A 72,089-nucleotide genomic window follows, 5' to 3' on the forward strand; every position below is an offset into this window, starting at 1 on the left:
GAGACTCTTGAGAGTCCCATGGACTGCAAGAAGATCAAACCTCTCCATTCTGAAGGAAATCAGCCCTGAGTGCTCACTGGAAGGACAGATCCTGAAGCTGAGGCTCCAATACTTTGGCCACCTCATGACAAGAGAAGACTCCCTGGAAAAGACCCTGATGTTGGGAAAGATGGAGGGCACAAGGAGAAGGGGACGACAGAGGACGAGATGGTTGGACAGTGTTCTCGAAGCTACCAGCATGAGTTTGACCAAACTGCGGGAGGCAGTGGAAGACAGGAGTGCCTAGCGTGCTCTGGTCCATGGGATCACGAAGAGTTGGACACGACTAAACGACTAAACAACAACAAAACCAGGTGAGAGTAGTTGATGGGTCTCAAACCCTCAGTGAGTTAGGGACTTCCCCTGCATGTGAAGACAGGCTCTGATGGATTGAGCAGACAATCTGACAGTGGGTCCAAGGGTCAAGAAGGCATTTTCTACAGGTGTTGCAGAGGGAAAGGAGGGGCAGATGGAGTTTGTCAATCTGGGAAGGTTGCCCATATAGGAGAATGAAAACTCTGATCCTAAACCTCCGCTGCCTTGTGGGATACCTTCAGCAGCAGGAAAGCGCTAACGAGTAAACCCTACACAAAACCAGGGCAGAGTGCTTAAGGTAGTTGCATGATGCCTTGTACACCTCCTTCTGGCAACTCCTGCAGCCCAACTGGTGCCAAATGTATTGCTCTGCTTTCCTTTGGACCACATCAGTGAGGCCGAATGGGGAGGTCTTGTCACCTGGGCAGCCCTATACTCTATGTACACTGCCCAGGCTCGTATCCCAGGCAACATCAGTTTGACTTCACCCTCAGAGGCACACTCAATTGTCTCTTGAGACAGATGGATCCCAACAACCACCATTTCCTACAGAGAGTCTACCTTGTTTCCTCATACTCTCAGATATCCATGGAGCACCCCAACTTTTCCAAACAACTTCTGCACATGAGGAATTCTAGGTACATAGGCAGCTTCCAGATCAGATCATCAGATCATCTAGCTCGGCATAGTCTGTGCTCGTAGTGGGCAGACTTTGAGCTTGTTTGAATTACTTCACTTTTTTCTTAGATTCCCAAGATCAACCAACCAGAGTCAGGTGCAAAGCACATATAGTTAGCTGTGATGGCCTGGGATTCAGATTTGGATGCTGAACCTGAGGGATCCCAGCCTGCACAGGAGTCCCTGCCTCCAGAACCAGCTGAGCCGGGGCTGGGGCATGAGCCTGAAGGGTCCTCACCTGTGCTGGATCCTCAGGTGGAGGCACCAGCTGAGTCTGCTCTGGCTCCTGAGGGGGTGGAGGTCCCATTGCCTGCAGGTGCTCCACTCTCAGCCCCATCAGGGGAAGCTGAGGTTCCCTCTGGGTCCAGTAACCCTCCAGCTTCTCCTGAGCTGCAGAGGCTCAGGGCAGAGAGGTGGAGGGAACTAATTTCCCACAGGAGGAGTGCTCGCCTCCAACCTAGGAGAGGCGAGTCACCTGAGGATCGGGGCTGCCCTAATGCCACGGGGCAGATAAAAGCCAGCCAGCCCCAGTCCCAGGTTGCGGGAGCAACGTCGTTGGTTGTCAGTTCCAGTCTGAACCCTGTCCTGCTATCCTGCCGGAGCTCCTGACCTCACCCGACTACCTGCCCTGCATCCAGCTTCAACTTTTATGGACTGCCTCCACCTTTGACCTTGGACTGGACTCAGACCTCACCTCTCGGTTAGCCCACGGGACCAGCACAGTTAGCATTAGGGGAATTCAAAAACGGAGTTTCTCTGACTGCATTCTGAGCCTAGGGATTTCTATCCAGTTTCATAGTTCAACTGAGCCCACAGTCCTTTAATGCAGTCCTCCCAGCAGGTGAGTCACTGCTACTTACAGGGAGGGGTGGGGCGGTAGTGAGGTTGGTGTGGTGCAAATGAACCAGCTGAGCCAATCTGGCACTCCTGCTGGTTCATTTCCACTGCACTGGCCTCCCTGCTGCCTCACCCCTCAAAGTAAGCATCAGTGACTCACCCACCAGGAGGTCAGATTTGCATCTCCACCCCACCATGATGTCCACTGCTGCATGGTGTTTGCATACTAACTAGCCGTGGACGTGGGTGGCGCTGTGGTCTAAACCACTGAGCTTCTTGGGCTTGCTGATCAGCAGGTCAGCAGTTCTAACCCCGTGATGGGGTGAGCTCCTGTTGCCCTGTCCCAGCCCCTGACAACCTAGAAATTTGAAAGCATGCCAGTGCAAGTAGATAAATAGTGGGTGGGAAGGTAAACTGTGTTTCCGTGTGCTCTGGCTTCCGTCACTGTGTTCCATTGTGCCAGAAGCAGTTTAGTCATGCTGCCCACATGACCAGTAAAGCTGTCTGTGGACAAGCGCCGACTCCCTTGACCTGAAAGCGAGATGAGCGCTGCAACAACATAGTCGCCTTTGTCTGGACTTAACCGTCCAGGGGTCCTTTACCTTTACCTTACTAACTAGCCATGCCAGTTGTGGTTGAGAGGACACAATAAGCATCTTTCCCCCTCTCTACCTAGCTTGCGTATATAAATTCAATAAATATAACAACAGCAACAGCAACAGCAACAGCAACAGCTTGTGCAAGTGTTTGTACACCAATAACAATGGTATAGAATTGGACATAAGGAAGGGTCAAGAAAATTGCCTACGTCAATGGACGCACAATATCTACAGTTATTGGGTTATTTATGGCATCCTTCATTTGCAGGGGAGTGTGCTCAACTCCCCAAGTCGTAATGTTCCTGCAAACTCAGCAAGTATAACAAGGCATAGCTATTGTTTAGTTTGCTGGTTTAAAGAGAAGAAGAGCAAATCTGTGTGAGAGAACTCACTTATCCTAAGACTACAATTCAACCGCTAGAGCTTACTTTCTTCCCAGGCACACACCAACAGCTGAGGTAAGCAGTTGAATAAGTCTTACAGTGGAATCCCAGCCACATCTACTTGGAAGTAATTCCTAATTGAAGTGGATGATGCTTACTCTCAGGGAAGCAGGGTTAGGATTGCAGCCTAAGCCACATACTATCGGAGTCTCTACAGAGAAGCCCACTGTTCATGTTGAGAACTTTGATTCTCTACTATTTCCAAATTGTGATGCAGAGAATCGCCTTTCTTCACTGGTGGGTTATGAAATATTTTGGCACAGTTTCATTCTGGTTAAATTTGATCTCACTCCATAATCACATTTTATACTCCCATCTGTTCTATGAGAACCCTAAAATGAGAGAACTTTCAGAGAAGTAATATTTTTGAACTACTCTTTTAAAAACAAACGGATACACAGCAGGGTTTCAGAAGAAAATAGATTATGTTCTCACCAGGGTGCTCATATGACCACAGAAATGTTTGGAATAATTGGGCAACCAACATTCCAAGCAGACAACCTTTCTTTTGGGGCATTAGCTACCCTAGAAGCAGAGCATTATTTATTGATACTATTTATTAAATGTATATCACACCTTTCTCCCAAAGAAGCCCAGAGTGGCAAACACACCAGGGATAAAGCAATGCAATAAAAACATCTGTAAACAATCAACAATGAAAAGACAACTGAGGGAGATACAGACACACTCAACTGCTTCACCAGCAGAGAAACAGAATTTTCAGCATCTAAATTGTGCCTTGGTGATGGGTGACAGGCAATCTCAAAAAGTAGTTGTGTGGTCTTAAGCCTTTTAAATGAAATCTACTTCATGTGTAGAATAATATTCAAGTAACAGAAATCTATATTTTCTTGAGATCGGGGAGATGAAAATGACCTCTCATGAACAAATTAGGAAACAAGGCTCTTGAAAGATACCCTACCAAAATTAACTGGAGCAGATCAGTTGTGCAGTTTTGTTTCCCAGCCATGAGCAATAATTTGAAACTCAAGTTGCCCATTCAAAGCTCAGCATATGAAAATGCATTCAATATGATTTGGGTATTTTTATGCATCCAGTTTCCATTTGCAGTATGCTATGTGTTTTGGAGGTTTAAGACTGCCGAAACAGGCAGTCTTGCTAAGACACTCTTAAGTGACACAATAGCCAGTTATCAAGGGCTTACATTCATCCTCACTCTAATGTGTGCTGTTCCTTTATTTTTAAAAGAAGTCCCAGCAACTGACAGGCATAAGAGTTTCATGTATGTATGTATGCAGGTGTGATAAGGATTTATACCTTGCCTTTCAATCAAAATTCCCAGCGTGGCTATGGCTGTGACCCAGTGAATCCTGGGTCATTAGCTATCGGCGCGTCATTGTTCATGCATTTAATTCTCTGACATTTCTCTCTCAGGCAGTACAAACCACGAAGGATAAAGAAAAGTCTTTCCTTCTGGGCCCAGAAGATTAAAAACATTCTTTACTAAATGGTATTCTCAGTACAGGAAATAACCCAGAAGCTGTAACGGCCATCCACTTGTAGGTAATACAAGAGAGGTTTACTGGAAAGCAAATGAAGCCGCAGGAAAATGCAACAGACCACTTGGGCAGCTCGGCTACAAAAGTCCTTTCTATTTATTGTGCGTGTGTGCTTAAAATAATAATAAAAAAAATTATGCCATTAAGAACTTGAGTTTGAAAATCCTGGGAGGGGGCAGGTTCAAAATGCATTGCAGGAAAGGGGAGATTATCCAGCACCCTTGAACCACAATCCCTGCCCAAAATGCTGGCTTGATTATTGAGGGACCCAAATTCTGATCAGTATTATTCATGACTGAGGATGCCTTCCTCTGGAAGTCCATGAAAACAAGATTTAACATTTTTAAAATGCTGAGTTATTTGTGTGGAAATAATTTTTATTTGATTTTACCAATACAAAATTATTTTTTTAAAAAAAACCCAGATATATATCCATATACAGAGATCTCAGGATTTCCCCCGCCCTCTCCACGGAGTCCCATTTTAAACATTTAAAATACACACAAAAAAACCAAAAGGAAAACAAAACCAATAAACCCACCCCCCAATCCCACAAACACATTTAAAAGGCCGTAGAATGTAAATCAGTTGGCAGGCCTATCATCCACTGCCATCTTGGCATGGGCTGGCGGGCTACCTCTTTCTTCCAGGAGGAAGAGGGAGCCCACCTGCCCCCATGCAAGCTGAAGAGGGGGAATTGATCAGCTGAGAAGCAGGAGGCTTAAGGACGCGGGTGGCGCTGTGGTCTAAACCATTGTGCCTCTAGGACTTGCCAATCGGAAGGCCAGAGGTTCAAATCCCCATGAGAGGGTGAGCTCCCATTGCTCTGTCCCAGCTCCTGCCAACCTAGCAGTTCAAAAGCACACCAGTGCAAGTAGATAAATAGGTACCACTGTGGCGGGAAAGTAAACGGCATTTCCATGCACTCTGGTTTCCATTGCACCAGAAGAGATTTAGTCATGCTGGCCACATGACCCGGAAAGCTGTCTATGGACAAAGCACTGCAACCCCATAGTTGCCTTTGACTGGACATAATACCCAAGGGTCCTTTACCCCCTCCCTTTTTTTTACCTTAAGGAAGTCCACTTCTCAGCTGATCAAGCCAGTGTGGTGTAGTGGTTAGGGAGCAGTAGTCTGGTAATCTGGTGAACCAGGTTCGCATCTCCACTCCTCCACATGAGGCTGCTGGGTGACCACTTCTCTGAAGTCGCTCAGCCTCACTCACCTCACAGAGTGTTTGTTGTGGGGGAGGAAGGGAAAGGAGAATGTTAGCCGCTTTGAGACTCCTTAAAGGTAAAGGGTAAAGGGACCCCTGACCATTAGGTCCAGTCGCGAACGACTCTGGGGTTGCTGCTCTCATCTCGCTTTACTGGCCAAGGGAGAAGGCGTACAGCTTCCGGGTCATGTGGCCAGCATGACTATGCCATTTCTGGCGAACCAGAGCAGCACATGAAAACGCCATTTACCTTCCCGCTAAAGCGGTACCTATTTATCTACTTGCATTGGTGTGCTTTCAAACTGCTAGGTTGGCAGGAGCTAGGACCAAGCAATGGGAGCTCACCCCATCATGGGGATTCGAACCGCCAACCTTCTGATTTGGCAAGCCCTAGACTCAGTGGTTTAGACCACAGCACCACCTGCGTCCCTCTTGAGACTCCTTAGGGTAGTGATAAAGCGGGATATCAAATCCAAACTCTTCTTCTTCTCTTCTTCAAGCCTCCAGTCTCCAGCTCACACAAGCTGGAGTAGAGACTTTGGCACCTGCTAACTGTGGTGCGGGCAGCTGTGCTCTCCTCAGCGGAGCAGTCTAAAGAAGCTGCCTGGCCATGCAGTCCCTATGTGGTATGAGGGCCACAATGTGCTGGAGGCTTCACCCAGTGTTTGTCATAGGTGATGCAGCCACCGCTCCTGAGTCCCTCTGCTATCTGGTTCCTCTGCCACCCCAATACCTTTTCTTGTTATTTCATTTAGGTTTGTGCACACCCAGCACATTTAAAGTACATTTATAGCATGTAACTTCCCCCAAAGCATTCTGGGAACTGTCGTTGGTTGAGGCTTTGGGAATTGTAACTCTGTGGTAACTGACAGTATCTAGGATTTTTTTTGGGGGGGAGGTACGTGCTTTAAATGTGTAGTGTATACATGCTATTGCTGATTGTGGCAAGCCATTTTGGTAGCAATTGATAGTTGAATAGCAGGATATAAATAAATATTGGATAATATTCTTGACTTTTCCGTGTAACGTTGCACAAGGCACACTGGTACATCTTAAGATTATACCTTTTTATGGTATCTCCTTTATTATGTATAAGATGCACAGGGTGGGGGGAGATCGCAATAAATTTGGTCATAGGACTATGGAGCCACCTACTGGTCTTCCATAGCTGCTCTTCTCAGGAATTCTGATTTGCTTGTAGCGTATGCTGCCTTGATCTTCCTGGCTTGGATACTTTTGTTTGCATTTTCTTCATTCCGCACATCGGAAAACAAAATGTGCTCTTTTCTTGAAGCTATGGCTACAGAGACTTTTATGTTGCAATCCTCTGCCTGCTTACCTGAATTGTACTTACTTCTGAGTAGACACATATGCCCATACATGTCTCTCTCTCTCTCTCTCTCTCTCTCTCTCTCTCTCTGTTAATAATTGTTCTGTGGTGCGATACTATCAAGGTTAAGTCTCACTGCGTTGAATGGGACTGAATCCCAGATACAGAATATAGATATACTATATAGATCCTATATAGCTATAGTATATAGAACTGCAGTCCTGGAATATTGATTGCCTGCCAAGACCTGCGACCCTGCAGTTCCCAGAGAGTAATTAAGCAGACAAAACAATGGCATACAATTTGGGAGTAAAATAGGCCAGAAATTTTAGTGGTTACAGATGTGAATGGTTTCGCATAGGCATTCGGTGAAGCTACATTATGCCATTCCAGCCAGCCTGCTTGGAGTACATCTAAGGGTAAAACCAATGGGGGGGGGCTATGACCAACATCAAAGGGACGCGGGTGGCGCCATGGGTTAAACCACTGAGCCTAGGGCTTGCTGATCAGAAGGTCGCGGTTTGAATCCCCGTGACGGGGTGAGCGCCTATTGCTTGGTCCCTGCTCCTGCCCACCTAGCAGTGCGAAAGCACGTCAAAGTGCAAGTAGATAAATAGGGAAGGTAAACGGTGTTTCCGTGTGCTGCTCAGGTTCGCCAGAAGTGGCTTAGACATGCTGGCCACATGATTCAGAAGCTGTCTGCAGACAAACGCCAGCTCCCTTGGCCAGTAAATCGAGATGAGTGCCGCAACCCCAGAGTCGTCTGCGACTGGACCTAACAGTCAGGGTCCTTTTACCTTTACCTTTTATGACCAACATCAAATAGGTCTCCATTGGTGGAGTGCTATGTCTGGGTGTTGGACAAAAGTCACTGCTCCCAGATCCCTTTACCATGATGCTCTTAACCAATTCATATTCCCTTAACCAATACACACACACACACACACACATGCAGGGTACTCTTAGCCAATTCATCCAACGTTATTATGCATGAGGATGAGGCTTACAGCTACAACAGATATAACTCAAAGGGGACCAGGGGAAATCTTCCTGAAGTTATTAGGCTACAACTCTCATCAGTCCCAGCCAACGTGGTCATTGGTTGGCTGGTTGGCAATGACAGGAGTTGTGGTCTAGGGGCATTCAAATGGCTACCTGTTTCCCACCCCTGGAGGCAGCCTTCTAGGATTTCAGACCTTCTAGGTGTAAGGCATTTTCTCTGTCACTGAGATATGGTCCCTTCCCAATGGGTAACTACTTTTCAAGCTCAGCCAAACACCATGAAGGGAATGCTCAATGGGTGCCTGTGAAGGTCCAGATACAGTCCAACCCTCATCATCTTTGCTTAAAGATTCTTAGGAGAGAACTGTATGTCAGGAATAGGGATGGAAGAGAATTTCAATTCAGGACACATTCAAAGCCAATTCTATCAGGTGTCCACTTTCCAGAATAAGATGCAAACAGAAGCACAGGTGTCCCTCAAATTTCACACTTATCTGAATTTTGCAATGCGCTTCTGCAACCAAGGAACATTTACAAAAATGTTCATTTTAGGGGAAAGTTTGCACAAAAATAAAGAAAATAGCATACAAAGATGCCTCATATTAGGGGAAATTGCTCGGACAAATGTGTACTTTAGTCAAAGCTGCATATAAGGATGTGTTGATCAAGAGAAATTCACATTAAAATGCTGGTGAATTTTCAAGAGGATCTTAAAAAAATGTTGCAAAATGTAGAGAACTGAATTGAAGATTTGAAAGTGATAAATTAAGAGAACTGCAATGGACAGCACCTTCCAAACCTTGTCAGGAATGGCCTATGGGTGCAGCTGCTGGTAGCACTCCCATTTTAGGTTCCCCAACTTGCATTCCTGGTATGGAGCAGTACTTACCCCGTGTCCTGACAGCATGACAATGTATGTTTCCTCTCCTCATCAGAGAGAACAATTGACACGGGCAGGGAAATAGACATGAGTCATGGCACTATGACACTGGATAAATTCTACTGCAATGGAACCTCGATTTTTGAACATAATCCATTCTGTAAGACCGTTCCATTTCCAAATGTTCAAAAACCAAAAATTAAAAGGGCTGTCAGCAATTTCAATGTGGGGAAAAAAGACACGTGTCTCGGAAGCCATTCGAGTTCTGAAAAACATTCGAAAACTGGAACACTTCCGGGTTTTCAGTGTTCAGGAGCCAAAATGTTCCAAAATGGAGGCATTCGGGAACTGAGGTTCGACTGTATGTGTTATGCAGAAGAGAAGATTATATGCAGTTGTGTGCAATTTCACATCACATACACACTTTAGCAAAGCAAGATTCCTTACTGTGATGCATTTCCATAGATTATTTTCACAAACTCATGCATACTTTACCCTAATATATGCACTTTTGTGCAACACATACTGAACTGAACTGAACTGCACTGAAAAAGCAGGCACATGAATTTCAAAGCATAGTCTGTTGTTCTGAAAGTACGACTTAAGTAGGCACACCTTCTGAATCCAATTTGTCCTCCATCCCTATTCTGAGGTTGATAGCCCATTAGTTTAACACAATCTAAGGCAGGGATACAGAGGCCAGATGTTGCCGGACTACCATTTCCACCATCCCTGACCATTGGATAATCTAGCTGGGGATGCTGAGGCTTGGAGTCTATCACCCTTAGGCTCCAAAATAACAAGCAGATTGTACAAAAGGAAGGGAACTCACATCGCATATAGTGTGGTTGAGAGTTTCCAAAGATAGCGCCTTCTGGGCAAACGTCGAAGCCCTCGTGAACAGCGGCTGGGTACCACCAAATTATTTTTGATGGGAAACGTGGTTCTGTTCTCCTCCCTCCCCAGCTCTGCAGCTGCTCTGCCGCCATGGGAGTATTTATTATAGCGTAAATGATGAGAAAATCAAGATAGCGCAGGGAAGAACGAACGTGTGTTTTGTAAATTGCCTCTCATACTGCAGCAACAGTGAGAAAAAGAGGAAAGCAATATGATGATTAAAATGACTATCAGACACTCACCAGCTTGGCTATATCTGAAACAGTGAAAATTACAGTATAAATGTTCCAGTGTGCAACCGGCTTATTGAACATATTAATGTGGAAATGGAAGTCTAAGGGGAACAGATAGTCCCTCATACTGTATTTGTTTCCCTGTTGATATACAGCTGCAATAATAGCTCAGGGGTGATTATAATAAAACAAGATAATATTTTAACTCTTCCAGGAGCTATAGATTGAGCCCATATATAGCATCTAAAGGGATAAATCAGAGCAGTTGTCAAGGCACCAATATAGAGCTAATTTATTTCCTTAAAAATGAGAAGAAGATGTGATTTCAGATGTCATCCCTATGATGAATGAGCCACATTCTGTAATCAGTCATCCAGCATAAACTATTATTTAGGAACTATTGGAAAGCAAACTGCCAAACATATGTTTCCCTTAAAGAACGTACACAAAGACTTGGGGAATGCGTCCTGATTATCTCAGTCAACGGTTTGGGCACAACGTATGCATTTATGCAGATGTTATCTCAGCTATAAAACTCATCAAAATGTTTTACATTAAAACAACTGTGTCTGTTGCTCGCCGCCCAGTTGGTTTTTCGCTTATGGGGGGGACGGACCAAAATCAGTTCTGCTCAAGTTTTGCAGGAAATGGTTGTATTGTTAGATCGTCCTATTAGCTATTGACACAGCTTTTGGCCCATGTTTATGAACTGAGATCATCTGCTGAGACCCTGCTCCAGGTGCTCCCATTTTCAGATGTTAGGTGGGTGGCTCTCACAGACAGGGCCTTTTATGTTGTGGCATCCTGAGTGTGGAATGTCTTCTCCAGGGGTCAGCAAACTTTTTCAGCAGGGGGTCGGTCCACTGTCCCTCAGACCTTGTGGGGGGGCCGGACTATTTTTTTTTGTGGGGAATGAACTAATTCCTATGCCCCACAAATACCCCAGAGATGCATTTTAAATAAAAGCATACATTCTACTCATGTAAAAACACCAGTCAGGCCCCACAAATAATCCAGAGATGCATTTTAAATAAAAGGACACATTCTACTCATGTAAAAACACGCTGACTATCCACAGGCCGGATTTAGAAGGTGATTGGGCCGGATCTGGCCCCCGGGCCTTAGTTTGCCTGCCCATGGTCTTCTCCAAACTGCTGGATTTTAGTGGTCAGTTGTTTTAGTTCTGTTTATATTGTTCATTTCTTTTAAAGTTGCCTTGCAGATGGTGTGGAAGAAAACCAGTTATTTCTCGGTATAGCTGCTCTTCGGCAGAATTAGCAATGCCTTTAGAATTATGCTGTTTTTGACAAACATTACACCCATGTGGCTTCTTTAAGAAAGCAGTAATGCAGGAATATGTCAGGCTTCAGGGAATAGGCTTCCTCCCCCTGTGGCAGTAGATAAGAGATCAAATAAAAGGAACCAGTTAGAATCTTTAATAATCAAAGTGAGAGAACAAAGAACACATCTCTGAGAAATCGTGGTGATCTTAAAATCCCCCCTCCGTCCCTATTAATCTACGTCACTCCTACGTCTTTTAATCTGAGTTTGTACCCTCTGTGCTTCTGTTTTGACACTTTCTGAGCTCTCCGTGACTTTGGAGAGGGGGGGGAGTAAGCTGTCCAGAGACTGTGAATCTGTTAACCCTCTCTCTTCCAGTGTTTCTTCTCCTAGCTGTTCCCCATCCAAGTATTTCCCAGCTTCTGCCTTCTGAACTATGCCCCTCTGTAAACCACTATTCCAAATCTATACTGTCCTCCTGCTCCCAGGAAGATTCAGGATCAGGGGGAGACACCCTTTGTGATTTATGCATATCAATAAGGTGCAGGAGTAGGTCAGGTTTTTTCTATTTGCGGTTGATTAGAGAGCCAGTGTGGTGTAGTGGTTAAGAGCGGTAATCTCATAATCTGGGGAACCGGGTTCGCGTCTCCGCTCCTCCACATGCAGCTGCTGGGTGACCTTCGGCCAGTCACACTTCTTTGAAGTCTCTCAGCCCCACTCACCTCACAGAGTATTTGTTGTGGGGGAGGAAGGGAAAGGAGAATGTTAGCCGCTTTGAGACTCCTTAAAGGGAGTGAAAGGTGGGATATCAAATCCAAACTCTTCTTCTTCTTCTTCTTCTGCTGATTTAGCTCCCCTGTTCATTTGGCCACCCAACTCAGTTCCACATTACAGAATGTTTGGCCCCTCATGTACTCATCACTATTGTTCAGGCATCAGGTTTATTATGGGTAAGCTGGGAGAGGTACATGGATTGGGACACAACAGATGATTAAAAAGATTGTATAAAGTGGTACCTCTAGTTATGAACTTAATTTGTTCCGGAGGTCCATTCTTAACCTGAAACTGTTCTTAACTAGAGACATGCTTTCACTAATGGGGCCTCTTGCTGCAGCTGAGCCACCGCCACACGATTTCCATTCTCATCCTGGGGCAAAGTTCTCAACTTGAGGTAACTCTTCCAGGTTAGCGGAGTTTGTAACCTGAAGCATTTGTAACCTGAAGCGATTGTAACTCGAGATACCACTGTATATGGAAGGGAAAGGGATAGTCATGGGTTAAAGGCGCTTAGCTCTGTTTAGCAATGCTGGTGGCCAATCTTGTAGCTGGCAAAAGATATAGATCAACACCCTCTTAGGCCTCCTAAAATTACTTCCCTGCCTGTTGTGTGCAATTCTTTCATTTGCAGGATTTCCTGTCCCACTGTTCCAATGCTTTCTTTATCAGAGTGTAAATCTACAGCAACTGAAAGACAAGAGCTGCAGTACTTAAAGCTGCTAAAGTACTGCAGCCTTCACATAAAATACGCTCTCTTTTTATGCTCTTGTCCACTGCTCCATATTTTACTGGGTACTTTTCACTCTGGGGCTGAAGCAATCCAAGTGCAAGACATTGCCTTGCCAGCAACGTGTTTACATTATGTAGGGTATTGATTCTATAGAGATGCTATAGTATTTTATAAGCTCTCCAACCCAAGTTAAATAAAATAGCTTGAGAGATAGCTTAGGTGGTAGAACATGAGACTCAGGGTCAAGGGTTTGAGTCATGTTGGGTGAAAAGTTCCTGCTGCTGCAGGGGGTTGGACTAGATCAAGGTTTCCCAAACTTTGGTCTCCAGCTGTTTTTGGACTGCAACTCCCATCATCCCTAGCTAGCAGAACCAGTGGCCAGGGATGATGGGTAATGTAGTCCAAAAGCATCTGGGGACCCACGTTTGGGAAACGCAGGACTAGATGATCCTTGTGGTCCCTTCCAACTCTACAGTTCTATGATTCTATGATTTTGCTTTCCAATAAGTGCTCCAGATCCCCTAGTTTTGGAATACTATTGGGTTCTCCACATGGTTTTCCCATTCTTTGTACCCCAAGAACAGAACCTGCCCTTTATCTGTTCCATTGGGTTTTATGCAAAATTCACTTCTCATAGTGAGGGAACTGCCAGAAGGTCCTCGGACCAAGATCTCAGCCTTTGGGCTGAATCATGGGGGTGGAGACGCTCCTTCAGGTATGCAGGGCTGAGGTCATTTAGGGCTTTAAAGGCCAGCACCAACACTTTGAATTGTCCTTGGAAACGTACTGGTAGCCAATGCAGATCTCTCAGAACCAGTGTTATATGGTCCCAGCGGCCGCTCCTAGTCACCAGTCTAGCTGTCACATTCTGGATTAATTGTAGTTTCCAAGTCACCTTCAAAGGTAGCCCCACGCATAGCATGTTGGAATAGTCCAAGCAGGAGATAACCAAGGCATTACCACTCAGGTGAAACAGTGTGCAGTCTAGTGGGGTCTAGTCGGTGTACCAAATGGAGCTGGTAGACAGCCACCTTGGACACAGAATTAACCTGTGACTCCATGGACAGCTGTGAGTCCAAAATGACTCCCAGGCTGGACACAGTTACTCCATTCAGAACCAGGGGTCTGAGATAGTATAAGGAATATTTCCTGCATTCTGCACATCAGAGGAGTGGCTTCCTAGGGGACTAATCCATACGACAGCGACATTGATTTCCCTTTGCAACTGTTTGCCTTGAGCCAGTGCCACTTGGTCAGGTTAAGTATGTTTAATAAGTGGCGGAGCCATTCTAAACTGGGGTAAGTTTTCCTTCCCTTCTGCAGAAATGCTGGCATTCAAATATATGATTCTGCTGACTGATGATTGATATTAGTAAAAGGTAAAGGGACCCCTGACCATTAGGTCCAGTCGTGACCGACTCTGGGGTTGCAGCACTCATCTCGCTTTATTGGCCGAGGGAGCCGGCGTACAGCTTCCGGGTCATGTGGCCAACATGACTAAGCCACTTCTGGCAAACCAGAGCAGCGCACGGAAATGCCGTTTACCTTCCCGCAGGAACGGTACCTATTTATCTACTTGCACTTTGACGTGCTTTCGAACTGCTAGGTTGGCAGGAGCAGGGACCGAGAAACGGGAGCTGACCCCGTCCGGGGGATTCGAACTGCGGCCTTCTGATCGGCAAGTCCTAGGCTCTGTGGTTTAACCCACAGCACCACCCCCGTGCTCCTTTTTTGATTGTGTAGCACACAAATCTATTAACCGATTGACAGAGCCAGGCCCAGATATTTCCTACTTCCACTAGTTCCACTTCCAAAACAGAGAAATTCTGTATGCCACATGAGGCCTCATGAGCTCAGAAGTGATATGCTCTCACCGCACTTTGATCTGCACTAATGCTACATCCTTTCCCTTTCCCTGATGCATAAACATGGTCAATATCTACATTTAGGAACATCCTGTGCTGTGATGTCTTGCGTTATTTATGCTATACTTGGAGGGAAAGCGGGGGCGGGAGAACTCTTATGCTTCCACAACATGCAAGCAGCATTCTTCTAACATTGCTTGATTTTTGAAATAGCATTGTTTACTAATTATTGATATTCTTCGGCTTATAGAAAATACAACAAAACAAAGCACAACATTTCACAAAAACCCTTTTTAAAAAGAAGTATAATGTTCAATTCTAAAGTGGTGACTCAATTAAACATCAGCTTTAAAGGAGTAGCAGAACGAAGCAATAGAATCATAGCATTGTAAAGTTGGAAGCGGCCACAAATTTCATCTAGTCCAACTCCTTGCAATACAGGAATCTTTTATAAAGCTTGTTGGGTCAAAGAGGGGAAGCAGTCCTGGATGCATCTATGTTTGCCAACTCTTTGGATGAAAACCAAGCACTGATCTGCCCCAGGCACACCCTTAGAAGATCCAAGTCCATTCAAGGCTTTAGGCCAGACATTAGGAACCTATGGCCTTGCAGATGTAGCTGAATTTCTTCTCTCATCAGCCCCAGCCAGCCTGGCCTGTGCTTAGGGATGATGGAAACTGTAACATCAGGTGGACCAAAGACTCCCCATACCTGCTGTAAGTTGCAATTCTTATCAACTGTCAGGGGCTGGACTGAGACCTGAACCTTCCCTAGAACACAAAGACAGTATAGATTTAGAACAGTGGTTTGCAGAAGGCCATAGTTCAGAGGCTGCAGAGGGGAGAAGCTGGGAAATATTGGGAGAGGAACAGCAGAAAGAAGAAGCACCAGGGGAGAGACACCCCCCCCCAGGACCAGGTGTGCATTGAGAATAGTAGAACAGGAAGCTCAGAGGCAGAAAGTACAGATCAGCTGGTGCAGGGATGACGTAGAATAGAAGAGATGGAGGGAGAGGCACTTTACTCAGAGCAACGCCATTATTTAAGAGAGACTGCATTCCCTTCTCTCTCTGTGAATATTGAATAAAGTACTTGGTAAGAGCTCTTCTTGTTTATCTGCTTCTTGGCTGCCACCGTGGGAGGGATCAGATTCCCCTAATGCCTGACATCAATGGAAGTAAGCCCAGGTGAACACAGTGGGACCCACTTCTGAATAGACGTATTGTTAAAGGCTAAAAGAAACATTTTAAATTGACTAGCTTGATAAGGTCTGAAACACAATGGACGTCATCAAATCAACACCCTGGGTACAGGTATGATGAAGAAAAGTAAAAGGATTGTCTTTTTATGCCTTAGAAGACTAGTATTGTTTGTCAGCACCCATATTTATTAGATATATTTTGATACCATGGCTTTGCTGTTTTTGTTTTACTTGTTTACTTGCTTTTATCCTATATTTTATTCTGTGAACCATCCTGAAATCTTAGGGGACCTGCGGGTAAAAAGGTAACGGTAAATAAATTTAATAAATTAATAATAAATCTGTACTTCTCCAAACAGGCTGTGCTCCAGTCTTTCTCGTGTAAGCTGCTCTTTGGAAACTTCCTGAGGAGTGGAGGAATGCTTTAATTAAAAATATATTATTTTTAATGATTTTTTAAAATTAAGTTGCAGAAGCATGTCAAATTTCCATACTTCAGTGATCCAACAAATATACAGCCTTTATTTATTTATTTAGAGTATCTCCATATCCTTTTCAACTACGACAACAACATTCACCAAGTTGTTTACCTAAGACAAAATGACTAACAAATGTGTTCCAAGGAAGTTGTCTGCCAATCTCATCGGAGATGAATCTTCCGCAATATATTCATGAATGCTTCAAAACATCCCTGTCTTAATCCACCCATATTTAATACTGTTCCTGGTTTTATGCCAGTACTGGGGAAACTGTTAAGCCTGTCCACATTTTTAATAATCCTGATCCTTCCTTCGCTGTGTCAAGCAAGATATGTCGACCACAGACAGCTAGTATAACACCCCAACATTTGTTTTCCCACATTTTAATTAATGATATATCTTTTATTTTTCAATATTGAGTTATTAAACATCTTGCAGCTATCAACATACAAAAAATTAATTCAGTTTTCTGTTTTGTGCCAAGTTTGGTTCAAGAGCCCCCATATTAGTTGCTGAATATCCAACAGGATATGACTGGTTTAGATAGCGTTGTAATTCCCAGTACATGGCTTGGGAGTTACATGTACTAGCTTCTGTTTGTGCACCAGCCACACACATCCCTGGACATGGGCAGGCTTGCCACTGTGACATACATATATGACTTGCACAGACAGAACAATCACATTAGTGCTACATTGAATTCCACCCAATGGGTGTGCTTGGAGTATGACTAAATTGGATCCAACCCACGGGACATAAGTCATGACTACCTTATCCTATAATTTTCAATGAGATCTTAGCTCAAATGGACCCAACTCCGTATATATGGATATCCAACAGCCCGTTTCTTGTGAGGTTATGTTCAGGATACGGGTGGCACTGTGGTCTAAACCACTGAGCCTCTTGGGCTTGCCGATCAGAAGGTCAGCAGTTCGAATCCCCATGATGGAGTGAGCTCCCGTTGCTCTGTCCCAGCTCCTGCCAACCTAGCAGTTTGGAAGCACACCTGTGCAAGTAGATAAATAGGTACCGCTGCAGCGGTAAGGTAAACAGCGTTTCCATGCACTCTGCTTTCCATCACAGTGTTCTGTTGCACCAGAAGAGGTTTAGTCACACTGCCCACATAACCCCGAAAACTGTCTGTGGACAAACGCTGGCTCCCTCAGCCTGAAAGTGAGATGAGCGCCGCAACCTCATAGTTAACCATCCAGGGGTCCTTTACCTTTTTCTCTTTTTTTAACTTCTTTTGAGATTATGTTCAGCAGATTCCCTTCCTACATACTTTCAATGCAATTTTATTTACTGATACTTTTACAGTGGTTTACGAACAGCCCTGTTAACGAACTATTCGGTTTACGAACTCCACAAAACCATAAGTAGGTGCTCTGGTTGTGGATCGAGGGCCCGACCCCCGCTATGTGAAATAAACACACAAGGACACGTGATATAAGGTTAATGGGCAAGAAAAGGCCACAACTTTATTGATTACAGCAGTGAAAAGGTATTGGCTTAGGCATTGGATGACTATAGGAGGTGGGTTTATTCAACAGTAGGTGGAGCCTGTTGATGCTCATCCAACTATAGGCTCACCCCTGATGTCACCGAGGGTCGTGGCATGGCCTCCCGCCAAGCAGGCATCGGACGGAATACACGACCGCCAGATTCCTTTAACGGAATAACCCACGGTAGATAGCATAGGCGATGGCCACACCTAGCCCTTGACACACATGAATCCAATGCCTAACCTACCCACCAATACCACAAAAGTTGTGACGATTGCTATGAGGTAGGCGAAAAAACCAAAAAGCCTAATGCCAAATGGAAAAATTCCTACCAGGCCCCCCAGACAACCGGGGCGACCAACCTAAGGTCCATAGCAAGGCCAAAAAACCTAGACCCTGAGCTAAATGGGAGTGGAGGGTGGGTGACTCGCTGCGGGACGATGACGACTGAGGAGGAGGCGGAGCTGGAGCCGCAGCATTAAGCTGCTAAACACGCCCCCGGAGACACCTGGTTGGCTGCCTCCGGTGGGCGTGGGCGCCAGCCAGGTGAGGAGGGGCGGGGGCTAAGGCCCCCGGCCAGGAGCGGAGCTCGGGCTCCCACCCACAACCACTCCCCTCTCTTCCAGGGAGGAGAGTCTTTAGCAAACTTTACCTTGATCTACAAATAGAAGCCAAATGGTGGAAGGGCACCGGCAGCAAGAGGCCTCATTAGGGAAAGTGCATCTCGGTTTAAGAATGGACCTCCGAAACGGATTAAGTTCATAAACCAAGGTACCATTGTATTCCTATCTATATATAACAAAAAATAAATAAGTCTTCTTGTTTCTATCCAGGGCATTTTGCTGAACTGACTTGTCCTTTATCCCACACCAATGGTATAAACCTGGAATAGGGAACCAATGGCCCTCAATATGTTGCTGGACTACAACTCCCAACTTCCTGGGCCATTGGCCATGCTGGTGGAGGTTGTTGAGAGTTGGTGTTTAATAATACCTGGATGGCCACAAGCTCCCCTTCCCTGGAATAAACTGTAACTCTAACAAAGTAAATAGAATATGTGGAAGAACCGTGCAACTATTTTTTCTCTCAACCAAGCTGAGCACCAATACAGCTTAAGCTATGAGTCAATGTGGCTTCAAAAAACATGTGAGCTGAAGAAGCAGGACATCCAATCTTGATGAAGGACTCCTTGGGCCAAATATATATATATATGGTTGTTAGGATAGTTCCGTTCCACCTTAAAAGGGAGCAGGATGTTTGTGTCACAGCCTGCGTATTTCCTGTTTCACAGGATGTTTCTGTTGTCAGTTGCTTTCGTTTCCTTCTTGTTGCCTGAGCAGCCGGAGCAGGCGGTCATGTCTTCTTTTGTTCTGACCAACGCTGAATAAACTGTAAATATGCTCTCCTGCTGTGCATCTTTTGCTGTGTGAATTCTGCTGATAGAGTGTGCACCAGTCCAAGAATGTGGCAATGTTTTCTTGAGGCTTCGTGTCGCTGATTGCTGATATTGCCTGTCTACGGGAGATCGATGGATCATCCGGCAGGAGCTTGGGGGCTCAGATGGACTTTATCTCCCTGGCAGTATCCCAAAATGCCAATGTCTTTATCTGTTTACAATTTGTTTGTAGATATTCAATAAAGCATTTCCATTCTTTTATTAAAAAAATAAGCTTATTCTCTTGATTTCTTATTCTTCTGGTAAGTTTCGCCATTTCTGTATAATCCACAAGTTTTTGTATCCATTCATCTCTCGTCGGGACTTCTTCTTTCCATTTTTGGACAAGTAACATTCTTGCAGCTGTAGTTGCAATACATAAATAAATTTCTATACTGTTTGGGTAGTTCTACACCTATAATTTCCAAGAGAGGGTCAATTCAAAGATTGCAATTCCGCTTTGACTTACTACTGACATTTTTCCAGCGCTTTCCCTATATTCCGGTCTTCATTTCTAATGCATGACAAAACAGACATTTCTGCTGCCATATGCTTTCTGCTTGAATAGTATAATGAAATATAATGTGCAAAGGTTCTAACCCCCACCCCACTTACTGTTTCTTGTTACATCACCCAAATCCTGGTGCGCAATGTCCTTCAACTTTCCACCTCCACCCCAATAATAGATTTTTCATAGAATACTAATTATTTCAAGCCATTCCCCAACTGGTTCAATCAGAGACTAGTCAACTGGGACAACTTATAATTTGTATATTCTGAGTGCAAAAATATGTTTATATTCCAGTGGAGCTAGTCTGGATGTTGCTTTTTATTTAACTTTATTTGGAACCCTTCCCATTCTCTGATTTAATGACTCAACAAACTCACCCAGATTTCATGGATCATGAAGGCCTATCTAGGTTCTGTCTGACTTTTTATAGGGTCACCAATCACCATTTTATATGAGAGCCTTGGGTTCCCTTTTTATATTACCCAATGAGAGGACAAAGTTTAGTGCGAGCTGTTTTTCTTCTTCCCTGTGCTCTTTTCTTGCTGCATGGAAGGTCAGTTTGCCACTAATCTGTTAAACTGGAGATGTTCCTACCTAGAGTTGTACCACAACACTGGCTTACTCTGAATGGTAAAAGGGGAAAAACGACTATTTTTTTTAATAAAGATTTTTATTGGTACAACAAGAAAAAAGGAAAAAAGCACAAATACCAAATTACACACAAGAATAACCATAGACACATAATTTTCTTAGCAAACAATAAAACATATATTGGACTTAACACTAAAGACCCAACCTCCCATCTATTCCATATTTCAATTTCATATTACTTATTGCCAATACACACTTTTATCATAATTAAACTTATTCTTAATAAATCTAATTTCTTATATCTACCTTGCAACTGTTACTGAAGTTCCTTGAATGCTGCAACAGAATTTAAACTACTATATTTATTTTCCAGATATTCTTTGAAAACCTCCCATTTTGAAACAAATTCCTGTTATGATTTATTCTTTATTTTTTCTGATAGACCATCTAATTCGGCATATTCTATCAGCTTTTGGATCTAATCTTGTATAGAGGGGATTTCATTACTCTTCCATTTTGCTGCGATCAATACTCTTGCTGCCGCCGTCGCATATAAAAAGATACCCTTCCTCTTTTGTGGAATATCCAAATCTGTTATTCCTAGGAGGTAGGCCTCTGGTTTTTTACTGAAAGAGATCTTTAGCATTTTATGCAGTTCTGCATGGATACTCTCCCAGAATACCTGTATTTTCCTACATATCCACCACATATGGTAGAAAGTTCCTGAGTCTCTGCATCTCCAACAATTACCTGACACATTTTTATACATTTTTGAAAGTTTCCATGGTGTTAGATACCATCGATGTTGCATTTTTTGAAAGTTCTTTCTAATCATGTAACAATTTGTGAATTTCCAATTGATCTTCCATAAGTGGGGGAAAATGACTTTGAATTGCATTATTCAGTTCCAGTGTATGATGAATGAAGGAGAAGCATCCCTTAGAACATCTAAAACAGAGTTAGGCCAGTAGCAGCTCTAGAGCTTTTCACCCAGGAGTTCCATATTTAGAAGTACAAAACCTACATTCACACTGCAGCACCCACAGTATAAACAGAGTGCACAGGTATTTATCATATTCCACTTCCGAAGGATTTTATAAAAACGACCTGGCTGCTGCAAATGTCAAATGACATGGAAGATGTTAGCAAATTTACAAGCACAATCCTGGTATGAAAATGGAAGGCATGAGCCACCTCCATGTCTAGAGAAGATCCCCATTAAGATCTAAAATTAAGGAGATTTTACTTTGCATGATTGCCTACAGGACTTGCATAAAATATTGGGAGGAGGGGCAGGTAAGCCCCACCCTGCATAATTGAACACACACACCATTTGAATAGCAGTTCCCATCAACTTGGAGGGGGGGAGCATCAAATATTTTATTTGGGGGGTGCGAAGGGACCTTGGCCCCTAGGAGTCGGCTCCTATGGTGACAAGCACACAGATAAGAGGTAGAGATCATTCGCTTTGCATGCTCTTGCATGCATTGGGAGGATAGTCACATTGTACTATTTCCCTCAATATTAAGCTTATTTACTGTATTCTTGTATTACAAAAGAAGTCATAGGAAACCACCATTAAATCTACGGAATGAGCTAACTTCCTCCTAAAGTGGGAAGTTGTTCTGCATATTTCCAAGCGAAAGCCCCCAATCCCTTCCTTCTCACCCCCTGACCCTTTCCCATTAAACCTCACCAGCTCAGCCAACTGTAGCAGCAGTGACTCTCTAACTCAGTAGCTTTTCAGAATTGAGGTCCCAAGGCTATGGGCATTAGTAAACAATGCTGAGATTGTAGTACCCCATGGGATGATTACACAATACACTTAGACAGGTTTGTGGAGGATAAGGCTAGCAATTGCTTCAGGCATCCATTCTGTAACAGCCAAGAGGAAGGCCTTGTTTGTGGTGGCACCCATACTCTGGAATGCGCCCATAGGTAAAGGTAAAGGACCCCTGGACGGTTATGTCCAGTCAAAGGCGACTATGGAGTTGTGGCACTTATCTTGCTTTTCAGGCTGAGGGAGCCAGTGTTTGTCCACAGACAGCTTTCCGGGTCATGTGGCCAGCATCACTACACCGCTTCTGGCTCAATGGAACACCATGATGGAAACCAGAGTGCACAAAAATGCCATTTACCTTCCCGCTACAGTGGTACCTATTTATCTACTTGCAGTGGTGTGCTTTTGGACTGCTAGGTTGGGAGGAGCTGGGACAGAGGAACGGGAGCTCACCCCATTGCGTGGATTCGAACTGCCAACCTTCTGATCGGCAAGCCCAATAGGCTCAGTAGTTTAGACATCCATAGCCATATATCTGGAAAGAGGGAAAGAGGGAAGTGGAGTTTGTGAACTCCATGAAAAGCCTCTCCAAGGTGGGGCAGTTGAGACAAACCTTACCATGGTTTTCTCTCTCTCCTACCTGTCAATTTCCTCCCCCTGAAAAGTTATAAAAGAGCATTTTCAAAAGGAAGCATCTCAAAAATGATGACAGCAAGCTTTCCTGCCTCAAAATATTTCTATTCATTTCCTTGTCATTTCATCTTAGCCTCACTCAGGACAGGGGGTGGGGGAATTCAAATTTTTCCTCCGATGGAAAATCCATTTCCTGGTCAGTCCTCTTTCAAACATTGTTAAATGCCACACATTATCTGGTAGTTAATCAACGTGCTTTTAATTTAGAAAAGAAAAAAAACCAACTTAATTTGGACAACTTCCAAGGTACTAATTTAATCCTAATACCACTTAATTGCAATGAATGCCGCTTAATAGGTGTAGTAATTCTACAAGCTCTCTCTCTCTCTCTCTCTCTCTCTCTCTCTCTCTCTCTCTCTCTCTGTGTGTGTGTGTGTGTGTGTGTGTGTTGCTGTGGGGGGGGGGTGTCTCAGACTAGTTTGCAAGAAATTGTATGACTGATCCACCCTTTTCCCAGCAGAACCACCTCACTTATTAATTAGTCCCAGCAAAACAGAAGATGTAAGGGTTATTCTGAGTGCTGTACAATGAGCAGCTAGTCATTGTGGCTTGCAAGTTGCTACGCCTTTGTCTGCATGGTTAAATATCAATACCATGTGGGCAAAAATGGCTCACCTGATGGGTGACTGTGATGTCAGGTGATTGACAGGTGAGCAGCCCCACCCACTGTCAAACTCAACCCATGGGGTGTAGGGGAGATAAGGACCAGGCCCAATAGCCAGATCCATATCACCACTCCTGCTCTACAGAGAAATCAAATGAGATTTTAGATCCAGAAAACAAATTCAACTCTTATTTACTGTTTGCAAACTACTTGATATGTAGATTTCAAAACAGTGAACAGTTGTTGTTGTTTTTTTAAAAAATAATACAATATATAAGTCGAACAAAACAACAAAAACTGTGATGTTGCAGAATTGCCTTTGACCAGTAAATTAAGGTATGTGGCTTGACATTACTATTCTGAGATGCCTGGCAGAAACCAAAAATGGCATATGTCAGTGTTAAAGGAAAATCCTTGGGCTCACTTGGATTACCAAACAAAGATACCAGCCAGCAATATAGGCGTGAAACAGCAGCCAGTAGGCCTGATATTTATTCAAAGAGTCTTGTAACAGGACTTCCACCCACCACATGGAAGAAGCAGGTAAGTTAAAGGTAAAGGGACCCTTAACCATTAGGTCCAGTCGTGGCCGACTCTGGGGTTGCGGCGCTCATCTCACTTTACTGGCCGAGGGAGCCGGCATACAGCTTCCGGGTCATGTGGCCAGCATGACTAAGCCGCTTCTGGTGAAACCAGAGCAGTGCACGGAAATGCCATTTACCTTCCCACCTGAGCGGTACCTATTTATCTACTTGCACTTTGAGGTGCTTTTGAACTGCTAGGTTGGCAGGAGCAGGGACCGAGCAACGGGAGCTCACCCCATTGCGGGGATTCGAACCGCCGACCTTCTGATCGGCAAGTGCTAGGCTCTGTGGTTTAACCCATAGCGCCACCTGCGTCCCTTCGGAAGAAGCAGGAAGAAGCCCCAAATAAAAGGGTGCTCCTTCTTTTAGAAGTTTCCCCTTTTTCCTCATAAACACCTTTCATGAAGCCTCATGCACACATCATAGATGCATCATACATATGTCACAAACAGAGAGGGGTTTCTGGCAGAAACCGGGTCATCAGGTTTTGCCCCCAACCCTGCTTTGCCCTCCACCTTACACCCATCAAGTGATACAAAGGAAATATTCACAAGTTCCTGGTTTTCCAGCCAGGTAATCACACCTCTTTGTCCTGACAGAAAGCACAATCCATTTTTGGATGGTTTCCTATTGTTCGTGTGATGACTACCTGTCTGGCACCCATTTGCCAGGATGCCAGTGATTATCTCTTGTGCAAGAGGCTGTTGTGTACATGTTTCAGGGATTATGGCTCTCTTTACCAGTTTTTCCAGCTCTCCCCTTCCACAGTCCTTTGTTCCCTGAGTAAAACGAAGTTGGAATGGTGTCGATCCGACATAGGGCTGATTTTATATGAATATTTGAAGGTTTTGCTTCACAAGGGAAGGTGAATCCTATGCAACCTTGAACAAGATACAATGCAGCAAACCTTGGGTGGGTTTTTATGGGGATATTTACAAAATTGAATGGTGTCGGTTTGGGGGTTGGTCTGGGGGTGCTGTGTCCCGTTTAACTGGAAACACCCTCCAAAAAAAACTTTATAAAAATTATGGTTACACCAGAAACAAGAAACATCATCATAATTTGTCAAGTACACCAAAATTCACCTCAATTCAGATTTACCAGAATTCAAACTGGGATGTCTGAATTCTTGCAAAACTCCCTGTCAGAAGTGGGCCAGAAAAAATAAAGATTGCAGGATTAGGGCATCAGTGGTCGAGCTTTGCAGGAAACAGTTCAATCCCTGGTATCTCCAGGTAAGGCTGGAAATAGCCCTGTCTGAAACACTGGAGAGCCCTGCCAATTCGTGCGGACTCCACTGAGACAGATGGACCAATTGTCTGACTCAGTAAAAAGGTAAAAAGGTAAAGGACCCTGAACGATTAAGTCCAGTCAAAGGCGATGACATCAGTTCAGAGTTTGAATACAGTTTAAAAAAGGAAAAAGGTATAATGCTACACAGGGACATACGTATGGATTCTGGTCTGACTGCACTAGCTACCGATGAGTTTCCGGGCCCAATTCAAAGTGCTGGTTTTGACCTAGAAAGCCTTAAAAGGCTCAGGGCCACAGTACCTCAAGAACCGCCTCTTTCCATGTGAACCTACCTGGACCGTGAGATCATCTTCTGAGGCCCTCCTTCATGTGCCTCCTCCTTGAGAGGTCCAGAGGCTGGCAACACAAGAACGGGGCCTTCTCTGCAGTGGCTCCCTGTCCATGGACTGCTCTCCCCAGGAAAGTTTGCCTGGCGCCTTCATTAGGCACCTTTAGGCACCAGGCCTTTGGCTGATTTGATTGACATCCTATGCCCTTTAAAAATGTGTTAGTGTGGTATTGGGTTGTTGTTGTTTTTATTTTCATAATGTATTTTGTGGTTTTATATTCTGATTTTATTTTGTGAACTGCCCTGAGACCAGTGGGTATAGGGCGGTATACAAATTCAAACAAACAAACAAACAGTGTTTCACCAATATAGCAAACTGACTTTCTTTTTCCATCATATAGTTGCATCGATTTTCCAGATTACATGACTGACTGTTAATGGAAATTCTATGATGTCATTGCAGTTTAGCCAATAGTTGAAACAGGATGCTATTGCTAAGGACTGGTGGTGGCAATCTGTTGTTATCCTACCCCCTACCAACCCCCCAACCCTCCATCTTTCCTCCTCATTCTAGAACTAAGCAAATAAGGATGCAAACTTTTACGGTAACTTTTAAGAACCCCCTGATTAAACCAACATCTTTCTTTTTATTGGGCATATCATTTAAATAACAAATTCTTCTCTCTGGTGATTTAAGGAAAGCTCAAGCTTGGTTTAGACTGTGTATCTTTAAATGCCAGACGTAAACCCCCATAGGTATTGCAGTTATTTAAATTCAACGCTTCTCTGAACTTCATGTAGCACCCTGCTTGTGGTTAACGCTTAGCTGGAATGAAATATTCAACGCAGCAATAGAGAAATTAAAATAATAATTTATTTGTCAGACAAATAAATGAGAGGCACAGTGGTATATGGTTACCAAGCTCTGGCCTGCCTTCCTGCCCTTATGGCCAGCACTTATATTCCCTCAGCTCAGCCCCCTTGCTCCTCCTTTGGCTGCCTCTGTCCAATCAGCCTGGTTAAAATTCCTATTGGCTGTTTGCTAGAACCAATCATAAAAGATACACCCATTTCCTATTACCTTTTATGGGAGACAAAGAGCTATATTTCCTTCTATTTATAATTGGCAAATAAATAGCCATTAACCTCTACAAGGCACCTTAATTACCAAATAACCTTTTGCCCTAGACTAGGCGCCTTAACTAACATTTCATCTTTTGCCCTATTGCCCTATTCACTCCAAAACAGATGGTGGCTAATTTTATCTTTGGAGGTCATTAAGCAGAGGCTTGACAACCATATATCAGGAGTGCTCCGATGGCGTCTCTCTGTCTGGCAGGGGTCCGGACTCAATGGCCCTCATGGTCTATTCCAACTTCTTCTATGATTCTATAATTTCTTACTTTCTAAATCCTTTGCATAATTACATTTAAGCCAATATATTTCATACATATATAGTTTTTTTAGAAGAAAGGGAACTTAGTAAAAGCTAAGCTAAATTCTAAAGATTCAAAGCAGTTTCAGAGAGAGAGAGAGACCTCTTCCCTTGGCCAGCTGCTGTTTGTATTAGCTCTTGCCCTTTTAACCTTAGGAAGATGTGGCTCAAGTTTAATGGGAGGCATCATAATTAATTACTATTTTTGCAACCTTGATTGTATTCTATAATTTGTATGGTCAGTGTGACCTTTTGTTCCCAGGCTTTAATTTCCTTTTACAACCCTGAGACACTGCTATAAATCAGGGGGCCCTTGATCAAGAAGATAAACAGCTGCCAGAGTATGGTTTCTGCCTGGCATGAGAGATACAAACATTTACAAATATATATTTCTTTAAGGTCATTTTTAGAATACAGGAATCTGATCAAAATATAAGCCTTGATTAAAAATGCAGGCTATGATCAGATGCCTCATTCAGAGTCATGTGAGGTTAGGAGATATGGTACCTTCTGCTGGCAGAGACTGTAAACTATCTGCAATTAACAAACGGGTCTCCTTGATTTATACGTACGGCGCTATTCGTTTGCGGACAAACCTTGTTAGTAAAAGCATTGTTCTACCCAAGCGACATATTTTAACATCAAGAGGCGGGCATCGCAGCAATAGTTCGCACCGCGATCTGCAAATTAATTCTAGCCCCGGCACTGAGGCTTGAATTCTCATTTTTCACTGTCATATGTGTGGCTTTAGTGTCAAAAGTGATGCATCTAAACCCCCTTGCTTTCCATTTGAATAGCAGGCTATCACACTGTGACATAATCAACAACCTTGAAAAATATTGAGGCATGGATTTGAATATGAGTGCATTTATGAAGCTGCTCTACCTGCTGATTAAATTTCAAGCTCGGAATCAAGTCCCATGGTGATATGGTCCCAGGCAGATACAGCTTGAAGGGAATTGAATTTTGAAATAAAGTTGGTTTTGCAGGGTACACTTAAAAGAAAAAAGAAAAAAAGAGGCTTATACTTCTAGAACAGTCATGAAGGGGGCTATTAACAAGTACGGCCCTCTTGCAGTTTTCCCACCACTTCTGATTCTTATCTTGAAATTTTCTGCTGCAAAGGTCTTCATTAGACGACTTACAAAGGCTGAGTTCAGTTCTGTCCTTCTGGGTTAGTTCTATACCTTCTAATATTTCTCCGATGAAATTGGGACATCCTGTTCAATGATGATGAAGATGATGGCGATGATTTTATTATTTATACCCCAGCCACTCTGGGTGGCTTTCAACATAAAGAAAAACATTAAAAAGCTTATTCTAAAGGTTGTATAGTTGTATAAGGTAAAGGTAAAGGGCCCCCTGACCATTAGGTTCCGTCGCGGGCTCTGGGTTTGTGGTACTCATCTCGCTTTATTGGCCGAGGGAGCCAGCGTACAGCTTCCGGGTCATGTGGCCAGCATGACTAAGCCGCTTCTGGCGAACCAGAGCAGCACATGGAAACGCCGTTTAACTTCCCGCTGGAGTGGTACCTATTTATCTACTTGCACTTTGACTTGCTTTCCAACTGCTACTAGCACTTTGACTTGCTTTCGAACTTCGAAGAAATTAAATCGGTTATGATTCATTGGGCTAGAGATTTTGGATATAATATACAGTTATGTGAATGGATAAAACTATGGAACGAAAGTTAAAATTTACGGCCTGTACTGCGTTAAAAGAAAATGGTATGAAAATGGTATATAGATGGTATATAACGCCAGTGAAGTTAGCAAGAATGTATAAAGTGTGTAATAAATGTTGGAAATGTAAAGAAAAGCAAGGGACTTTTTATCATATGTGGTGGGAATGTAAGAAGGTGAAAGGCTTCTGGGAAATGATATATAACGAATTGAAAAAAATGTTGAAATATACATTTGTTAAGAAACCAGAGGCATTTTTGTTAGGAATGGTAGGAAATGAAATAAACAGAAAAGCTTTTTTTATATGCAGTAACAGCGGCAAGAATACTGCTAGCCCAAAAATGGAAACAAGAAGAATTACCGTCAATGGAAGAATGGAGAATGAAGTTAATGGAATACGCAGAACTTGATAAACTAACAGGAAGGATCCGAGGCCTACGAGACCACAGACTGGAGTAAATTTGTAGACTATTTGAAAAGTATTTGCAATGAACAATTAACGTTTGTAGGTTTGCAAGAGGCTCTGTGAAAATAATATTAGAAATATTGTAAAAAAGGGAATAAGAGGGAGGAGGTTTTAACAAAAGGCAATACTAGATTAAGAAATGCGGAAGAAGGACTAAAACGGAGGATTTGCAGAAGAGCTGAGGGAACTCCAAAAAAATGAATTTGTGCAAAATTGTGTTATGTGTTTTTATATGTTTGTATTGTAAAATGAATAAAAAATAATTCAAAAAACATACAAACATACATACAAATAAACAATATATTTCCTATAGCATTTGAGGGCACTCAGTCAGCAAGCTCATAATGCTTTGTGTTTCGAGGTCCCCCAAGCTACCCCTAAATAATTCACAATTCACACATAATTTTTGTTTAAGGTTTTTGGCATAATTTTGGCCACAACTTTATTAAAATACATAAATGTGAGTGGTTGCTTAGGCATTGGTTATGACTATCTGTCCCCACGCCCAGGGACAGAACTGACTTCCGGATTCCAGTGAAAGCCAGTGAGGGAAAACAATATTGGGGAGAGCATGGAGCCGGGCACAAGACCCTCATCCCCCCGCATGTTCCTGGGGGCTTACGCAGCCCTAAGCCCCAGTCAGGCGTACGGACGAAAGAATGGCAAGCCCCTGGATTCCTTTAACGGAATTCCCTTGCAGTAGCAGCATGGGAGGGGCAGGCACTTACCCCTCCACCAACCAATTTTTTAACCAATGCCTAACCGCCAATCGTCCTGAAAACCTAGCAGTTCAAAAGCACGTCAAAGTGCAAGTAGATAAATAGGTACTGCTCTGGCGGGAAGGTAAACGGCGTTTCCGTGCGCTGCTCTGGTTGGCCAGAGGCGGCTTAGTCATGCTGGCCACATGACCTGGAAGCTGTACGCTGGCTCCCTAGGCCAATAAAAGCGAGTGAGCACCGCAACCCCAGAGTCAGCCACAACTGGACCTAATGGTCAGGGGTCCCTTAACCTTTACCTTTAACCACCAATCGAGGGACGCGGGTGGAGCTGTGGGTTAAACCCCAGAGCCTAGGACTTGCCAATCAGAAGGTCGGCGGTTCAAATCCCCACAATGGGGTGAGCTCCTGTTGCTTGGTCCCAGCTCCTGCCAACCTAGGAGTTCGAAAGCACGTCAAAGTGCAAGTAGATAAATAGGTACCACTCCGGCGGGAAGGTAAACAGCGTTTCCGTGCACTGCTCTGGTTCGCCAGAAGCGGTTTAATCATGCTGGCCACATGACCCGGAAGCTGTATGCCGGCTCCCTCAACCAATAAAGCGAGATGAGCACCACAACCCCAGAGTCGGTCACGACTGGACCTAATGGTCAGGGGTCCCTTTACCTTTACCTTTACCTTTAACCGCCAATCGAGCCCTCACGCTCGCCGCCAAACCTCTCACAACTGCACCCAATTCCTCAACCCCAACGACACGGCAGTAAACCAGATGTCATAACCAGCTGGAGAGAGGTGCACTCCATCATCCCTGTAAAAAGAAAAAGCTTTGATGGTAATGTCAGGGTGCAAAATTAAGCAACCCCTCCCCAAGACTAAACCCTCTTAGCCACAGCACTATTAGTGCGCTTCCTGGTCTGCATGGCGGACAACCGCACCTCCCAAGGCAAGGACCTTCATGGCCACTGCGCTATCCACGTTCTTTCTGGCCCACTCTGTGGCAGCTGGGCCGTGGCTACCGCACCACACACGTCGCTGAAGAAATTGCGACCAAAATATTTTGAGTCCAGGGAGAGCTGCCATCAACTCATCCAAGTATTTTGAGTCCAGGGAGAGCTGCCATCAACTCATCTAAGTCCTCATGCATGTGGGATGCAAACTTAAATGCTGGGGGAAGACGGCAAATCATTTTCGCTACTTTGAGGGGTGGGGCGCTGGGACCACCACCAGCATCACCACAAAGCTACCGCTTAATCCACTCATTCCTCTCTCTCTCTCTCGCTCACCTACCACTTTATAGATTTCTGTCAATCAACGCCGAAGCGGACAAAAGCGGGGAGTAATTTGGAATAATTACACCCCTCGCTTATGCACGAGTTGAAGAGGATAAATATTTACAAACCGGGAGCCACTGGAGACAATGACATCTCCATTTGGCACTCAAGAGGGAGACTTCACTTAATTTTCACTTTGCATCCCAACGAGGGCATTTTTTTAAGGGAAGAAAATGAAAGGCCTGCGTGCGCCTATTCTGCTGCACAAATGGCAGGGGAGGAAGGGGGGGCGGGAAATATATGGTTGATTATGAACGCTCCGAGTGTATTGAAATCCATTCATAAGGTTGCAGAGATGCTATCTGAAATGTTGTTCAAGAGAGCGAATGTCTTGTTTCCTTTTGGCGGCAGACGGAGGAGGCAGTTGCATGCATAATCAGCGGGTGGCTGGTGAATGCCAGCGTTGGGACGATGCCACCTTCCCCCCTGCTCTCCCTCAGACATGCACAATCTCTCTCAGTCCCTCAGGCTTGCTCTCCCCGCTCCTCCAAACCCACCCCCCCAGGCAATAATGGACACTTTAAAAATTACTTTCAAATAAAGGGGAAGAAATGGAAACCGCCAGCTATCGCTTGCGTTTCCAGAAATGGAAGCCAGTTACCGAGTCAGCAATGATGCCAAGTTTTGGAATGGCGGGAGAAGCTTTCCCAAATTAAGCCGTTCCCCCAGATCTAAAATAATGATCAAGTCAAAGATAGCTTTATAAATTAGGCAAGTCTATTGGAGAGGCATTGATATGCAGTTGAAAATAGAATCAAAAGGACCCATGGAAGGGATGGGGGAAGTCAGATTCAGAGCAATCTCGATATCTGGATTTCGTACTGCTTTTTGATGTATGTTTATTTTCTCTTTTTCTTTCTCTCCTTTTGAAAATGAAATGAAAAGATTACATACAAAAAATATAAACCAGGCAAGTCTCAGAAACAAGCACCAGCCATTCCAAATTATTGTCTTTGTTGCTGTTGTTAAAACCCTAATGCTAATAACAACATTATAATAACATTATAATAATAACAAATACAGTGGTACCTCGGGTTAAGTACTTAATTCATTCCGGAGATCTGTTCTTAACCTGAAACTGTTCTTAACCTGAAGCACCACTTTAGCTAATGGGGCCTCCCGCTGCCGCCACGCCACTGGAGCAGAATTTCTGTTCTCATCCTGAAGCAAAGTACTTAACCCAAGGCACTATTTCTGCGTTAGCGGAATCTGTAACCTGAAGTGTATGTAACCTGAAGCGTATGTAACCCGAGGTACCACTGTAATGTATATAGTTCTTAATGCCAATACACACACACACACACACACAAACAAACAAACACACTGCTTAATGCTAAAATGGGCTTCAAAGAGGTTTGCAAAGCATAAAAACAGTTACACAAACAATAGCCATTCAAACCCACGTACCCATCTCTCATACTCGCCAACACTTCTCTGATGAAATTAGGAATGTCCCATTCCATAATGATAAGTTTACTATTTATACCCCACACATCATTCTGGGCTGCCCCAGGCACTATGGGCAGTTTCCAACATAATAAGACATTAAACATTAAAAAAAGACCAACCTTCTGTATACAGGATTGCCTTCAGACTGCTCAGGGGCCGGATAATTTCATACCCTCCAACATTTCTCCAATGTCAATAGGGACGTCCTACCATACCCTCCAACGGTTCTCTGATGAAAATGGGGACGTCGTAAAGAATACGGGTCATTCCAGGATCAAATCAGAAACCAGGACGGGTTCTCTAAATTAAGGACATCACTGGAAAATAGGGAAACTTGGAGGGTCTGATCTCCTTGCCTTTCCCTAAAGATACTTTCCAGTAGAAGTAACATGGGGGAGGCCAAAAAGTGAAGACAGCTCCTTGCAACTTTTTCTGCTGAAGGACATGTAATAAATTTAACAATAAGTAAAAGCACACTTTCCCCAAGGCAATGTTCCCTGGTTGATGTAGTTTGCCAGGGCTTCTCTATTTCCCCCCCAAATTTTTTATTAATTTTCCACATTTATCACAAAAACAATATGACAAAACACACAAACAAACACTAAACACAGAAATATTTCTTAAAATACCTAATTTTCATTACATTGGTAACTGACTTCCTCGAATCCCCTCTAACTGAATTTCATTATATCACCTGTTTAACAGTTCTCCAAATTCATATTTCTAAAACTATGAGCTCCTTTTATTTACAAACCTCATCTCTTTTCTTAATATTTTAATCCTTAGTAATTATTACCACATATTCTTATTCTACCCCTAAGCCTATTTGTTACTTCCAATAATTTTCAGTTTATCTGTTTTTGCAATATTTAGCTAAATATTCTTTGAATTTCCTCCAATCTTCTTGTGTCTCCTCTTCTTTCTGGTCATGAATTCTTCCAGTCAGGTCGGCCATCTCCCAAAAGTCCAACAGCTTCATTTGCCATTCTTCTATTGTTGGTATCTCTTGCATTTTCAATTTTTTGGCTAATAGAACTCTTGCCATGGTAGTGGCATACAAAAACAGTCTAACATCTTTTTGGGGCAGTTCCAATCCTATTATTCCTAGTAGAAAGGCTTCTGGTTTCTTAATAAATGTATTTTTCAACATTTTTTTCAACTCATTATAAATCTTTCCCCAGAAGTCTTTCACCTTGGGACATGTCCACCACATATGATAAAAGGTGCCTTCTTTTTCTTTACATTTCCAACATTTATTATCATTTGTATGATAAATCTTAGCTAATTTCACCAGGGTTAAGTACCGTCTATACATCATTTTCATAATATTTTCTTTTAAAACAGTGCATGCAGCGAACTTAACCCCTTTCTTCCACAGCCTTTCCCAATCTTCCAACATGGGCTTCTCCATCCTTAGTAAGGATATCAAATCTCTGGCATGCAAACTACAATGCTCACAGATCTTTGCATTTGGAATTTCCTGTTCAAACGAGCATTCAGGCCTATTGAAAGCTCCAGATGTAAGCTAGAGTTTTGAAGTTTCTTTCTCTGGTCTGTATAGCCTTTGACCATGCTGAGAGCTACATCATATATGAGGATTTTACTGCAAACTAGCTCCTCTCTCATCACACCATGGTAATGAGAGTGGTAATGAAAGTATAACCCTGGGAGGTCCTGGCAATTAACAGCTCAGTGAGAAGAAGGCATCAGCAATGGACTGTTAAGAAACCAGGTCTGCTTCTGAAAGAGAAGTAAAATAGCAAGTCTGGATAGCAGAACAGCTTCACACAAGACAGACTATGTTTGAATGTAGGGCTTATCATTGTCAACTTCATTAGTACACCTATTTGAACTGCTTATATTAATCTGTATGTTTAAAACAGAATCAGTGGAATGTTCTTATTGTTGATGTCAGCTGGCAACATATTTTTGTAGTTGTTTTAGTATTAAGTATGAGTTTTATTAAGGGTTTTTTGGGTTACAATTGCAAATATAAAAAATAGGGGGAGGGGAACCAAGGCTACAGACATTAGGAAGCCTGCATGAGGCAGGTGAACAGCTCAAGCATAAAAAAGTTAAAAACGTAAAGGACCCCTGGACAGCTCAGTCCAGTCAAAGGCGACTATGGGGTTGTGGCGCTCATCTCACTTTCAGGCTGAGGGAGCCGGCATTTGCCCACAGACAGCTTTCCAGGTCATGTGGCCAGGATGAATTAACCACTTCTGGTGCAATGGAAACCAGAGCGCACAGAAATGCCATTTACCTTCCTGCCACAGTGGTGCCTATTTATCTACTTGCACTGGTGTGCTTTCGAACTGCTAGGTTGGCAGGAGCTGGGACACAGCAATGGGAGCTCACCCATCACATGGATTTGAACCACCAACCTTTGGATCGGCAAGCCCCAAAGGCTCAGTGGTTTAGACCACAGCATCACCCGCTGAAGCTGAAGAATGGGAAGATGCCTGTGAACTTCTCTTAAGAAATGTGGAATCTAAAGAATGTGGAGTCAGTGAGATAGCCATGGGGAGTGAGTATCACCAATCAGCCACAAGTCTTTTGTTGCAGGTCTCTCATATTGTAAATGATACTTGAACTTCTGACTATAGTAGATCAACATGACAGAGTGCATTCAGTGCTGACTCAATTGGATAGTACTTAGTGCTGAGGTCTGGTTAATAATGTATATATATTTACCACTTTGAGAGAGGGGGAATTTGGAATATTAAAGAAGAATTGCTGACCAACTTTGGTAAGAACATGCTTTGCTGGAATAATAAGCCAGTGCCCCTTCAGCTGAAATCTTAAAAGCTCCACACCAAGGATTTGCTATAGGCTTCCTAACACTACATTGTCCAGAAATAGCCACTTTGTTGAATGCAGACATACTTGTAATAGAAATATGATCAAGACCAGGCATAGGCAAACTCGGCCCTCCAGATGTTTTAAGACTACAATTGCCATCATCCCTGACCACTGTTAGCTAGGGATCATGAGAGTTGTAGTCCCAAAACATCTGGAGACCCGAGTTTTGCCATGTCTGATCAAGACTAAAACATCATCATGCACCTTTAGCACGTCTTAATAGGCTGCCTTTTGTGGAGACATGGAAAGGAATGAGAGGATGCAGTTGAAAGCATTCATATTCCTTCACCTATACTTAGAAATTTTAAAAGATATTTGGAATACCCTCCCTGTGGAAATTCATAGGTATTTCCCCGTGGAAATTCATAGGATTCCCCAAGCATCATTTTCTGGCTCACAGGATTCTAAAGAGCCTAGACTAGCATACAATCCATCCAGAAATGCTGACAATTTCATATAACAGCACAACTTCAGCACACCCTCCAACATTTCTCCAATGAAAATAGGGACGTCCCATTCCATAATGATAATTTTACTATTTATACCCCGCCCATCTTACTGACACTCTGGGCAGCTTCCAACATATATATAAACATAATAAAACAATAAACATTTAAACAAACAAACCACTTCCCTATACTGGATTGCCTTCAGACGGCTCAGGGGCTGGATAATTCCATACCCTCCAACATTTCTCCAATGAAAACAGGGACATCCTAAGGAAAACACAGCCAGATAGACGGGTTGTTGTTGTTGTTGTTGTTGTTGTTGTTGTTGTTGTTGTTATATATTTCAAAAAAGAAAAAAATACATAAGAAAGCACATACACATACAAAGACATTCCCTAAACTTCAACTAAAATTTCACCCATGTGACTTCCCTCCACCCCAGCTCGACATCCTTAAACCTTAAAAGTCCTGCAATCATTGTCTCTTTTATGTATTATTATTATTATTATTATTGGATCATATCAGAAACCAGGACGTCTTCTCTAAATCAGGGACGTCCCTGGAAAATAAGGACACTTGGAGGGTCTGCTGCAGAGGCCGTAGTTTGGCCAAAGACTTAATCTCTTGCACAGTTAACATAATGGTGAATCCAGTTTGGGGCCAAAAGAAATATAGAGAGGAAAGGGCCCATTGAGTACAAATCTCAAACTAATGGCTCAGAAAGGTAACATAATGTCATTTATATGGACCTTTTTTTATCATGTGTTATCCATGCCATACTTAATGCTGCATGACTGTTTAAGTAATTAAGGGCCTGGTGGGGACATTAACAATGTAAGCCTTTATTTGCATTTACACTAATGACTTTATAATGGAGGTTTTATTATATTAATGAACACTATTGGCAGGAAAGGTGGAGAGAAGCAAGCTGAAAAGTGAGCAGCGCAGTTTGTTAATATAGTCGCTGCGGCTGACACTGTTGACATAGGTGTTAATTTGCATGAAGGAAAACATGAGTGCTTGCAATGATCTATCATCATACGCTCAATGTACTCTGGCGTAATTGCTAAAATATAAATTTAGCCATTGTATCGGGTTTGAGATGGAAAGCCATTTGTTTTTGAAATTGCACTGTGTACAGGAGTGTTAAATAATTGCCACCAGTCTAGAGGCCTAGTGTGGGGTTCAAGCAGAAAATGGTTTCCACTGTAGGGTGGTGCTTAGATTCCATGCCGCAAGGAAGACTTATAGGTCAATTGGAAGGCATATCTGTCTAAACAACTGAGCTTCTTGGGCTTGCTGATCAGAAGGTGGGCAGTTCAAATCCCCACTACAGGGTGAGCTCCCATTGCTGTCCCAGCTCCTGCCAACCTAGCAGTTCAAAAGCACACAAGTGCAAGTAGATAAATAGGCACCGCTGTGGCAGGAAGGTAAACAGTGTTTCTGTGCACTCTGGTTTCCATTGCTCCAGAAGCGGTTTAGTCATGCTGGCCACATGACCTAGAAAGCTGTCTGTGCACAAACGTCGGCTCCCTTGGCCTGAACGAAATGAGTGCCATAACACCATAGTTGCCTTTGTGAAATATACTCAGAGTCGAGAGTGGATTTCATGCTCTTTATTCAGCTCATAGTGGTGAGGAGGAGTGGAAGTTCCCCCAGAATGTCTGCTTTATATACATTATTTACACAATGGGCCCCACGTGATTGGCTAATTCCGGGATTCTCCTGTAGGCCAATCAGGTTGCGGATTCACTTCCAACTGGAGCTGGATTGGGTGGCTTCTGTGGACCAATCAGACTGCTGCATTCTGGGTCCTATTGTTCAAGGGCATTCAGACTGTTGCATTCTGGGTCCTATTGTTCAAGGGCATTCAGACTGCTGCATTCTGGGTCCTATTGTTCTAGGACGAATTAGACTGCTGCATTCTGAATCCTATTGTTCTAGAACCAATCAGACTGCTGCATTCTGAATCCTATTGTTCTAGGACCAATCAGACTGCTGCATTTTGGATCCTATTCAACTCAGTACGTAACACTTTGACTGGACTTAACCATCCAGTGGTCCTTTAACTTTTTAAATCTTTCAAACAGGGCTGAGTAAGAATCCTCTTCAAACCCCAGAGAGTTGTCACTGGTCAGTCTAAACCGGGGTGGGAAAACTATTCTAGCCTGATTTTTAACTAGCCCACCCTTCTGGGGGCTGAATTCCAATGGTGGATGGAGCAAAGGTCGGCACCTTTATTCCAACACCCAATTGTCACAAACACATGTGCACCACACGCATGACACATATCCTCTTTAACACACATACAGTGCGTACCTGCTGTCACACAAACACAAACCCTCCAAGTGCCCTTATTTTCCAGGTACAGTCCTGGATTTACAGAAGCTGTCCCAGTTTCTGATTTGATCCAGGAATGTCCGGCTTTTCCTTAGGACATCTCTATTTTCATCAGATCAGAGAAATGCCAAGCCAAGGAGATAAGTATTTTTTGCTCCATAAGACACACTTTTTTCTTCCTAAAAAGTAAGGGGAAATGTCTGTGCATCTTATGGAGCGAATGTGTGGTCCCCGGAGCCGAATTGCCCAGGGGCAAAGAGCAGATAATGTTGTTGGGGGGTTTTGTGAAAGAGGGAAGTTTGTGTTGAAACAAAGCCGCTGATCGCAAGCGATTGGAAGCGAGATAAGGGACGCTAGCAATAAAGGAGGCTGCCTGGGTGGGGGGAGGTAAAGACAGCAAACTTGCAAGGAGAGGAGACAGGAAGGCTAAATCAATGAGGAGAGAATTTAGAAGAAAAGAAGCAGCAAAAAACTGTTCCAGCTAAGGAAAAGACACTATGGCAAACATGAGGGAAGGGAGTGATGAAAGGAAGCAGCTGATTGGTGGGATCGGGAGAGAGATAAGGGACTCTAGCGATAAAGGAGGCTGCCTGGGAGGGGGGAGGTAAAAGCCCATGGATTCTCAGGATTCAGATCACATAGCATGTCCATGGCTACAGCCTGCACCCAAAAAATCACGCACCCACGGTTGCGTAGGGCCGCAGTGGCGCAAAAACGTGGTTACAAAGCACGAATCCACATGGTTTCTCAGGATTTTGGCATTGGGCTACCCCAAACTCATGGTCAAATCACATGTCTGTGGCCACAGCATGAACCACAAAAATCATACATCCATTGTTTCGTTCAGAACATTTCCCCCCCTTGTTTTTCTCCTCTAAAAACTTGTTGCATCTTATGGTCAGGTGTGTCTTATGGAGCGAAAAATACGGTAACTCTATAACCTTTAGAAGACATCTGAACACAGCCCTGCATAGGGAAGTTGTTGTTTTTTTAAAAAAAAAAGTTTTATTATATATTTATATGTGTCGGAAGCCGCCTAGAGTGGCTGGGGCAACCCAGTCAGATGGGTAGGGTATTATTATTATTATTATTATTATTATTATTATTATTATTATTATTATTATTGAATAGGACACTCCTGTTTGCATGGGAGAAATGCTGGAGGGTATGAACCTACCTTGTTCCAAAACATTTCCCCAGCCCCCAATTCATATAAATTAGCCATGCTCTTTAAAGATAGAACCCATGGAAGCCTATTGCCAAAATGGCATAAGGAACAGGGCCATATGGCTTCTGCATTCATTGTGCAAAATACCATCCTCCTTAGTTTCAGATGTTTCTGCAGATGTGGCTCAAAATGTCTAATTCCTTGAATCTCATCTCCTTCCCAAAACGACTGAAGCTAAGATAGTACTGCCTGGAAGGAAGGCTTCTTAGGTGCCAACGCTAGATTTACGAGTTCGCAGGTATAGCTGAACATGAGCAAGTTTGCTGCGTGAGACTTTGCTGCTTTACCTTTTGGCATCTTTATGCGAGTCAACTGGCTCTCCTGTCAAAATTTATATCCTTCCATGCACACTCTGAACCTCAATCATAGGGGCAATCAATCTGAAGGCTGTGCAGTACAATATGGTTCTTCTTTGGTTTGTGGGACACAGGACGCCCTGTGCTGTTGCAATCCCACAGTGGCCTTCCATCTAACGGCACTTTGTTGTGAAGTTTGGTACAGCTGTAGCAGGTCAAAAACGTAAGCAGTGGGTCCAAATGAAGACGTGAAAAGTCAGCGAAAAGAAAGATTACAAGTAGAGCATCTGCTTTTGAATTATGGTGCTGGAGGAGACTTGAGAGTCCCATGGACTGTAAGAAGATCAAACCTATCCATTCTTAAGGAAATCAGCCCTGAGTGCTCACTGGAAGGACAGATCGTGAAGCTGAGGCTCCAATACTTTGGCCACCTCATGACAAGAGAAGACTCCCTGGAAAAGACCCTGTTGTTGGGAAAGATGAAGGGCACAAGGAGAAGGGGACGACAGAGGACGAGATGGTTGGATAGTGTTCTCGAAGCTATCAGCATGAAATTGACCAAACTGTGGGAAGCAGTGGAAGACAAGAGTGCCTGGCGTGCTCTGGTCCATGGGGTCACGAAGAGTCGGACACGACTAAATGACTAAACAACAACAACAACAACATTGCTTCCTTTGACATGGACACTATACTTCCATTTCTTCTTCTTTATTCTTCTCCTTTGGCGATCACTCGTAGCCAAGTAACACTGTCTTCCATGAACACAGTCTTAACAGTGAGTCCGTAAATGAATGTGGAGGCCAATTCTGGATCCACACGTCCTTCCACAGTGGGGACATAGGTTTCTGGGTGGGAGTTGATCACGGTGAGGGTTTGCCAAGTGTGCCTTCCTCTTAGCATGTTTCTCCCTTTTGCCCTGAGTTCTTCCATGTATGCAGATGTGCTCTGACACTGAACTATATCCCTAACCTTATTTGGGTCTTACTCCCAAAGAATTGTGTGCAGGATTGCAGCTACAACGCATCCAGATGGCTCAAGCGCACGAAACACACACACACACACACACACACACACACACAATAGAAGCTGTGCAGAGGTATAAAATTGAGCTAGCAGTGCATGCCAGTGTTCAGCGGACTTCAACTTTTCAAGGTTATTTAAAGCAAATTAACAATGACAGTAATGTAATTTCTCTGGCACTATCTCTAGCCTCCCACCCACCCAGCCATTCCTTCACAGACACATCTCGCAAGAATCTTTAGAGGAGTTTAAACTGATTGCCAGGACCTCTTTTGAAATGAAGGCATTTCCCCCCATTATATATTCCCCAGCTTTCCACAGAGGTGCAGAAGAAAGAGCATTTATGTTTCCATTTAAATGCGCAGCTTATGCAGAACTATGGATGGAAAGTGACAGCATATATTTCTCAAGCCTACAAATATTTACCTTTTCTGAAACACAAAGCTCAAATTTACAACTGCGACCTGCTTCAGATAATCCTTTGAGAAAGGGAGTGGGGGGGAGAGCTCCCTTTCCTGATTTCTTAACAAGATAAGGAGCTGGTAAAAGTGTGGGGGCGCTGCCATGCTAATTAAGGAAGTGACTAGAGCTATGAATTATAATGTTGGCTCTGAGAGGGCCAAGCAGATCCTGACGCCTAGCGACTTATTCGAGGCTCTTAAGAAAAGACTGCATCCATGAACTGGAGGCACAGCTCGCCATTCTAAAAAGGAAGTGAGTGCATTGTCTTCCCTTTGAAAAGTGTAGTAAACCACGCCAGCCAAGGGCCCCAGAAGTATTCACGTGATGACGCTTGTACACTTAGGATTTAATTAGGCTGGGTAGAAACTAAATCGGTGATGGATTAAGAATAAGAATGCATTGTGTGGGGAGGAAAGAAGGACAGTGAAGGTTATGAAACACTCACTGTCTTGACCGCATTCAGTGGCGAAGGAAGCCGCTCGGGCGCCTGGTGGGGTGATCTGCCCATAGGGGCGAGGCAAGGGTGGGGTGATCCACCCTGGGGGGCCTCCGGAATCTGACTGCCTCCTCCCACTCAGCTGCCCTACAGCTGGGGGGGGGGAGGCAGCAGGCAGACAGATTGGGCAGTGTAGAGCTTGCGTGTGCCCAAGCTATCATGTCTCTCCTAGGAGAGACGTGTGGCTCGGGCGCACTGCAGGCCCCACGGTGAGGGTCATCCGGCATTTTGTCACCCCCATCAGTGGTGACACCCGGGGCGGCCCGCCTCTACAGCACCCTCCTACCTCCGCCCCTGACCGCATTGGCTATTAGGATAGTTAACGCCAGGGAGTTGTCAGAGAGAAAGGACATAGAAGAAGAGGAGGAGGAGGAGGAGGAGTTTGGACTTGATATCCCGCCTTTCACTCCCCTTAAGGAGTCTCAAAGCGGCTAACAATCTCCTTTCCCTCCCCCCCCCACAACAAACACTCTGTGAGGTGAGTGAGGCTGAGAGACTTCAGAGAAGTGTGACTAGCCCAAGGTCACCCAGCAGCTGCATGTGGAGGAGCGGGGAAGCGAACACGGTTCACCAAATGACAAGTCTACTGCTCTTAACCACTACACCACACTGGTGCAGCCTTGCACTGAGTCAGACTATTGGTGAAGAAGAAGAAAAAGAGTTTGGACTTGATATCCCATCTTCCACTCCCCTTAAGGAGTCTCAAAGCAGCTAACATTTATATACTGCCCATCATAAGATCTCAGGGCAGTTCACAGAATAAAATACAGGATAAAGACAAGTAAATAATGAAAAGCAAACAGCAAAAACAATAACCCCCTTTTCCCCTGTGGAAGAGGAACGTTTTCACCATGTTCCTAAAATATATGCAATGAAGGCACCAGGCGAATTTCCCAGGAAAAGTGTTGCACAAACAGAGAAGGCACACAAAGAAGGGCCTCAGATGATGGATGCAGAGTCTGGGATGGTTTATATGGGGAAAGGTGGTTCTTCAGGTATTGCAGTCCTGAGCTGTTGATGATGTAGCTTAGGCTAAGTGATAATGAGTATTCTGATGTCACCTGGTGAGTTTTATGGCTGAGTTTCAAACATGGTTCTCTCTGCTCCACGCCCTTGATAAAAAAAACAAACCTTGCGCTGCACTGGCAGTAACCTTTGAAACAGCAGCAAAGTCACCGATGAGGAAATATGCAACACATTGTCCAGGCATTTATCAGAAGAGAGGCACTGCGATGTTTGGAAATGAACTAGATAACCATATTTTAGCATACATTTAAACATTCGAGTTTTGCACCCCATGAATACCATCGCAGTTTGTCTAAATATATCTACTACATTCTCCCATGTTTGAAAACACTGGGCGTTCCCCTACTTTTAAAATTGCAGCTAGGTGTCAAAACACATTTTAAAACTATTTCTTCCATAGGTAAGTTGTAAAATCAGTTGCAGGTATAAATATTCATGCGTACAACATTTCACAGATAAAAAAAACACCAAACATGTTGGATCGTCCTTGGTTTACATCTGCACAAACAGTGTGCTAAGCAACCACAGAAAGGTAGGGATGCAAATGAGCCCATCACTTCTGATTAAAGCTACATTTGCCTTTATGTTGAAAGCGAGATCTTGCGAGGAGGAAAGCTGTACCCAATTTGTTAAAAAAAAGTGCAGCATGGGAGCTTGAAGAGGAGCAAAGTACTTCTCCGTGTTACTAAACCCATGATATCTGCTGGAGAGTTTTAAGTTTTTCATAAACGCAACTGACAGCATTGCCTGAGGTTATTGCTGTTGGTGGCCATCTTGATGAAATAAAACTGCTGCCTTCAGTGGCCCAGACAGTATATCTTCTACTTTGCTTTGGCTGCACGGCTGCCCTGGTAATAACCTTGGAAACAAATATAATTGTTAAAAAACACCACCACCCAACCAGAGGGCTTAGTTATGACCATCATAGCTCAGCCAGGATAGAAAAACAGGACTGTACAACATGTTTTACACACATACACGGACTGTAAACAAAGGCATGAATTTATCCCCAGGGCTAAAAACATTTGCCACTGTATACAAGTTGTTTTCGCATATGATGATATCCACAAAGATCCCAGTTTGGCATTCCATTCCTGCTGCTCTGTGATAAGTACACAGGCTTGGATAAGGTAACAGAACAGACTTGGTTGCAAATATGGAATGCACTACGTAATTAAGCAGAACTCCCAACAAACAAAGGCAAGAGAACAGCCGATTACATACCCTCCAACATTTATCCGATGACAAAAGGGACATCCTATTCCATGCCCCCCATCATTTCTCCGATGAAAATAGGGACGTCCAAAGGAAAAGCGGGACATTCCTGGATCAAATCAGAAACCAGCATGGTTTCTGTAAAAACTTGGGGCTGTCCCTGGAAAATAGGGACACCTGGAGGGTCTGTGATTGTGCCACCCAAGCTTTATAGTAACCTGGCCTGTGTAATGCAGACAGAGAGGCACACCTGGAACTAGCAAGGGATTAGAACAGGGGTCAGCAAACTTTTTCAGCAGGGGGCTGGTTCACTGTCCCTCAGACCTTGTGGGGGGCCGAACTATTTTTTTTTTGGGGGGGTGAACGAATTCCTATGCCCCACAAATAACCCAGAGATGCATTTTAAATAAAAGGACACATTCTACTCATGTTAAAAACCAGGCAGGCCCCACAAATAACCCAGAGATGCATTTTAAATAAAAGGACACATTCTACTCATGTAAAAACACGCTGATTCCCAGACCATCCACGGGCTGGATTTAGAAGGCAATTGGGCCAGATCCAGCCCCTGGGCCTTAGTTTGCCTACCCATGGATTAGAAGGTTTACAGAACACAAGTCATGTGCTATGTTTAAAACCTCTGCTCAAAATGCAAAAAGACCAAACTTTATTGCTCCATATGAAGATCGTAATTAGAGTTGCCCCCACAGATACCAACCCGTGAGGAACTAAAAGTGAATTTGTGGGTTCTCCTTCAAGACTAACCATCTGAGAAATTACCAAAACTTTCTGACAGTAAGAGCTGTTGACAGTGGAACAGTATCCCTTGGAAGTTGTGGACTCTCCTTCCTTGGAGGTTCTTAAGCAGAGGTTGGATGGCTATTTGTCATGGATGCTTTAGCTGAAATTCCTGCATTTCAGGGGATTTGACTAGATGACCCTTGGGTACCTTCCATTCTACGATTCTTTGATGCCCTTCAGATGATGTTGGATTTCATCTTCCACCAGCTCCAACCAGCAATGTTCCGGAATGGTGGGAGTTCTCCAGTTTTATCTGGAGAACAACAGGTTGGGGAAAGCTGGTCATCACTGACTGACAGCAACTCTTTGTGTATCCCAGGGATAAAACTTGGGACCTTCTGCTTGTGCTTTATGACTCAGCTGTGTCCCTATCTAAGCTTTGGGGGAGAACACATACTACCTCCAACACTTGTTGCTGGATTTAAGCTAATGCACCATTCAAAGTGAATTGGAAATTGCTGTCCCATTTAAAAGAAGCCTGATTTACAGCAAGTAACAGTTACAGCAAAAGTGAACTAGAAACGCAACTAGCTGATCAATCACAATTAAGAAGAACATTCCTTGCTAAAGTAAATCCGAAATGAAGAGAGCATGCAAGGGGAGAAAGACAGGGAGCAGTGGGGTCACTCATTAGACACTGGAGGATAGAAAGAAGTATTCAAGATAGAAAGGGAAATTGTATGCTTCATGGAAGATGTCAGATAGTTAACTTCAGAGCTTTTCCTGTTGGGGCTAAATCTGACTCCAATAGATGAGACTCTGCAACATGGATTGGGGACCAATGCCCTCCAGCTGATGTTGGACTCCTCCAACTCCCATTAGCCCTAGCTTGCATAGCCACGGGGAGCGGGGAGTGCTGTGGTCTAAACCACTGAGCCTCTTCGGCTTGCTGATCAGAAGGTTGACGGTTCAAATCCGCACGACAGAGTGAGCTCCCGTTGCTCTGTCCCAGCTCCTGCCAACCTAGCAGCTCAAAAGCACACCAGTGCAAGTAGATAAATAGGTACCGCTCTGGTGGGAAGGTAAATGGTGTTTCCGTGTGCTCTGGCTTCCGTCACAGTGTTCCGTTGTGCCAGAAGCAGTTTAGTCCTGCTGGCCACATGACCCAGAAAGCTATCTGTGGACAAACGCTGGCTCTCTCGGCCTAAAAGTGAGATGAGCGCCGCAACCCCATAGTCGCCTTTGACTGCACTTCACTGTAAAGGGGTCCTTTACCTTTTTACCTTTACTTGCATGGCCATGGTCAACAGATGATTCCAACAGCAATGAGGGTGGGGCCCTTCAGCTATTGCTAGATCACTCCCACCATCTCCAAGACTTCTGGAGGGCCACAGGTTTCCCATCCTTGCCATAGATCATTTGGACCACTTGGAGCTCAGGGTGGCGCTGTGGGTTAAACCACAGAGCCTAGGACTTGCCAATCAGAAGGTCGGCGGTTTGAACCCCCGTGATGGGGTGAGCTCCCGTTGCTCTGTTCCTGCTCCTGCCAACCTAGCAGTTCAAAAGCACGTCAAAGTGCAAGTAGATAAATAGGTACCGCTCCAGCAGGAAGGTATACGCAGTTTCCGTGCACTGCTCTGGTTCGCCAGAAGCGAGATGAGCGCCACAACCTCAGAGTCGGCCATGATTGGACCTAATACTCAAGGGTCCTTTAAAACGGGATTGGAAACATTCATGGAGGAGAGATCCAGCAATGGCTAGTAGGTGTGCTGGTCCCGGGGGGAGGTTACTGTGGGGCGAGGTCCAGGACCTGAGTCGAGGGTCGGCAGACAGTCCTCCACGTGTGAAGCGGGGTCCAAAGCGAGGAGCCGGGCAAGGACAGGAACTCTGGAGGAACAAGACTGGGTGCTGGCCGAAACAGCTCTTCAACGACGTTGCTCCTGCAACCTGGGACCGTGCTGACTTTATCTTCTCTGAGGCCAGGGGCGGTCCCGGCCCCCAGGAGACCCGCCTCTCTTGGCCTTAAGGCGAGCACTCCTCCTGGGAGAAACCAGTTCCCTCCGCCTCTCTGCCCTGAGCCTCTGCAGCTCAGGAGAGGCTGGAGGGTTACTGGACCCAGGGGGAGACTCACCTTCCCCTGACAGGGCTGGGAGAGGCGCACCTGTAGGCAATGGGTCCTCGATCACCTCCGGAGCAAGAGTGGATTCACCTGGTGCCTGCTCCTGAGGATCCGGCACAGGTACAGGCGCTTCAGAAACAAGGCCCTGCCCCGGCTCAGCCGGCCCTGGAGGCGGGGACTCCTGTGCAGGCTCGGATTCCTCCGGTTCAGCCTCTGAATCGGATTCCCAGGCCATCACAGTAGGCATGATGGCTCAGGGGTGGCACAACCCGTTTCACTGCCTGAGGCAAAACAAAAAGCTCCTCTTCACCACCAAAGCCTCCCTTAGCTGGGTCACATAGCAGCGCCCGCAACACAGAAAAGGCAGGTTCCAGCAAAATCTCATGAAATCTCATGGAACTTTTGCAAGTTCTCATGGTGGTCTTGAAGGATCTTGCAGGACGCACAATATCTTGTGACATTTTGGTGAGATCATGATGAAAGCCTCTGCTGCCACTTTTCCACCTTATGGGAGGGTGGGCCCTGATGATTAAATGGAGCATCCATGTTCAGAAGCAAAATACTATCAGTTTTAATCCCTAGAACCAGACGATACTCTCCATCCCTTAAATAAATGATAAGTAGTAGCTAAAAGTCTGTAAGCCTATAAGACAGGTTATTCGTAATAAGCACTGTACATTAATTATACGTTTTACCACTCGGTTTTGATTGTTTATTCTTATTATTTTCTCACGGTGCATTTGCTTGTATGTTAAAAGCATTAATTAATGTGACACAAGAGATGCATTAGGCCAAAAATGCCACTCACTGATATGATAGCAACATCATTTCTGTATCCAATTCATCCTAGGCGATTTTTCCTTTTTCTTTGGCAAAACTGGGACACATTTTTCTTATAACAAACATACACTTATACCAAAATTTCAAGCCCTTTCTCTTTCAGAGATCAACCACTGGTATTTATATTCCAGTTTTTTAAAACATTATCTCTTTCTAGTAGTTTGCTTCTATTCTAATCAGTCGAAAGTGCAACAAATGGTGCCCCCCTTTCATTGAAGAAACATAAGCCACATTATTGGCAATTAAGATAAAAAGCAGCATATAAAGCTTAAACTGACTGAACAAATCCAGAAGGCTCTGCAGATCCTCTATGCCTCTGCAAGCTAATTTAGATAAGCAGGATAACCTTTGCTAGAAGTCAGCTGCAAGTCCAAAGAGTATTTGAAATTTCAACATAAATAGAGCAGAACCACAAAAAAAGCCTTGAATGTACTAGTCATGCTTAAAATGTGCTCGTTTGAAGGCTCACAATGTTATTCCTTTGAGCATGTTGGGTTGTGGCTCAGCTACTGCATCCAATCAGTGCATGGATTTCCACTTCTACAATGGGATTTTCCCAATTCTCCTCTCCACATATCCCCTAACTCCAGATCCGCTCTTGAGGTTTTAGGAACCCCTAGAACACACTGGATGGGAGTATGGTGGGAAGAGCAGGAGAGAGGGATAATATTCTGCTGTGGAAGGAGAAACCGTTGTGCTGATGGAAAGTTCATTTAATGCTATGCGGAATACAACCCTCTGTTATGAAGATGATCTGAGAGCCAGTGAGGTGTAGTGGTTAGAACAGCGGTTCTCAACCTGTGGGTCCCCAGATGTTGTTGGACTACAACTCCCATTGCTAGGGATGATGGGAGTTGTAGTCCAACAACATCTGGGGACCCACAGGTTGAGAACCATTGGGTTAGAGTGTTGGACTAGGACCTTGGGAGACTGGAGTTCAAATCCCCTCACAGCTATGCAGCTCCCTGGGTGACCTTGGGCCAGTCATTGCCTCTCAGTCTAGCCTACCTCACAGGGTCGTTGTGTGGATTAAACAAGGAGGGGGAGAACCATATATACCACCTTGTGCTCCTTGGAGAAAAAGGTGGGGTATGAATGAAATAAAGCTTGATAAAAATCAAATACATAGAGAGACTCATTTACTATGAGTCTACCGTGGTACCTTGGATTACGAACTTAATCTGTTCCGGAAGTCCGTTCTTAAAACAAGGCATGCTTTCCCATAGCGGGGGGACGGGGGACGGGGACGACGACTCAATTTACAAATGGAACACACTCAACAGCAAAACATGTTCTGCTTCCAAGGCAAAGTTCCCAAACCAAAACACCTACTTCCAGGTTTACAGCATTCTTAATCCAAGTTGTTCATAAACTAAGGTAAAGGCAGTGGCGTAGCGTGGGTTGTCAGCACCCGGGGCAAGGCAAGTAATTTGCGCCCCCTAACCCGTGGATTTGCGCCCCCTAACCCGTGGATTTGCCCTAACCCCAGATGTTGCGCCCGGTGCGGCCGGCCCCCCCTGCACCCCCCACGCTACGCCACTGGGTAAAGGTAAGGGACCCCTGACAGTTAAGTCCAGTCGCGAATGACTCTAGGGTTGCGGCACTCATCTCGCTTTACTGGCCGAGGGAGCCGGCGTTTGTCCGCAGACAGTTTTTCCGAGTCATGTGGCCAGCATGACTAAGCCGCTTCTGGCGAAACCAGAGCAGCACACGGAAATGCTGTTTGCCTTCCCGCCGGAGCAGTACCTATTTATCTACTTGCACTTTGACGTGCTTTCGAACTGCTAGGTTGGCAGGAGCAGAGAACAAGGAACAGGAGCTCACCCCGTCGCGGGGATTCGAACCGCCGACCTTCCGATCTGTAAGCCCTAGGCTCAGTGGTTTAGACCACAGCGCCACTCATAAACTAAGCTGTTCTTAAACCAAGGTACCACTGTATGTGTAAAATCTACAGAAGCTAATGGCAGAACACATATTTAGCAAGCAGAAAGCCCCAGGTTCAATTTTGGCCATTGCCAAGTAGTCATGCACAGGTTCCCTGTCTGAAAACCTGGACAGCTCCAGCCAGTCAGAAGAGACAATACTGGTCTATGTGAATCAATGGTCTGATTCAGTGTAAGGCAGTCTCATATGCCCCTAAGCTATTGGATAACTAAAGCAGGCTATCCTGTAGCAAACACATTCTTGGTGGATGCTTCTTTGACCTGTGGATCAAGAGTAAAAAAACAACACTGCTTGGGGAATGAAAGCTTAATATTTGGAGGAGTGGTCATTGTTGAAGAAAGAATAGCAAAATTGCAGCTAAGACTGACTGATACCCTTCTTTGGAAATTAAACCAATGTCCAGACCTCAACATTCAAAAACTTAACTTGCAGAAACTTATAGATGAATTAAAACATATTATTTACAGCTACAGGCTCATCCAAGCATGGGCTTACAGTCTCTTCTTCTAACTTCCAAACAACGGTATTTTCCTCTTTTTCCAGAGCTCAGCATTCAGCCTTCTGTATCTCAATGAAGCCATGCCTTGCAGCTCCTATGAGAGATTTCCACTTTTACCTTCTCCTGCAATTTCACTCTTTTCCTTTCAAGAAGAGATGAATCACTCCAACACTCAAGTTGGGACAGAGCAATGGGAGCTCACCCCATTGTGTGGATTCAAATTGCCGAGCTTCTGATCAGCAAGCCCAAGAGGCTCAGTGGTTTAGACCACAGCACCACACACTCCCACTATTATGAAGAGGGGAAGGTGGGAGGTTGTAGGAAAGTCAGTACAGGGCAGCCCCAATGGCAGAGCCAATTGGATGCTCCCACCACTGTGTCCACACCAACTTCTGATCAGCAGGCCCAAGAGGCTCAGTGGTTTAGACCACAGTGCCACCCATGTCCTGCATACACCCCTCATCTCCCCTTAGCTATGAGCTGCCTGTGGAATGGGAAGCTAACAGAAGCAGTCCATGTAGTTTTCTTTTGTTTGCTTGGATCATTACTGTACCACCCACCCACCCACCCCCTCCTTCTGCTGCACCACTGATGTGCAAGGAAACATCTCCTTGCCGGCATTTCATTAAAAGTTGTTCTGTGATCAACAACACTGACTCCATCTCATTATCTTATGAAATATTAGGACGTGTGACTGGATGCAGCTGAAAGCCATTTCCCCTTCCAAATATGGCTCCAAGTGGCAATGAGGCAAATCCCATCTTGATGATCTTTGTCGGAACAATGTTCTCCGGCGAAGTAATGTCAGAAGCAGTATGTTGCCTGCTAGATCTACTCCATGAATCACCAAAATAGGTACGGCGTAGCATATGGATATATCATTTCCCGGAGGAATGTACCTGATAGCGCTGAATGCAAATTAAATTCCGCCTTGCTGCTTCAGGTATGCAGCCAGCATAGAGACTGTGCTAGACCACAGGTTTTGCAAGGAGGAGATCCCAGTTCAGTCACAGGGAATCTCCAGTGAAAAGGCACGCAGGAAGCAAAGCTGGTGAACACCTCTGCCTAAGACCTTATACTGATTCAGACAATTGGTCTATTTAGTCCAGGATTGTCTAGTGAAGGAATAAGGAACCTTAGACCCAGGGGCAAATGTGGTCCTCCAATTCTCAAGACTCTCCCCAGACCACACTCCTGGCCAGGCTAAGCAGAAAACTGGTCAATGGCATGTATTTACAACACCACTCAGTAGCCACAGGGAAAGTGCTTCAACAGAATTACAAGCCTGGTAGATGAAGGGAATGCAGTGGATGTAGCCTACCTTGATTTCAGCAAGGCATTTGACAAGGTACCGGTACCCCATGAAGGTAAAGAAGCTGGTAAAATGCGGTCTTGACTATGCTACCACTCAGTGGATTTGTAACTGGCTGACTGACCGAACCCAAAGGGTGCTCATCAATGGTTCCTCTTCATCCTGGAGAAGAGTGACTAGTGGGGTGCCACAGGGTTCTGTCTTGGGCCCGGTCTTATTCAACATCTTTATCAACGACTTGGATGATGGACTCAAGGGCATCCTGATCAAATTTGCAGATGACACCAAACTGGGAGGGGTGGCTAACACCCCAGAGGACAGGATCACACTTCAAAACGACCTTGACAGATTAGAGAACTGGGCCAAAACAAACAAGATGAATTTTAACAGGGAGAAATGTAAAGTATTGCACTTGGGCAAAAAAAATGAGAGGCACAAATACAAGATGGGTGACACCAGGCTTGAGAGCAGTACATGTGAAAAGGATCTAGGAGTCTTGGTTGACCACAAACTTGACATGAGCCAACAGTGTGACGCGGCAGCTAAAAAAGCCAATGCAATTCTGGGCTGCATCAATAGGAGTATAGCATCTAGATCAAGGGAAGTAATAGTGCCACTGTATTCTGCTCTGGTCAGACCTCACCTGGAGTACTGTGTCCAGTTCTGGGCACCACAGTTCAAGAAGGACACTGACAAACCGGAACGTGTCCAGAGGAGGGCAACCAAAATGGTCAAAGGCCTGGAAATGATGCCTTATGAGGAACGGCTAAGGGAGCTGGGCATGTTTAGCCTGGAGAAAAGGAGGTTAAAGGGTGATATGATAGCCATGTTCAAATATATAAAAGGATGTCACATAGAGGAGGGAGAAAGGTTGTTTTCTGCTGCTCCAGAGAAGCGGACACGGAGCAATGGATCCAAACTACAAGAAAGAAGATTCCACCTAAACATTAGGAAGAACTTCCTGACAGTAAGAGCTGTTCGACAGTGGAATTTGCTGCCAAGGAGTGTGGTGGAGTCTTCTTCTTTGGAGGTCTTTAAGCAGAGGCTTGACAACCATATGTCAGGAGTGCTCTGATGGTGTTTCCTGCTTGGCAAGGGGTTGGACTCGATGGCCCTTGTGGTCTCTTCCATCTCTATGATTCTATGATGATGATAATAATAATAATAATAATAATAATTATTATTATTATTATTATTATTATTATTATTATTATTTATTATTTGTACCCCGCCCATCTGGCTGGGTTTCCCCAGCCACTCAGTGTGGCTTCCAACAAAGATTAAAAATACATTAAAATGTCGCACATGAGGTCGCCCAGTCTGTTATGAACTTTCCCCTTTCCATCAGCCAAGTAGGATCTCTGTGTCTTGAGCACCTACATGAGAGTCAACATTTCATGGGAGAGAGAGGAAAGCCTTACCTTGAAGTTAATACTCTGACCATGATTTAGAACGTGCAGAGAGTAATGGCAGCTTTCCACTGAAACTGGGGGGACTAGAGGGCAAGCAAGATTGTTTACGAAGTGGGAGAGGTTGTCTACACATCTCATCTGGTCCTTGAAGTCTACATGATCAGAGGACCTCCTCAGCCTTCTCTGGTCTCCTGCATAACTGAGACAATAATGTAACCAAAACAAGCTCACATAGGTGCACCGCTGCTTTCAGTGTGGTGAGAGCTTGAGAGAAAAGAAAATATCTCAAGCTTTTTCTATGGTTACTTCCAGAACTTTTCAGTCATACACTACGCTACTGAACCAGAACATGGGCAGCTGTTAAGCAGATGTGCTCTAAGAAGATTCATATCTTTGGGAGGGAGCACCAGGAAAGGAGCACAGTGGAAGTGTCACAATCACCTTGATCAGGGGATAATTACCCTCAAACAAAGATGTTGATGTCAGGGAGAGGTGCACGAACATTTGTAGGATCACTGTGGTATCGTAAAGCATTTAAGCAACAGGAGGTGACAGGTGCTAACATTTCTGGATGATTATAACATGCCTCAGGTAGTAGTGTAAAGTATCTTGACAAGAGATTCAGTTTGAGATTTTCCGAAACCTGTTATGTCTGTCAGCCTCTAGTGATTTTAATCAGCAGAGAATGGACTGTTTGGTGTGGTTTACAAAAGACCTTGCTTCTTGCGAGCTGAGAGATGGAACAGCTGTCAATCAGAACTCCTAGGTCTTCTGTGAAGTATCAATCAATAGTACAGTTTGGGCTTCATTTTGTTCTGCCCAGTAGGAATGTAAGTTGCAACTTACAAAGCCCCCTGGTGCCCTGTCGGGCCATCCTTATTGTTCCTCCAGACCAACACAAATGAATCTTTGCTCATTATTCCCATAAGCATCCGAACACAGATTGCAAAGGTTCTGAGATGCAGGGAACCACTTCTTGGGTTTTTCCACACTACAGGTAAAGTTGTTTACAGGCATTCCCTCAAACAATGGAAACCTGGGAATTGTAGTTGCAAGAGGGGGTTGGTAGGATTTTGTAATAGTCCCGGCACATCATCAAAATACAGTTCCCAGGATTCTTTGAGAACATAAGAAGAGTCTACTGGATCAGGCCAGTGGCTTATCTAGTCTGTCATCCTATTCTCACAGTGGCCAACCAGATGCCTGAGTCCTCCAGCAGGACCCAAGCGCAAGAGCACTCTCTCATCCTGTGGCATTACTGCTTCTGACCACCATGAAAGTTAAAGTACAGTCATACCTCATGCTGTGAACGCTGCAGCTTACGTCTTTTCAGGTCGCGTCCCTCGGCAATCCGGAAGTACCGGAAAGGGTTACTTCCAGGTTTCACCGCTCGCGCATGCGCAGACACACAAAATGATGTCACGCGCATGCGCGGAAGTGGCAAATTGTGACCCGCGCATGCGCAGACACACAGACGCAGGTTGCATTCTGTTCAGGTTGCGAACAGGGCTCCGGAACAGATCCCGTTTGCAACCAGAGGTACCACTGTATACAAAACAGGTTTATGTTTATAGTATACAGTAGATACATTTGCAGGATCTTGTTTCCTGGGGGGAAAATTTCAGCAGTGTGTTCCCAAAACATAGACCTTTTCAGGGTGCAAAAGGAGAATTGGAAGAAAGGCAGTTGCCAAAAATGTATAAAACCGGGTCAAATACATGTTGGAAATGCAGAGAAAAAGAAGGGACTTTTTATCATATGTGGTGGGAATGTAGAGAAGTTTTTTAAAAAAGGAAATAATATATAATGAATTGAAAAAAAATGTTTAGAATGACATTTGTCAAACAAAAAACCAAAAAAACCAGAAGCATTTTTGTTGGGGATTGTAGGACAAGACCTGCCCAGGAAAACAAAGAATTTGTTTACGTATGCTACAACAGTGGCAAGAGTCTTGATAGCACAAGGATGGAAGAATGAGGAAATAGCAACGAAACAACAGTGGCAAGAAAAATTGATGAGCTATGCAGAGCTGGCTAAATTGACATAAAAATTGCGGGATAAGGGACAACTGTGACTTTAAGGAAGAATGGGAGCTTTTTACAAATTATCTATAGAGACAACAAAATGAACTGGACTCCTTGGCAGGTTTTGAATAAACACACACAAATTTATTGGTTGTTAAGATGTTAAATAGATAATGTAAGGGTATGTACAATTTTATAACATGCAGAGAATAATATGTGCTGAGAAATCAGAGAGAGGAGCTGAGGGAAGTCTCTGGTGGGGGGGAGGGAAGGATGGAAGTGAGGGGAGGAAATAATTTGTTATGTTGAAATTGCTAATAAAAATATTTTTAAAGAAGAATAAAGGCTGTTGTCTCTGTAGGTCCACCCACCAGCTCTTGAGTTAACCAAATGAGCCCCTTGCACCCAGTGGTGTAATGGAATAGCAGCAAGGAGGTGCACAACTCCAGAACATTTTTCACACAGGATTGATGATGCCATATCCTTGGAAATGTAAAGTGAAAGAAGGTTCTTTTTATCATATGTGGTGGTCTTGTAGTAAGGTTAAGGCTTACTGTGAAATGATATACAGTGGTACCTCGGGTTACATACGCTTCAGGTTACATACGCTTCAGGTAACCCAGAAATAGTACCTCGGGTTAAGAACTTTGCTTCAGGATGAGAACAGACATCGCACAAGCAGTGGGAGGCCCCATTAGCTAAAGTGGTGCTTCAGGTTAAGAACAGTTTCAGGTTAAGAATGGACCTCCGGAATGAATTAAGTACGTAACCAGAGGTACCACTGTATAATGAAAAAACAAACGATGTTTAAAATAACATTTGTAAAAAAACAAAACCCAGAAGCCTTTCTTCTGGGAATTATAGGGATAGAACTATCAAAATTATATAGAAATTTATTCATGTACATGACTACAGCGGCAAGATTGTTACTTTCCCAAAAACAGAAAGAAGAAAAAGTCCCAGCAAAGGAAGAATGGATACAAAAACTTACGGAATATGCAGAAATGGCAAATTTACCAGAAGAATAAGAAATCAAGATTACAAACTTTTTATAAAAGGATGGAAATAGTTTACTGAATATTTACACATAATTTGTAAACAGATAAAAACACTGGCAGGATTATTGTAATAACCTGCTGCTATGTAAGAGTATATATAAAAAGAAGATAAATAAATAAGTGAAGTTAATTTGGATATGCAGAAGATATTAAAAATAAATTTAAGAAACCGCAGAAAGAGGGGGAAGGAAGTCAAGTTTTAAAATGTCAACATGAAGAGAAAATCAGTGAAATGTATATATCTGAAAAGCATAAATAAATTTAAATAGATGATGCCATATGTTGGAGCAGAATTTCCCAGCATTGTTAGTTGGAGGAGTTAGAGGACAGGTCTGGTCCAGCATATAATCTCATTTCCCTAAATCTGTTTATTTCCATTTTATAAGTTTTTTATATCAATCAGACAGCTGTTGGCTGAGCAGGGATCTGAAGCCAGGTCTCCCCAGCCAAAATCCAACCATTGCACCAGCCTTTGACAGCCAGCTATTCTGTGATTGTCGTCTGATCCTAATAAATGTGGGTTTTATGCTATGTACTGTTGTTCTTTGGGGAATATATGTGGAGCAAGACAGCTGGCATTTCTATATGGTAGGGGCTCCTAACATGATGCTCTCCAGATGTTGTTAGACTACAACTCCCATCATTCCTTGTCAGTAGCCATGCTGGCTGGGGCTGATGGGAGTTGGAATCCTAGTCCTGCTATAGGAACTGTCATGGTGAGCTCTTGCAATTCGAAATGAGCCACTACAGCACAGCTTGTACCCACTATGTTGTTGTTGTTGTTTAGTCGTTTAGTCATGTCCAACTCTTTGTGACCCCATGGACCAGAGCACGCCAGGCACTCCTGTCTTCCACTGCCTCCCGGAGTTTGGTCAAACTCATGCTGGTAGATTCGAGAACACTATCCAACCATCTCGTCCTCTGTCGTCCCCTTCTCCTTGTGCCCTCCATCTTTCCCAACATCAGGGTCTTTTCCAGGGAGTCTTCTCTTCTCATGAGGTGGCCAAAGTATTGGAGCCTCAGCTTCAGGATCTGTCCTTCCAGTGAGCACTCAGGGCTGATTTCCTTAAGAATGGATCGGTTTGATCTTCTGGCAGTCCACGGGACTCTCAAGAGTCTCCTCCAGCACCATAATTCAAAAGCATCAAAAGTACCCACTATAGGATCTACTATTTTATGTAATGTATTTTTTAAAAATGTATTTTTTCCATGTGACAAATGTATCACAAAAAAATGGGGTTGGAAAGGGGCAAATTTTAACGCGACAAAAGTCATCAAAGTGCATTGCCAAGTTGTTTAAACACCCCATTATTGGGCTTGTGCTAATTTAATTGCAAAATGGAGAAAACAAACAACCGATGAAAAAAGCATTAGCAAATTGCCTTTGACCGTGTGCGCAGATGCTCAGGCATTCAGATTAAATGAGAATTGCAATTAACAAGAGTGGATTTGATAACTGACGGCTCAATTTGAAGTGCCTCTCAAAATCCTTTTGTACACAAACACACACACCCATGCCTTTCAATCCTGCTAGATTTTTGATGGAATATATGCATTGCCCTTTCTCACTTGCATCAAGAAGTCTCAACCCTTGAGAAAGCCTTTATATACAAAGCACAGGAGAATCTACTTTGTATAGAGAAGACTCAGTCCCCGGCATCTCCATGTAGGGCTAAGAAAGTCTTTTGAATCCTAGAGAGCTTCTGCCAGCCAATGAAGGCAAAACTGAGCCAGATGGAAAAAAGGTCTGACTCTACAGAAGTGTCCTTCCTAAGTGTTGTGTAACTGTCCAGGGGGTAAGAGCTGCAACACAGGGCCGGCTCTACTGTTAGGCAGACCGAAGTGTCTGTCTCAGGCAGCTGAATTTGGGTGCCATGAATGGGCAACAAATTATTGGTTTTATAGATTACTATTGTTGAATTTTTACTGCCAAGAAGAGGCACTTACGGTAGGAATTTCTGCTCCAGGTGCCGAAATAACTTGGTTAGCCTCGAGTCTCATGCACCCAGGGCTGGTCCAAGATATTTTGCTAAATGAGACCAAGAAGCAGATGGGGCCTACCTTCAAATCCTAGCACCTCACCTTTAAGACTTAGGCCAGCTCTGCAAAACATGTAAACCACCAAGCCAAATGCATCCTATCAGCTGTGTATGACTGCCTTCTCAGAGTCTCAGTAAACTTCCTGGTTTTGCTAAGGATTGCAATAAATTGAGGGAGGGGGAGGGGAGCTGTCAAGCACAGAAGAAGGCATACTATATGGCTGGTAACATTCAGTAAATTAGATTGCAGTTGGATTGGCCTAGGTCCATCAGTGCAGGTTTCTACACCATAAACATTGGCACGAGCCACTGCCCTTCTAGAAGCAGGAATGGTTGGGTATGGGAGAAAATTGCGCCTGCCCTGGAATTTCTGAAAAACCCCCTCCCGTTATAGTTATAGATGTTATATCTAGCTGTATAATAATGTGTGGAAGTGTAACTACTTATAATTAGTGTACTATATTATATCTTTATTTTTTACTTTTTTATTTGCGCGCTCTCTCTCTCTCTCTCTCTCTCTTTTTTTTTAAATATTTTTTATTAAACAGTTTTTATGACCACACAGACATAACATAAATACAACAAATACATAAACAAACAAAAACAAAAACAACACAAAAAACAAGTACCATTTCATATCTTAATTTCTTATACCTTTCTTCCCCGACTTCCTCATGCCTCCCTTTTCTGTATTCCAGATTCTAATCAATTACTCAGCAAATCTTGCCTTATTTTACTTTAAATTTAAGCTAATCTTCCTTATTCTCCTTGTCTTAACCATTGCTAATAGTAACCATTTACTTTCCAGTCCAACATCATTCTAACTTTCATTCATTTTGTAATATTTCTTTAGATAGTCCTTGAACTTTTTCCATTCTTCTTCCGCTGCTTCTCTTCCCTGGTTTCGGATTCTGCTCGTCATTTCTGCCAAGCCCATGTAGTCAATCACCTTCATCTGCCATTCTTCCAGTGTGGGTAACTCTTGTGTCTTCCAGTACTTTGCAATGAGTATTCTAGCTGCTGTTGTAGCATACATAAAGAAAATTAAATCCGTCTTTAACACCCCTTGGCCGACAATACCCAAGAGAAAGGCCTCTGGTTTCTTAGGGAAGGTATATTTAAATACCTTTTTAAGTTCATTATAGATCATTTCCCAGAATGCCTTAATCTTCGGGCACGTCCACCAAAGGTGAAAAAATGTACCTTCCTTTTCTTTACATTTCCAACATTTATTATCAGGCAAATGGTAAATCTTTGCAAGCTTGACTGGGGTTATGTACCACCTATAGATCATTTTCATAATATTTTCTCTTAAGGCATTTTCTCTCTTTTCTCTCTTTATTTCCTATAATTGAAATCCTCTTAGTATGTTGTTGTTGTTTAGTCGTTTAGTCGTGTCCGACTCTTCGTGACCCCATGGACCAGAGAACGCCAGGCACCTCTGTCCTCCACTGCCTCCCGCAGTTTGGTCAAACTCATGCTGGTAACCTCGAAAACACTATCCAACCATCACGTCCTCTGTCGTCCCCTTCTCCTTGTGCCCTCCATCTTTCCCAACATCAGGGTCTTCTCCAGGGAGTCTTCTCTTCTCGTGAGGTGGCCAAAGTACTGGAGCCTCAGCTTCACGATCTGTCCTTCCAGTGAGCACTCAGGGCTGATTTCCTTCAGAATGGATACGTTTGATCTTCTTGCAGTCCATGGGACTCTCAAGAGTCTCCTCCAGCACTCCTCCTCTCGGTATAATATTGATAAATAAATAAAAAATCAGATATGGGGCCATGGTTCTAAACTAGTGTCCCATCTGCACTATATTCCAAAAGCAGTATCATAGCATTTTAAACAGTCCTGGGAGCTGTAATCTGTTAAGGGTGCTGAGAATTGTTAGGAGAACCCCTATTCCTCCCACAGAGCTACGGTTCCTAGAGTTCACTGGGAAAAGGGATTGACAATTCAAACACTCTGGGAATTGAAGTTCTGTTAAGGCCTTAGGGTTCACTGAACAACTCTCAGCACACTTAACAAACTGCAGTTCCCAGGACTGGGAAGGCATGACTGTTTAAAGTGGTACAGAAGGGGCCAAGGAACTTCCGGGTTGGCGCCATTGTTTAATGGCGGATTCCCTCCGAGCTCCGGAGGGAATCGGCTCCGTAGCGTCTGGGTCTGGCCGCTGCGGCGAAGCGGGGACCCTTAAAATCACAGGCGCGGATGCCTGTGAACACAGAGACTCGGCGGGCACCATTTGCGCCCCCCCAATCCGCGACGGAGCCTTTTTAAAGGCTTCGGAACGGAGGCAGGGTGAGGCGTGGTGCTGAGAGTACTCCCTCGCCTACGGAGTGAAGCCGCAAGCCATTGACAGAGAGCGCCAACTTCTTCCAAGATCGACTGGACTCTAAAATACTAACCCGTGAGTAATACGGAGATTGGGACTTTAAAAAAAAAATTAATTTTGAATTTGGAACGAGCGGGAAGGGGCTAAAAAGGAAGTCACCCCCCCCCTCTTTGTAAACAAGTTAAAGCAAAGGACTGGGCAACTAAGGTCGAGAGAACCTGTTTTCTAGTGAAAAGATCTTGATTTCACGGTTTTGACACTATAAGGATTTACTGGAGGATAAAAAGAATTTGGGGACTGGAATTTCACCCCCCCCCCCCGAGACCCGGGAACGCCCCAAGAGAAAGTCTGTTGCAGGGAAGATTTTGACAGCTGTCAAGAGAGCTGCCAGTCAGCTAGTTGCCAGCTGGAAAAAGAGAACATTGTTTCTGCTGTTTTTGTGGGTTCATCTGGTATAACTTTGTTGAAAACAACGAGGGCTGATACAAAATAACTGGACTTTTGGTTTCGAGCTGAAAGGAACATTAAGGAACTAAAATCCCCCTAGAGGGGTAATAGGGATACTACACTACAAAAATGACTGGAGTATGTAAATTCCAAGCAGAACTGGACAGAGCGCTCGTTCTCTTGGGAAATTTGAAAGATGAATACAATGTTATGTCTACAAAGATATCATTACTACACCGGTCAGTAAACAACAGTTTTGAGCTGGATAAAGATTTGAAACAGGAAGCCTACTCAACTGAACAAATAAATGAAACTGAAAGTGCAGAAATGATGGAGCAAGGTGCTGTTTTTGAAGAAAATGAAGGAGAAGCAGGAGACGTTCAGGAGCTAAAGGAGAGTTACAATATGAGGCCTGACATGATGATAAAAAAGGATAATAAAAATTGGATATGGAAAGCCTGGTCTGAATGGGAGCCTGGAAAATGGAGAGATCTCCCTTGGAGGAGATCTGAAGACCTGAGGATTATAAATCTGCGGAAGGTGAAAGCTGGAGCCTTGGGGACATCTGGATCTGTAAGAAATTTGAAACAAAAGTTGGAGCCCCCCATAGGCTTTGCCTTTAAGTATGGAAGACTGGCTGGAAGCAACAAGGATTCTGCTGGTCCGGAGCCCCTTCGAGACTTGGGGTTTAATATTAAGGACCATCAAAGAGACCGGCAGAAAGGAACTGAGAGAGATAAAAGGGCCTCAGATGTGAGGTCTCCAGGTTAAATAAATAACACAAAGACTGATGGACATTGGTCGGGGATTGGAACCGGGAAAAGGGTGGGTAGAGGTTGGGAATCCAAAGGGCACATAAGGATAATTTGTTTTCTTTTTTTTACTTTTAACTAGTGGTAAGGAAATTGGGTAAATCGTGGAAGGGAAACTTTGGTCGACTTTAGGAAAAAGGTTTAAGAATAGTTAATGAGGCATAAGTATTGATGTGCGTTTTAAATAAGGTAAAATTGGTTTCTTCTTTTTTAAATTAATTGAAAATAATATTGTTAAAAATAAATGGAGGAAATGGAAAAAAGGAAGTAAAGTAAAAAATGGTATGTTAGAATAAATGTATAAGTTAAGGTAAAGAAATAATGTTAAGGACTTGCTGAACTGACAACTTAAATTGGAATACAAGAAGGGGAGGTGTGAGGAAGTCTGAGAAACAAGGTTAAGAATGATAACTTTATGTGGTTTTTTTTTTCTATTTTTCTTTTGTTGTTTAATTTTGTTATGTATTTTTGTATTTTTCTTTTGTTCTGTTTATTTTTTGTTCTTGTTTGTTTTTTGAAAATGCTAATAAATATTATTTAAAAAAAAACAAAAAACAGAAGGGGCCAAGGAACCTGAAGCCACCATATGCAGCTTTCAAGGGAGGTACAGGTGCTGGGACGCAGGTGGCACTGTGGGTTAAACCACAGAGCCTAGGACTTGCCGATCAGAAGGTCGGCGGTTCGAATCCCAGCAGCGGGGTGAGCTCCCGTTGCTCGGTCCCTGCTCCTGCCAACCTAGCAGTTCGAAAGCACGTCAAAGTGCAAGTAGATAAATAGGTACCGCTCTGGCGGGAAGGTAAATGGCATTTCCGTGCGCTGCTCTGGTTCGCCAGAAGTGGCTTAGTCATGCTGGCCACATGACCTGGAAGCTGTACGCCGGCTCCCTCGGCCAATAAAGCTAGATGAGCACCGCAACCCCAGAGTCTGCCACGACTAGACCTAGTGGTCAGGGGTCCCTTTACCTTTACCGTTTACAGGTGCTTAAATAAAGAATTGAAGCCCTCCTGCTCTAACCTATGAATCAATGAAGAAAAGATTTGAAGGAGCCTTTCCGAAATAGCAGCTAAAGGTATTTGTGCAGGCTGTGAGCCTATCTATTATCATGTTGATTGATAACACCAACAGAGCAATTTTAGTTTTTCATGCTTTCTTCAGATATTTTCCTTCCTTCCTTCAGATATTTTCCATGCACAAAGCATGAATCCACAAAGCTAAAGTGTGTCTGGTTGGTTTTAGGGTGTGTGTGTGTGTGTGTAAGTGTTTGTGTTTATAGTAGGCGAGTGCAACAACCCCGAGATTTGCCTTGGACCCTGATTGAATATTTCAGAAAACAGCCTGTCTCAGTCTGACATGTTTCATTGGCTGTCCAGTTTGGCTCATGGTTCATTCAAATGTATGTCATTCCCTTCTCCCTTCTGAACTACTGGGAAATAAATATATATATAGCTATAACCTCTCCCCTCATTTTGATAGAAAGCCCCTCCAAAGTAGATACAAGCAGATACAAGTTGGAGGTCTAAAGGCTTTCCCACTAGGCACTTTTAAATTTTATTGTCTATAACTTCTTCTTTTTTCTATTTTGGGGCAGAAGCGGATGAAATTTTCAGGCAAGGTTGCCTCTTCTGAGGCCATGAATTGTACCAAAATTCAGGACAGCTGGAGTGTTATATCCCCCTCCCCCCGAAAAGGCAACTGTTTCAGTTTTAGCGTGGGGTTTGTTTGTTTTTAAAAAAGGGACTTAATCTACCCTAGTATTTTGTGGGCAAATTGGTCTGAAAATTGCAGACATGAGAGGGCTGCTCATAGGTAAGAAACCTGGCAGATTTCAGGCAAATGCACCCAAGGCTTTTGTTCTAGACACCTTTAAGGCTGTTTTGGGGGAGTAAGGAGACCTAACGTGGATTTACTTCCCAAATAAAATTGCTACCTCTGAATACAAGTGGTGCGTGAAATGTCTAGACCAGCACTTATTGCCAAGTCAATGTGCTAAGGACAAAGAGTAATTCATGCCTGCAGAGGTTCAAGGGGCATGAATTATTATTGATTAACTAAAGGATGATCGCCAAAGGAGCACTGCTTGGCTGTGAGAACACCTTTCAGAAGGAGCACCTAAATATCCTAGGTTTGCCATATTTTCAAAAAGTTGTTGAGCTTTTTTTGGCAAAATCTAAAAAAAAGGGGGGGAGAAGTTTTGAGCTATTTATAAGGAAACAGCTCACGTGCTGCTAACAAGGGCCAAATCCCGGCTATGGCTGGTACATTCTGGACACATGACAGCCCTAAGATATCCCAAGAACGGTGATTCTTAGGCCAACCTTTGCCCAATGTAACCTTTGGATGCCATCAACTTTGCAGATCATTTCCAGTCCCGCGTTTCTATTCTTACGCATGCAAAAAGAAACACATTACAAGACGCTCACTCTAATGTGTTCTGTTGTATTTCTCTGCTGCCTGTAAAAAAACCCCACATATTTTAGAAGCACTCAGAAAAGCAAAATACACAAGGGGGAAATTGCTGCAGAAGATTTCTCTCTATTACTTTGGCTTCATCACAACATGACACACCTTTGATAACGGACAAATTGGTAAGAGAATTGAATAGAGAAATATCCCCCCTGTGGCTTGGTGAAGGCTTGCTGTTTTTAAAAAACAAAACTGCTCAATAAAAACAGCAGCACCAACACCAATGGGATTCATTACCATAGTTGTCAGCCCCTGATGGCCAAAGTGGCCCAGACAGCTACATCCCTTGGTTATTCGGGGTTAAGGCTTTCTCTTTCTTGCATTGTGTCTCTGACCTAGAACTCAACTTACTTTGACAAGTACATGCATACAGTACCAACGTAATGCAAAATCATATGTAGACTGTCACTCTCATGCTTGCATCGCTTTATGATGGGTAATAAGCAGGGATATGCTAGTAAAAAAAGATACAGATTGCTAAAGAGAAATACATGTTATGGCACAGAGCTCTTGCCCTGGCAAGCAGAGTTAAAACATAATTTTGCCTAAATGGGAAATATTGTGGGGTCCTGCTTCCTGAAACATCCATGGGATGTAAAAGTAAGTAAAAATACTTAAAACATAAAAATTTAAAACACCTGCCTTCAATCCCAGCTACCTCAGGCCCATCACAAAGAGGTTTGGATGGCACCTTCAGCCTCAGAACCTATTTCTAAAGTCTTAGAGCATGGACAAAGTGTGCCTTTGTATAACCCGTTTGTTCCCTGCTGGATAATCATGGCCATCTTGTTTTTTTGTTTTGAAATAATTTTTGTTTGGTTTTACGAATACAAAATAATAGGTAAAGGTAAAGGGACCCCTGACCATTAAGTCCAGTTGCGGACGACTCTGGGGTTGAGGCGCTCATCTCGCTTTACTGGCTGAGGGAGCCAGCATTTGTCGGCAGACAGCTTCCGAGTCATGTGGCCAGCATGACTAAGCCGCTTCTGGCAAACCAGAGCAGCGCATGGAAATGCAGTTTACCTTCCCGCCGGAGCGGTACCTATTTATCTACTTGCACTTTGATGTGCTTTCGAACTGCTAGGTTGGCAGGAGCAGGGACCGAGCAACGGGAGCTCACCCCATTGCGGGGATTCGAACCGCCGACCTTCTGATCGGCAAGCCCAAGGCTCAGTGGTTTAGACCACAGCACCACCCGCATCCCTATACAAAATAATACACACACGCATGGGGAAAAAAACCATATAAAGAGATTCCTCCGAATCTCAGGACTTCCTCCCACCCACTCCATTGAGTCCCGTTTAAAACATTTATTACTGCATGTTCTTCCATACTCCAATTTTTATATCAAACCATATTATCCATGGTAATTATTACCCTACAAGTGAGATCAAAACCCTGCTAATGTTTCCCATTTGCTTACAGTGGTCTCCTAAATAGTTTATAAATCTTTCCCATTCTTTTACAATTTTTTTGTCCTCTTGGTTCCTGAGTTTTCCAGTTAGTTTTGCCATCTTGTGGCTGGGGAAACCCAGCCAGATGGGTGGGCTACAAATAACAAATTATTATTATTATTATTATTATTATTATTATTATTATTATTATTATTATCTTGGCATAGTCCATCAGCTTGGTTTGCCACTCCTCTCTGGTAGGGACTTCGTCTTCTTTCCAACTCTGGGCAAGTAACAATCCGGGCGAATGTTGTTCCATGCATAAAAAGTATTTTCTGTTCCATTGGGATGCCGGTACCTATAATTCCTAATAAAAAGGCTTCTGGTTTCTTAACAAAGGTTATTTTAAGCATTTTCTTCATTTTATTAGATGTCATCTCCCAGAAAGCTTTTGTTACCTTACAAGTCCATCACATATGATAAAAGGTGTTTTCTTTTTCTTTACATTTCCAGCAGGTATTTGTACTTGTCCTGAATCATGACCATCTTGTAATCTGACTGTTTCCTAAAACTGTGACCTCCAGGCTGGCTTGAACATCAACATCAGGAATGAGTAAAAGGGGGAAACAATCCAAAGAGGAAACTTCACTTGGGGGTTCATGTGGATTTTTACAAGTTTCCACCAACCATTTGGAAGGAGAAGCTGCTTATCTGTGAGAGGCTTCTGCTTGGCTGTGAGAACTTTTAAATAATAATAATAATAATAATAATAATAATAATTTTTATTTATACCCCGCCCTCCCCAACCAAGGCCAGGCTCAGAGCGGCTTACAAGCAATAATAAAAACAAGTTGAATGATTACAACTTAAAAACAAAATTAAAATACAACATTAAAATATTGAAACATTAAAATATTAAAATGTAGCCTCATCGCAGGAGGAGAAGGAAAAGAAAAAAGAAAGACAGGGAAGGAATCAAATTGGCTCCAAGCCAAATGCCAGGCGGAACAACTCTGTCTTACAGGCCCTGTGGAAAGAAATCAGATCCTGCAGGGCCCTGGTCTCATGAGGCAGAGCGTTCCACCAGGCCAGAGCCAGAAATCAAATCAGGGATGGGGAATGTGGTGCCCTCTAAATGTTGTTGAACTTCCAGTTTCCATCAGCCCTAGCTGGCATGGCCAAAGATCAGCAACGATAGAAGCTGAAGTCCAACAACTTCTGGAGGGCCACAGGTTTCTTCATCCCTGATTTGGGATGCGGGTGGTGCTGTGGTCTAAACCACTGAGTCTCTTGGGCGTGCCAATCAGAAGGTTGGCTGTTCAAATCCCCATGAAAGGGTAAGCTCCCATTGCTCTATCCCAGCTTCTGCCAACCTAGCAATTCGAAAGCACACCAGTGCAAGTAGATAAACAAGTACCAATGCAGCAGGAAGGTAAATGGCATTTCTGTGTGCTCTGGTTTCCGTCATGGTGTTCCGTTGCACCAGAAGCGGTTTAGTCATGCTGGCCACATGACCCAGAAAGCTGTCTGTGAACAAACGCCATCTCCCTCAGCCTAAAAGCGAGATGAGCACTGCAACCCCATAGTCGCCTTTGACTGGACTTAACTGTCCAGGGGTCCTTTACCTTTACCTTTTCTACCATCCCTGATTTAAATGACCCAATCCCATGAGCACTGACTGATCCCATTGATCTTTCCAGACTTTCTCCATCACGTGAGTGTCTGCAGTTTACCTTGACAATTTTTAAATAACATTCAAAAGCATCATTCAAAAATATTTTTGGCCAGGAGAGATGTCCTCATGCTGTTTTAAGACTGGCATTTCCAATCAGACTTCCTCTTTTATTCCAAATTAGTGCTTTCATATTTTGGGAAGGAAATAAAAGAACAACAAGCTGGAATTAAATACTTCGGCATTTTAGTAAGCCAAAGTATCTGTTTCTTCCATTACGGACCTACATTGAGTTATCCTAAATTAAATTTCCAAAGGGATATGTTTTCAGATATTACATACCTCATGGTTGACAGGGACACTATGTAATTAGCTATTTATATGCAAGGAATACAAGAGATAATTAGAAACATGGATTATGGGAAAAGGCAGTCACGCTGACAGAGGGCAACAGAAGCCAACATATTAACTCAAATTTGTATATACGCTCATATGGTTTATCATGTGTCATTTGCCTTGTATTACATTAATACTTCATTTAATATGGTGCTAAAGCATCAGATTGTAATCTGCTAATTTATAAATTAAGCATGTATCCTTCTAAATACAGCAGCTATTGGCCTGGCAAATCAGTTAAGCCTCCTGGAAAATGTTAAATTAAGTTACATATGCTCTCAGGCTCTGGGGAGATGGTCTATGCATTTGTAATTACAACCACTGGTTCCATTCAAGTAGCCTGTGTTTCTTTTTCTTCTTTAACTTTTTATCGTTTGACATGATTGCTTGGAAAGCGCAGAACATTTGGTTGAGCAGGCAAAGGCTAAGCAAGGCTTGTCAGGGTCACTTTGATGAACTTCCTTACAATGTCTCGATCGGGAAGAAGCATTTCAACTGATAGCCATGTGATCAATCCTATTCTGTAAAGGTGGGGAGACCCTCCTGATGTTGCTGAACACTCATCACCCCAGACCTTTCTGAGTGAGCTTGACAGGAGTTGCAGGTCACAAACATCTGGAGGGCCACAGGTTTACCATCCTTGTATTAGAGAGGTTGCCTCAATGAAAGAACTATCTGTCAGTCCAGGAATTGATATGCCGGGATTGGCCTTTGGCATCAGCTGACTTGGGCTGGATCTACACTGACCTGTTTAACGTTATTCACCCTATTGGAATGATATTAGATATATTGTTCTAAAACATCACAGGTCTTTTTTCGTCAAATGTAATACTCTGCCGCACCTTTTCCCAAAATGCTGTTTCTTTCCTGCTGCTAGTCGCTGGTTGCTCTGCCCTCTGGTGTCACATTGTAATTCTCCCTCCCTCTGTGCCCTTTGTTATCTGCCCTCCTCCAGTACCACTGGAGGGGTGTGTGTGTCAGAGTTTGAATTCAATAAAGAAAGGAAAAACACTACCTAGGGACTTATGAGCAGAATTTCACTGATACAGCAGCATAAAACGATTAAAAATTAAGCGATAAAAAGATAACGTGATAACACATTATGAACGTAAAAAGTAGAGCGTCATGTGTCCATTTACCTTGTCAAAAGCTTTCCTAAGCCCTTCCTTAACATTAAAAACCATGCCCTTGGTTCTTAGGCAGACTGGTGCACCCATCTCGATGGGATCCTTGTAGACCAGAGTTCAGTCTACCAAACTTGCATTAGGATCAGGAGGGTGATGGTGCAGGAGGTAAAGTTCCGAATGCCAAATATTAGGGATCCTCATTTTGAGACGTTCCCTCCCACATATGCCTTTTTTTAAAAAAATAAATAATTATTATTCGACAGTTTCAACAAAACAAATTATCAATCCAAATAATCCATTACATTATTTCCCCCCTTTTTGTTCCTCTCCCCCCCCACAAAGACTTCCCTCAGCTCCCTTCTCTGGTTTGTTTGCACATTCCTCTTCTCTGCATGTTAAAAATTGTACATAGCATTGCCTTGTCTATCATATATTCTATTCTACTAATAAATTTGTGGGTTTTTATTCAAAAGCTGCCAAGGAGTCCAAATCATTTTGTTTGTTTTTTAAGTAGTTTGTAAAAAGTTCCCAATCTTCCTTGAATTCACGATTGTCCTTCTCACATAGCTTATATGTCAACTTTACCAACTCTGCATAGCTCATCAGTTTTTCTTGCCATTGTCCTTTCTTTCCCTCTCCCATATGCCTTTTAACACAACTGTTCCAAACAGGAAGCTGCTACCGGCATTGACCTTTACTTTATAGTTCCACATGCAGCTTATTTGGTGGTTGCACATCTCCTGAGGCCCAGAGATGGCTCATAGTTCAATGGTGGAGGCTTCCCCCTCCCCATTCAAAGCTACCTGGTTCAATCCTTCGCATCTCTAGGTATGACTGGGAATGTCCCCTCCCTGAAATGCTTGCAAACCACAGGAACTGCAGACAGCAGTGAGCTAGCTGTAAGGCAGGCATAGGCAAACTCGGCCCTCCAGATGTTTTAGGACTACAACTCCCATGATCCCTAGCTAACAGGGCCAGTGGTCAGGGATGATGGGAATTGTAGTTCCAAAACTTATGGAGGGCCGAGTTTGCCTATGCCTGGTGTAAGGCAACTTCCTATTTTCCCAAGTTCTCCTTGCCACAAGGCTATTATTGCCCAGAAATATGAAGTTGGGAATAATTCAAAATCAAGACAGAGCTGGCGCTGATTTTTTTTTTTAAAAAAGGGAGCTATGTGAGGAAAGCAGCCCAAGTTGTCTTGTCTGAGTTTGTCCACCTCTGACTTTAACGGCTTTGCAAAACTTGATGTATTTCCAAACAATGCAGGCATCAGCCACACACCTTTCATTACATCTCATGGTTCAGTTCCCTTTTGAGGTGCTGGAGAATCATCATTTCTTTCTTTCAATCCCAGAGCCGGAATGGTTGTTTTCAGCTGCTCTGCTTCAAAGAGGTGTTTCTGTCTCTTGGGGGCTGCAGTCCATCCTATACCCACATGCTTGGGAGGAAGTCCCATCAAACTTGATAGGTTTTACTTCTAGGTAGACAGACATGCACAGGATTGCAGTGAAGAGCAAGGCATCTGAGCCTACAATAAGCCTGTTGTGTTTACAGAGGATAAATTTATAAGCAAGGAGACAATGTTCAATGACTTAATTTATAGGTAATTCATCTTCTTGCCTTTCTTCAGGGAGTACCAATGTAAACCTTGACACTAGGTTTAGAATAAAACTGACAGATATTTTATGAGATGGTCATATTGGCATTAAGCAAATCACCTGATAAGGCTGAATGTTGCAGAATGTCGGCATTCCTTTTGGGGGTCTGTGTTGTATTCAACGTGCCATTGCCTTCCGTTAAGAGTTTGGGTGTAATCCTTGACGCCTCCCTTTCCATGGAGGCGCAGGTTACAGCAACAGCCAAGGCGACATTTTTCCACCTTCGCCGCATCAAGCAGTTGGTCCCTTACCTTTTCCGCCCTGACCTGGCCACAGTGATCCATGCGACGGTCACCTCCAGGCTTGGCTACTGTAATTCGCTCTACGCGGGGCTACCCTTGAAGCTGTCCCAGAAACTCCAGCAGGTGCAGAATGCTGCAGCGAGGCTCCTCACGGGGTCTCTGCCAAGGGAGCATATTCACCTAGTGCTTTTCCAGCTGCACTGGCTCCCGGTGGAGTACAGGGTCAGATTTAAGGTGCTGGTTTTGACCTTTAAAGCCCTTCACGGCCTAGGATCCTTGTACCTATGGGACCGCCTCTCCCGGTATGCCCCACAGAGGACCTTAAGGTCCATAAATAGCAACACCCTAGTGGTCCCGGGCCCTAAGGAAGTTAGATTGGCTTCAGCCAGAGCCAGGGCCTTTCCAGCACTGGCTCTGGCCTGGTGGAACGCTCTGCCTCATGAGACCAGGGCCCTGCAGGATCTGATTTCTTTCCGCAGGGCCTATAAAACAGAGTTGTTCCACCTGGTCTTTGGCTTGGAGCCAATTTGACTCCCTCCCCCTCTTTCTTTCCTTTCTCATCCTGTGATGAGGCTGCATTTTAACATTTTAATATTTTACTGTTGTATTTTAATCTTGTTTTTAAGTTGTATTCATTCAACTTGTTTTATTATTGCTTGTTAGCCACCTTGAGCCCGGCCTTGGCTGGGAAGGGCGGGGTATAAATAAAAATTATTGTTATTATTAACGAGGTCATCCTATTCACTCAAGGATTTCCACTTGTACAATGGAACATCCCTTCCCTCTCCTCCTCTTCATACGCATTTCAAATTGGTTGAGGGGTTTCCTTTACCTCCCTGGAGCAGATTTTGGGATGCTTCCGCTTCCTCTTCCCCTTCCAAGAGGATCCTTTCTTACGATCTTGGAAGGAGCTTTATAATGTCACCTTGAGCCATGTGCAACTGAGTCAAGCAGAGGTGCTGTTAATCACATTTGCAACCCTTCCTTCTTCCCAGGAACTAAGGGTGGGTCATGTGGAAGGATGAATGGACTTATTAATGTCCAGTCCATCCCATATCTCAGAAGAGAGCACCAAATTTGTTTCATTTATATAAAATTCTTGCAAAGTGGTCCAGGAGTTGTATACTGTCTCCACACACAAACATTCCCTTTAAATCTTCTATAATGGTGCATCCAGTAACCTACAGTTTGACCAGCAAGTACACAGAGCTCTTTGTCACTGTGGGCTTTGAATGTGTGTCCATCTGGGGACATCAGCAAGTTTTGTATCCGCTGCAGGCATGTCCAAAGTCCATTTCGGTGGCCTAATCTGGCCCACCAGTTGGTTTAATCCAGCCCCTAAAAAACCCTCAACAAAGTCAATCCTAAAAAAAGGTCAACAACTTTGGTTTGCCCTTTGGTCGGCCCTCAAGGCCCTCTACATCATCATACATCAAGAAGGACACTGACAAACTGGAACGTGTCCAGAGGAGGGCAACCAAAATGGTC

The sequence above is a fragment of the Podarcis raffonei genome, chromosome 2, assembly GCF_027172205.1.
Source record: "Podarcis raffonei isolate rPodRaf1 chromosome 2, rPodRaf1.pri, whole genome shotgun sequence".
Lineage (NCBI taxonomy): Eukaryota > Metazoa > Chordata > Lepidosauria > Squamata > Lacertidae > Podarcis > Podarcis raffonei.